Below are 72,089 nucleotides of genomic sequence, written 5' to 3'. Positions count from 1 at the left end.
CATACACGTCATTATATACTAATGGTAAAAAGTGTCCACTAAATTCTAAAAACAGCAAATCCAAGACCACAGTTCATGAACACCGTCCATATGGAGAGGGCTAATTAATGCCACCCACCAGGAGGAAATTTCACAGTGAGCAGTATGATCACTTGCCCCTGAACACTAATCCTTCCTAATCCATTGTAATAACTCTAGGGTGGTGGGTAAGTGAGAATAAACCATCTAAACTAAGGGGAAACTCTGTCAATTTCGGGAAACCTACATTACCTAAGATCCACTAGGTTTCCGCAAGAACGGAAACTAAGTTATTTTTGCTATGAATGTTTCAGCGAACTGAACCTAAATGGAAACTCCCAATGACAGTTTCAGTTGTAGAAACATGACGGAAACCTACACTTGTTAGTTTCAGTTTTCTAAACTGAGCGGAAACTCTCATTGTCTGTTTCCGGATACTGAAACCTAGCGGAAACCAACATTACCCAGTATCCATTAGGTTTCCGCAAGAACGGAAACTAAGTTATTTTTGCTGTGATCATATCCACTGGAGGATCCTGATTGTTCATATCGTGAATGAGCTTGACACAGTCAGTTTAATTGGAAACAACACCAGTATACAACATGCCGTTCTTAACAGATTTGATCACTGCATCTGAGCCGGTTTACATTGGTCATGTTCCAAGCAGATCATCTGTATCTTAGCTCAAACATGGCAATATGTCATGCCTCGCTTGGAGAAATATGTGGTTTGGAGGATTTAAACATGGCAGGACCTGTATGACAGACCCATGGGCAGCTCATTCAGCTTGCAGCAATATCTTTCATGGGCACCTCTGGTCTCTCTACACACCAGTCTGTGCCAGTTTGATGTCAGGAGTGTTAGTAATATAACTAGTGTATGTCCAACATTAGTTGCTAGGTTCACCCCGGGTAGAGCAACGTGTCAGGTCTGCCTCTCTACACACCAATCTATACCAGTTTGTTACTTGCTAGGTTCACCCCGGGTAGAGCAGCGTGTCAGGTCTGCCTCTCTACACACCAATCTATACCAGTTTGTTACTTGCTAGGTTCACCCCGGGAAGAGCAACGTGTCAGGTCTGCCTCTCTACACACCAATCTATACCAGTTTGTTACTTGCTAGGTTCACCACGGGTAGAGCAACGTGTCAGGTCTGTTGATGTCGGGAGTGTTAGTCATATAACTATGTGCTTCATGAGTTCATATATCAATGTGAACATTTCTTTTGTTTACATTAAATGTCATAGTCTCATGAAGGGAAGCTACTTTTTAATCAACGTTCGAAAGTCAAAGCATTACAGACGTAACATTTCACGTTGGTTGACAACGATATCACGTGCGGTTACAGGACGCACGATTAGTACCGACAGTCAGAACGTGACACACAACGTTATACACAACAAACGTGACACACGTTGTATGGATGATCAGCACTTGTCAAATCCGACCTGAAGCTTATGCCAAGCTCTGAGTTTGTCCACTCCTACAAATCCCACCCTGGCGAAAGGGGCTCGCATTTTGTTGGACATCAGGAAGGAGCCGTCGAGGTATGTCTGTGAACAGAATGAAAACCAGACATTTCAGGAGTAAGCAGCATAGCTGAGTAGGCAGATATCGCGACACCGGGTGTTTTGATGATCATGGTGCTTGAACAAATATCTGTTACCGCCACACTATATTTCATTCATTCACTCACTCACCCACTCACCCAGACACTCACTCAGTCACGTTTCACCTGAGAGGGTACGTAAGTCCCCAAACATTTCAAGTAAATTTACGTCTACCAGGTTTTAATCGTAGTCTTTTTAATGTACAGCTAATTCTCAGCATAAACGCCAATGGCTGAGGAGATTGTGTAAATCCAGGTAGGGTCCATGCAGGTAGCAAAAGTAATGTAAGTCCCCATGGGTCCTAGTACGGTGATTTACCTTCAGTTGTTGGCGATCAATAGCCCATTTTTATATTGTATTGTCCAAATATAATTTTCTACTTTTACATATATATGCTAGCTTGTTTTACCTCATTGTGATAACCCATTATGAATTTCGAACTAGTCACGATATGGCTGAAATATTGCCGATGTGACTTTAAATCTTAACTCACTCACTCACTCACGTTTCAGTGTTATATAATCAATCAAATACCCTGAAAATACACACCTGAAATATATCGATGCCAATCTTGACGTCTACTGTGAAGTGTTCGTTGTCTTTTGGACTCCACCCTGGAGAACGCTCTTCACGACCATATCCAGACCTTCTCAGATTGGTGTTGAATACTACCTCGGGTTTTCGCTTCCACAACCTCAGACACGCTATGTATATGCGGGAATGTGAGTCTGGATTCCCGAGAAATATGTGGGGTCTGCAAAATGTGAATATATCTTAAGTGAAATATGACTATGTCTCGTATGTTAAGATATATCATACATTTACAGTATTTTGTATGGTTTGATAAACATGGTTGGCTTTTAATACAATTGCTAACCGTAGAAACAGGCATACAGGTGATTGCATCCCTTCAATTAATAATTCATATGTTTTAACGAAACAAATCCCATAACCCTGTCGGGGTGAAGGTCTTTGTGGAGCGTGAGCGTTAATGAGTGGGTGTGAACACAGATCTAGTTATTTCATTTAGGTATTTAGTTTTATCAAAACATATAGGTGTGGATTCCTGAAGCAACCTTGTCGCAATATCGCCCCTACAAAATCAAGCAACACGTGTGACAATGCGACAATGCTACATTTTGGCCATTTGTCGCATTGTCACTATGTCGAATATTCTTGCTTTGAATAATATATTTTTTTATTCAGCCAAATGGCGACAATTTTCAAAGTCAACATATATCGTGTTCTTGCATTGTCGCCCATTTTATTTATGCAAAAACCGTTAGAATGTTCGATACTGCCAAAAGAAAAAAACGACAATGCCCTTTCTCGGATTTCCTGTATAGATGACGTGTAATGTGAAGTTAAGAAGGCAATGCGCACTTAGAAATATTCTGCCCACCATACGGGCATTGTGAACCATCTTTGGCACTCTAGAAGCAGCACGAGTCGTGGTGGTGCACAAAGACAACTATGAGAGGTAGGATTGTTTACAAAGAGGCTGCCAGTGGAAGGCGAAGACGACAGACTGACATTTGGCAGAATATTGGATGGTTAGTTCCTGCTTTCTGCTCCCTTGTCTGCCGGCTCCCTCCCTGTCTGCCGGCTTCCTCCCTGTCTGCCGGCTCCCTCCATGGCTGCCGCCTCCCTCCCTCGCTGCCTCCCTCCTGCGGTACTGAAGATCAGGATCCTGTCGGCTCCCAAACTCGTGTATCTGCTACAAGAGCGGCCGAGAACGGTCGCCGAGCCTTCGAAACGGCAGTCATAGCATCCCGAAACGGCATGCAAATCGTCAGTCATCGGCATTCTTCGCCTCGCAGCCTCGCTTTCAGTCAAGAAACATGGCGGCGCGGGAAGAAGAAAAGCCTTTGGTAACCTGTTTTTCGTCACTATGAGTGTAATCTTGAAAAACTTATATCGGGATGTAGCGCATAAACCCCCTATTGTAGTAAGCTTCAAATCTATGTTCATACTTCTCCGTGTTAGGCTTGCAATTCCGCACAATGTGGTCCCTCGTTCGACCGAAGGCGTTTTTTTGTTGACATGTCGTGCTGATGTTTCTCTTCAGTTTTGTAAAAAAAGACTCATGGCCTCACGATTTCAACGTAAAGATATTTTTGTGATTGAAAAAGTTGCTAAAACGTCTTCATTATCAGTGAATTGCGTATGTAGGTGATCATTTTCACTTTGACTTCCCAAATTGCATTTTTTTATTTCTCAAACTTGTATTCACAGATTTCTGAGGAAGACGTGTCAATCCTCTCGCCCATCTTATTTGACGGTCCAGTTGTCCGGGTCCCTGAAACGCCTTCCAATTCTCAGGAAGCACTTATGCCTGAAACCCCATGTACTTCTCAGGTAAAAAGAATTTTTAGTAATGTATCCTTTTTTAATGCAATATGATCTATTTAGTCTACAGGATTACAAAAACTTTGGTCATTTTACTGTACATAATTGGTTAAAATTCAATGCTTTCAATTGGTTTATCTTCTTCTTTTTTTAAATTTCAATGACTTATATTTCATTATAATAATATTCAACCGTTTTATTTTCAGAGAGATGCCTCTGCATCAAGTATGTTTGTCCCCGAGACGCCAGCTTCACAACTTCCAAATCTGGAAAACTGTGGTAAGCATTTTCATTTAAAGTCATTTGAGTGTCTAAATGTCCCAATGGATTACATCTTGTACTTATATTGCACAAGTATTCAGTAATGTTCATGTCAATTGACATGGTGAAAGCGGTGTGTGTGTGTGTGAGTTCATCAGACATAATTTTGCTAGTTTGTATGTTTGTATAACACCCCTTCACACCATATGTATCGTCAAGTTGTCAGACGAAGATCTTTAAGTTTCATCTTACTGTTATGAAGTCATTAAAGGAATTTTTTTCTTTCAGATATTTCTGTGATTCTGAACCTTCCAGAAATTCCAACGTTTGAATGTATGCCGTGTAAAAAGAAGTTTAAAAATCGGGCGACATTGCGATCTCATCAGAGAAGGAAACATGAACTTGATTTTAATATCAGCTGTGAATTGTGTAACATGTCCTTCTTCAATACAGAGTTATTGAAGGAACATAGAGCCAAGTTACATAAGCAGAAGGGTCTTTGTCGCTGCAAAACCTGTTTCAAAGTGTTGAACAGCTACAGAGGCATGCGAGAGCACGTGAAATCTCATTCTGAGGAAGTGCACAAATGTACAGAATGTGATAAATTCTTCAATTCCAAGCAGGCTTTGAGGAGACACATGAAAACACATGATAAAGAATTTATTTGTGAACTGTGTGACAAACAGTTTGCAACCAAATTTCAGTTAAAGGTACATGGTTCTGTACATCAGGTGAACCCTGAGATGTACCGATGTGACCAGTGTCAGTACCAGAGCAGATGGTACTCCTGTGTGAAGAGAGATGTCACAAAAGTACATTGTAGGTCACGACCATTTATTTGTGACAACTGTGGGCATTCCTTCAAAGACAAGTACAACTTGAAGAGGCACATCTCTAATGTCAAGTGCAATGTACCCAAAATGAACAAACAATGGGAGGACCTATAAGTAAAAACCAGCTGCAACTGTATCAATCTCAACTGTGATTCTTAGCATTCTCTATGTTTTCATAATTTCATCCACATTAAGATCTCATGTTGAAACACAATTTTCATTATACATTGTATTCATAATATCTTCCACCTCATCAAACAGTATTTTTAGATGGAGGATCTAGATTATTGATGACAAAGTATTTTGGGGAGTTTGCCCCAGTGCTACATAATATTTTACTTGTTTATCCTGTGATCTTTTTAGTAGCAATTGGCACTTTGTTCAGTAGTTTAGTGAACTATTTTGTTTGGAGATTTAACATGTGAACCTGCCAAACAGGCAGCTTCTATATTTATTTACTTGTTGATGCCATGGCTAATGCAATGAACATTTCACATTTATACATAATTCCTGCCAACTCACAACATGAATCTCAAAGATAGTGGAAGAATGTGCCAAAACAATGTACACAATATTTTTCCTGGAAGTATTTTTGGGATGTTGTCACGGCCAATCACAATGTTTTCTTTTATCATGTGATATCTGTAGTTGTATTAGCACTTTGTTTAGTAGGGTAGTGGATTATTTTGTTTGGAGATTTAACATGTGAACTTGCCATGGCATGACTTTTTTATTGGCAGCTTCTGTATTTTTCCACTTGTTGATGCTTTAACATTTCCTATTTATTCCTAATACCTTCCACCTCATAACTACAAAGATCTCAAATATTGTTGATGAATGTGCCAAAACCATGTCTGTTATTTTTTAACTGAAACTGTTTTTCCATTTATTTCATTTGTCTCAGATAGTCAAATAATTTTGAAGTAGGTTGTAGATTGTAGATTTAAGATGCATGTTTCTAAGAAGATGATTATTTTTACTGTTTGTGCAGTAGAAATAGATCTATTTTGTTTGCATATCAGGAAAATTGTTTATAAGTTTCTTGATTTCCATGTACCTCAAACTATGCAATGCAATCCCATTACCTCTTTAGAAATTAACCCATAATAATGCAAGTGAACACTTTGCACACTGTAAGAGAAAGAGAAATATACAAGATGTGAAAGTCAATATATTTGTTTATTAACAATTGTACAAGATGAGTTTTACCCAACACAGTATACATATATATATACATACATTCATTCTGACCACAAAGCTATATTACTTTTGTGAACAATATTTTAACTCAAATGTCGATGAAAAGTAATAAGCCAGTTGTTACATATCAACTTCATGCTCAAAGGTTATTAACATATCATTCTAATCTGTTACTATGAATAATGTATGAATGCATATTTTGATTCCATTTACCATGATAATGTTACTGGACATTGTAATGAAATAGAAATATTGATCATGTTTTGAATAACTCAGCACATTCCTGTTTGTACAAAAATAAAGCTTAAATTGAGGTACAAATATGTCTCCGTCTTTGTTCGTGGAGGTCTTAAGAGGTCTCCTGATTTGGACTTGAAACGGAAATCCCTGCCCTAATCAGTGGATTGAGTTTGCATTCATTCACTTTATGGTAATGTCGCACACCCACAGCCCCTCTTCCTGGCTCATGTGGTGTGGTTAATCCTTTCGGTTCCTTTCTTGTCAGTCTCCTCCTTTCCCATGAATCGAACAAGTGGTTCTACAATAAAAATGACAAAGTAAAAATGAAATCAAGACAGTGTTGAGATTCACACTACATAAAACAACCATACATGTACATTAAACATGTGATGTGATATAATGTTTAACACTGCTTTCAAGAGCATTTCTATTCTATCATTGTGGCTAGTATTATTGTAAGAAGAAATCCTGAGGTGAAAAATTTGTAGAATCTCTCGGCTTCAAACCGAAATGTGCCAAACACTGCATCATTACATTACAGTTACAACGTAATGTGTTGATATCAATGATGTTATGAAGGTTTTATGATGATAACAGTGTACTTGATTACATTACCTGAATTCTTATCTGATGGATGAATGCAGGTGGATCTTGGGGTGGTGGAAGGGGACCGACATCTCTCCCCAACAGCTGCTGGGGGTAAACTGGAGCACTAGACAGTCGTGCTGAGAAGCCTCTGAATATGATGAAGGAAAATAGTTATGAACAAAATATTACACTTATACTCTAAATCTGATTATATGCTCAGCTATTAAACATGAGCTTTTAGCTCATTGATTTTAAATAAATTATTATTTGAAACATTTTACACTTAGGAACTAAATTCACAAATTTCCATTTTTAGGCATTATTTATTCAGAAAAGTGCACTTTCTGAAATGTAGAACAGATATTTTAGTTGATTTTATTCAATATATGGTTTGTTACCTAGTTGGGTCGTGTCTTACAATACACTCTCCACATATCTTTGCCATGTTCACCTCCAAGTCAACACAGCTCGGAACTCCATTCTTGGCTCCGGGCATGGTTGCCAGACATGAATACAGGCTTTCACATGGCTGGCTCCCAAGCGCCCTATTGTTATAGGTTCTTCTACGAGTGATGGCATACATCATGAAGTCTGTATCTATAGTGGCCACTGTTGACTCCAATAAGGAAGTCGAATATCCCATAATGTGTGATCCTGGAGGGGGAACGAGGAGAAATCGACCAATGACAACAAGTAGTCTCGGTACCTGAAGTAAACAATATTAATTAATATCTGAAAACTGTTATTGAAAACTATCATTAGATAATATTAGAACTGTAAATTATAAATCCAAACAGATTTCTCACACAACATTATATGTTAAGAGATGTGCCATAATGCCTTTTAAATTCTCCATCCATGCTTAATGCATCTTTTATACATCCTTTTTAAGTACCATATAAAGTGACTACAAGATTCAATTGTACATAGAAAATTACTCAGTAACTTACTGAAGTTTCATACGACACCTCTCTACAGCGGATATCCCAGGCTCGTCACAGGATTCAAACCACTCTCTCACCTGGAAGAATATTGTACATGTAGTGAATGATATGTCATTTGGCTTATCTTCATGGACTAAGGGTCACATATTACTTATATAAAATCATAAAAAATATCAGTACAAAAATAATAAAATAACCCTCAGATCTCAAATCATGCTACATCATCTCACAATATCATTATAGTAGCATGAAAATTTAAATATATGTATTTTTTTCCAAGATAAAAACTTTGAGGCAGATCCAAGTATGAAAATGAGAGAACACTACATGATAAGTTCACATTCCCTTAAAACAAAATAATCTGTACACTTACATATTTGCATAACTTTGCGGAGTCCTGGTATCCCCTTTCTTCAAGTTCCATCTGTACACCCTGTGAGAATGTTATCCTTGCATAGTCTGACGACTGCATATTCAGTTGTTGCTCCATCATGCCAGGCTTCAATGCTGTCTTGCGACTATTTGCAACTTCAATGAAATGCGACCTCGATGATTTCCCCAGATTTCCCTTGCAAATAGCAGATCTGTGTCTTGTGAGTAGATGGTGGGTATCAATCTTCTTTACCTCCAGTTGCTGCCTTGTTTGTGAATATTCCGGAATGTAAAACCAGTCAATACGTCTTGTAGCATCAACTTCTTGTATGACCATGCCATGCTGAATTTTGGAATTCTTTTGCCATTCTTCCTTGACTCTCTCGAAAGTCCACTGAGCATAAGAAGCATTCAGTGCCGCTTTTGGATAGATATTACTTTGCAATACTTGAGCAGATAGGACAGTCAGTGATGGTATTGTCTTCTTGCCATTCTGAGCAACTATGGTTCCTTCCAGACTCAAAAGTTTCTTTAGTCGACACAGCACAATGTCCATGTCCATTTGGTACTTAAAGAATCGTGCAACAACCTTCAATTCGGGAATCTTCAATTTTGAAAGTTTGTCACATTGCATCAGAACTACCTTGATTTCATCAACAGTTTTGTCTTTCCGGCTATCAAACCCATTTCAAAGATCGACGAGAAGATCAACATAATGTTGGTGAGTGATTTGGATGTTCTTCTCTGCATTCGACTCCTCTCTGTTGTATTGCTGCTGGTCTTGATCATGATCATCTACTTCAGTACCAGAATGTTCAGCTTCCAGATGTTCTTCAGCTGTATGCAGATGAACTTCTTCAAGGCATATTGCATCTTCCTGACAGGCCTCGGGCGAAACATTTTGTTCTTGAATTGGCTTCACTCTGTCGCCTTTTTTAAGATATGCCATACATGTTTTTGGTGGAGTGTTCCTGTTCTTTTTGATGATCTCTTCATCCCAGAACTCAGCAATGATGGCTGTCTTCTGCATTTTGGGGACCTTATGACAGTGTTGCTTCTGTACCAGAAGCAATGTTTGAGGCTTTCCAAATAGGTCTTCCCTCACAAGTTTCATAAACTGACCATCAAAGGAGACACAGGGAACATGCATTCCAATTTTATGAAGTTTTCTCGGGTATCTTCCAATATTGACTGCATGACTGTCATTGAAAGGCTGTATCCTTTCAGGAAGTAGCAAATAGGAGCTCCTATTACTTGACTCCTGCTCCTGATCCTGTCAGTGTCTGAGGCAACCAAGGTGACAACTTCTGTGGCTTTTCTTCTCAGCAGTTGGTAAATCTTCTTGTTGTTGGCAGAAACTGTTTCCATTGTTGAAAGTGCCAGCTTCATGTCCCATTGTTTGTGTATCCCTGGGGGAATACTGACCTGGGAGTCTGCCAATACATGGGTTGTGAAAGTGTCCTAGCTGCTTTCCACTTCCTTAGACTCAAATGCACTGACAGATGAAACCCGAGCAAGTAACTTGCAATTATGGGACACTGCATTCTTGATTTTCAAACTCAGTAGTTTGGAAGTTTCAGACAGTTTCGTTGGTACCTTGTCTTTTGCATTACCATAGACTTCCTTAATGCAAGCTACTGCCATGCTCCAAGTGTCAAGGTCTTTCGAGACTCTGAAAATTATTGTTTCATCACTCTTGTAGGAACCAAAATAGCAGTTCTCCACGTCCAATGCCATCATTTCTGCCTGTACCTGAAGGTAATATCTGGCTTGTATTCCAGTGTGGAGCCTCCCCGTATAAGGGCTCTTAACTTCGAGTACTGCCTCCACTTTTCCGGTTTGTATATTTGTAACTATTCCAACATTGGAACACTTCCGGCCTTAACTTGGAAACAACCAGCTTCGTAAATTGCACAATCAGGCAGAAAACTAGGAATAAATCTTGTGCAGAATGTGGCAAGGGCATCTGGCTCATGCTTCTCGCCATGTCTTATGGCATCCTGTACTTCCTGAGTGAATTCTGGAACTTCCTTTCCTCTCAATTTCTGCAGAAAGTGTTCCCGTTGTGTCTTTAGTCCATCCGCTCCTACAGCTGCGAAAATCGTGCTTCCTGTGACGTTTACTTCCTTTCGGAATGAGAACCAGGCCTTACTTCTGTGCTTCACATATTGTGTCCCTTCACGTAACAGGAAAACTGCTAGCTCCTCTTTCCTTTCATTGCCACTGTCCATGAGACTGTCAATGTCATGGAGGGCATAGAAAGTTGGCAAATTAAAAACAGACAAAAAGGCGATTCCAGAAAAAGTGATTGTTTCCTATGCAATGTGGCAAGGATCTTCACAAGTTTATTTCTCCAATTGCGACCAGTTTCCAAGCACTCTCAAAGTTCTACTTGAGCTGCTATTACCAGCTGTATAACAAAACAGTACCGTGAGTTTTTGTAGTCTTCTCCACCCAATTTCTTCAATCTGTCAAGAGCATTATTCTTCTTATCAAGTTCTTCATTCAGTTTTATTGATTTTTCACTTAGGAGGGTCATATTCCACCGAAGTTCACTTTCTTGTGATATGGTCTGAGACTCCTCGACAAGCTGACAGGTTATTGCAATCAATTTTTGTTCTTCTGCATAAGTTTCCCTTCTTTTTTGTAAAGTTATGCCATCTTCTTCCATTCCGAGGAGATCAATATCTCCCTTTTCATCTTTGAGTCCAGGGGTGATTTTCTTTCCATCCAAAGACAGACATACACTGCTTTCTTGTACAGAGGTAGAATTTGCAACCTTAGCCGCAATTTTACCAGAAAAACCAGGAGGAAGTGTTTTGGGCCATTCTCCATCATACGGATCAAATTTTCTTCATCTGGGACAGCTAAAATAATGTCTGATTTTTCTGTATCAAGAAATCCACGTTTGCACTCTTCTGTCAAAATACTTCCAATTGATTTCCAGCCGCTTAACAATCGGAGAGCCATCCCTCCACATTTTGTTAGGAGAAGCTTCCAGAAACATTTGGACTGCCATGAGAATCTCATTTGAGTCAATGATTCTACACTCAGAGCATTTACAGTGTCTGATATTATTTGAAAGGTAAGACCTTCAAGGTCAAGTCTACCCGACACTATAACTTCCAACAGTTTTTCTAAGAAGTCTCCTCTACCTATATCCATTAATTTTGCATGTGCTGCTTCACACAAGGCGGAGAGATAGTCAATGTCACAATGTTTTGATTGTGTTTCATTGCTAGCAATGTTACCTCTTACAGTGTGGGTGCCAGTCCGCAAACATTCTGTTCCACATTTCTCACATAGGCGATCAGAACTGTAGTTGTGAATGCATGATTTTGAGGCTGCATCACACTTTCCACATTTATCACACAATGTCAGTCCACTTACTTCATGGTCTGAACAGGTCTGATTAAGTGAAATGCTGTTAGGGGTGTTATTTTCCTTAATTGGAGACAAAGGAATTCCCCATGAATCACTGCAATGCTTCTTGACAGGGGTGCTGTGATCTACTTCGATCTCTTTGGAGTCAGCACTGGTATTTTCTTTGTCAGAAGGGAGTTCTCTTGGCGCGGAGGCATTGTTACCTACGCCTTTTTTTCTCTTTAATGTTAGTCTGTATTTATGCCTTCCCATCTTCAAAACTGAAATGAAATACATAAAAATAGTTACTTGTTCCAACGAAAATCTTATCAAAGAAAAGCTATTTTACGCAGAGGTTGATAATCAAATTATCCCCCAGGGCCAGTGTATTGATACCACAATTGATGTGTTTTTACTCTTGAATAACTAATAGCTAAGCTTAAATAAAATCTTGATTTTTGCTGTCGATTTTTTTATTTTACTTATCTATGATCAGTAAGACAAAAGCAAACTTTGAACCCTGTTAAACCTTTCGATATTCATCTAAACGGAAATTGCTAAAAACTGTTGTGATTGGTCTGTTCCCTTATGTTCTGGTGATAATTCTTATAACAAAGTTTCATTAATGGAAGCCTATATTTGTTGTCGTTGTATTCGAGTCCCTTGAGTAAATACACAAATATGATTTATAATTTTTAAACATCTTGACATAATAAGTAAATTATTAACCGACCGCATCGCGGCTCTCGGCTAGTAAAATATTAAATTGATGTTAACAGTAACTGTTTACAACAAATCTCCATTCTATTGTACATTATCGTATTCAAAGTAAAAGTATTTTAAAGCTTGCGTATGATATCGCGTCCATGAGTTGAAGGAATTACCCACATCGTCTCTATTAGCTGTAAGAAACGCGAATAATGTAACAAAAACTTAATCAAGACTTGAGTCAAGTCCAACAAAAAACGGCCTTCGGTCGAACGAGGGACCACATTGTGCGGGATTGCAAGCCTAACACGGAGAAGTATGAACATAGATTTGAAGCTTACTACAATAGGGGTTTATGCGCTACATCCCGATATAAGTTTTTCAAGATTACACTCAAAGTGACGAAAAACATTACTTACCAAAACCTGTTCGTCTTCCCGCGCCGCCATGTTTCTAGACTGAAAGCGAGGCTGCGAGGCGAAGAATGCCGATGACTGACGATTTGCGTGCCGTTTCGGGATGCTATGACTGCCGTTTCGAAGGCCCGGCGGCCGTTCTCGGCCGCTCTTGTAGCAGATACACGAGTTTGGTTTCCATTTCAAACGATTAGTTAGCAATTACGGAGGCGTTCGTTTCGGTTTTAGAGGATATTGTTGCAATTTTGGAAGTTTATTTTCCTATTTTGGTGATATGTGGTCTGTTTTGGTGTATATGAGTTCAGTTTTGATGATTTGTTCGCCGTTTGTATGGTAGGCCTGAGACAGACCTCATCACTGGAGAAAGAGCGATATAGCAAGTCATCGCCAATCTTCCACATGCTCAATCTTGTAACAATTTATGACCTAGATATGCATTTATACAACTATGTAAACCAATCTTCCTTCTTAACGAAGGCTGAGTGGTCTATACTGGTTAAAGAAAGAATACTTAAAGCTGAGGATACATATGTTGCTTCTGTAACAAGGTTGAGACTTAACCTTGAAAGATATCAGACTATAAGATATCCTAAAATGTTCACAGACTATGGTCTGCATGTTTATAAAATGCCAGAATGTTGAGTGTGAGTGTGAGTGTGGCATAGTTGCCTATGATATTGCAAAACATGTATTTCTACACTGTACTCTCATACAAAGTAGTAGAAACGCTTTGATTGAGTCACTAGTTGGCATGCTAGATGTTGACACTTTTGTCAGTTTATGGAATGATGAAGACCTATTTGTCTCATTTATGCTCGGTGGTCTACCAAATGTATATGCTCAAGAGCTTGAACAAGAAATGTGGTTTAAATGTTTAAAACTAATCGCAAGCTCTGTAAAACTCTGGCTACATCAACTAAAATACCTATTCTAATTTTGATTATCACACTCTGTAACCTGTAAATACATATATATAACCTATGTTACAACCTGCTGTATCTTCGACTTCGGATGAAAATAAAGATTATCTATCTATCTATCTATCTATCTATATATCTATCTATGACTAACAATCTGTTTAGCTGTCCTTATGGACATACGACAAACAATTTTGACGCATCTGACAAGTTTCTGACAAGTGGTGAAAAATATGATGAAAATTTATATTGTCATGCCCTAAGATTCCGAGCAAAGATATTTTGTACTATCAGTCGTCCTCTCCACTCTATGTATTCTTCACCAGCTGGTCGATTTGCAAAGCAACTCTTGTGTAGCAACGTGTGTGCGTGCATGTGTGTTTGTGCGTGTTGGTTTGCAGATACAAATTAGGACTAGTCAACTTCACAACACAGGGAAGTAAAGGAGTAATATCGGGTGTTATTTGCCTCTGTGTTAGTTGAACAGATTCAGGACAAGTCTGGTCAAGTACACTCGATGACGATTTGTAATGACCCCTGGGGTTCAAACTCTGACGTTCGTTCATATATGTACAACTTTCGTAGACACGATATGGCTTAAATACTGCTGATGAGACTATTAATTACACTCACTCACTCACTCACTCACTCACGCACCCAAACTCTGACATGGTGCAGCATGCATCAGCTTTACCCTACAGCTACTCACGTCATTCTGTCCTGTTATACACTAGAAAAGTCAGTACAGGTGACATCGGAGTGAATATAGACCTTTAACCATTCAGCTTTTCTTTGAAACTTACCTTAGTTGGGGCTTTTTGAGGTTCATTTGCGCCAGCTCCCAAGTCACTCGCATCCCAGTCTGGAGATAGAATCCCAGATCCATTACGTGTCCTTCCTTCATGGACTATAGGAATACAAACACATGCCATAACATATATATACTGAGCCACAAAACAAACGTCGCCTATTAAAACCAAATGCAAAATTTTGTTCTTACAAGGTGCTGTTTTTATATATGACTGTACCGTTTTGTTAACATGTTTTTCAATAACAATTGACAGTTATTACCAAAATCAGTGTGTTTTCTGTTGAAAAAGCAAATCGACAAAGCATATATATAACATACCATAAACCAATATTAATAGATTATGATAGGCGTAAACGCATACTAATACACATGAAGGTGTACACAGCTATTGCACGCAGAAATAGTCCATGACTGACAAATACATACATATTGTCATACACGGTATTTTCATTGGTAACTACAAAACCTACTGCATGTATTTATAGTACAAACTGACCCTGTTTGGCAAAGTGTCCTCGTAGTTCTCTCTGATGTGTGGGACGCACCGTACTTTCATTAATTCCCAGGATTTTCCTCTGCGACACCGGAAGTGACCTGGACAGTGTCTGTGCAAGGTGTGAGAAGCAATGACGTCACTGTCGGAGTCTTCAGTACGTCTTACTTCATCACAAGTTACTGAATACAGAGAGTACATGGAATATTGAGACTCGTCAGTAGCAGGAGGTGGTGATGTGTTAACTGAATACAGAGAGTACATGGAGCATTGAGACTGGTCAGCAGCAGGAGGTGGTGATGTGTTAACTGAATACAGAGAGTACATGGAGTATTGAGAATGGTCAGCAGGAGGTGGTGTTTGAAATATGATTGGTGATTCCTTGGTTTTAGGTTTCAAAACTGGGTTTTCCATTTTGGTATACATGAACTATGTTTACAGGGAAAATAAGTTCTAACCTATGTTTCTGTTTCACGAAGTCAAAGGGGAAGCTTATTTTACTTTATTTCAACTTTAGTTCTTTATACATACTTCGACTTAAATGTACAAGTGGCTGGGACAAAAACGATCAGTTCGTTATAATCTACCCGTTGGTAAAAAAACGTATTATAACTATATACATTGACAGCTTGAATCTATTGTGAAGCAGGTTCATACACAAATGAAGTCACACAAACTAATCACTATTGGTCAGTCGTTTTGTAAGGAGACAATGTATTGTGAAAAAGCAATAAAAAAATAGTGCAAGCATTTCATCTTTTTCTCCTTTGACCTTGTAAATCTATTTATATAACGTCCAAGCCCTATTTACAATGTATTATGTAGTCGTCCTGTTGAAATTTGAGTCCACCTGGCAGGTGAAGGCCTACACACACGTCGACCTACCTTTCTTCATCTTTGCTGTACATATCTCGCTCACGTCACTGTATTCAGAAGACTGACATACCAACAGCTTCTTGCAGGCAGTCCCCACACACTGGACACCTGGGACGTTGATGTCGCTGCTGTGGCTGTTGAGGATGTCCTTCACGTTACTGCACAGGAAAATGTTGAAAATGTCCAGCAGCATGTCAGTGTCTTCTGAAGACCTTCCTTATTCGGCAACTTCTGTTGTTCTGTTTATTCCACCACGGATGTGAAGAGGTGTTGGTATTGTTCAGGTATTTATGACTGCAAAAGAGATTATGTAAGATACATTTGCCATCGTTGTCTCAAGACCTTCTTTATCAGGCTGCCAAGTGTTTTGGATAATGACTGACTGACTTCAACTGATATTTTGTCAATATTCCAATCACGGCGGCAATAGAAATGGGCTAATATGAATCGAACCTGCATCGGCGTGAAACTGCAAAATAGCTACCCCACCGCCCCTGTCTAATGACGGAAATAGTTATTGATAAAATAGCTACCTTGAAATATTGATAGTGTGTGTGTGTGTGTGTGTGTGTGTGTGTGTGTGTGTGTGTGTGTGTGTGTGTGTGTGTGTGTGTGTGTGTGTGTGTGTGTGTGTGTGTGTGTGTGTGTGTGTGTGTGTGTGTGCGAGAGAGAAAAAGCGAGAGAGAAATAGCGAGAGTCACAGACTAGCATACTGACAAACAGACAGACAATGTTTCACACACATTACCAGGTGTGCAGTAGTCCTGTGACACGACAAAGATCAGGGTGTTTCTACGTAAACGAGTCGAAGGAAAGTGTTATGGTTCTAAGTTCATTATTCTTCTTTTAAGCCTGTTCCTACTTTAATTTTTTTACGAGAAGCATAATTTATATCTGTTTGCGGTTGAACATTAAATACAGTTATTATGTGACGGCCTATAAATTTCCAGCGTTCGTAATTTGCTACAGCTGTTTTAAAGACGTCCTCTTTGGCCTCTAATTGCGATACATTATTTATTATAATTTGTTCGATTTAACTAATGATTCATTCAGTACAGTGGGCAGCTAAATTAACAGTTCTTTATTCGTTATTTCAGTAGTTTCTTATTTCACCTCTTCTCGTTTAAATATTACTTCCTGGTGAAAATTAATGCTTCTCCACAAGTCAGTGTACATTCGGATGCCATCTTAAGCATCAAACATTACATGTTCATGTTAAGAGCTCTCAAAGTGCAATAAAGGAAACATCCAGTCGATGGTCAGGGTATAGCAGCAAACTCTTTTACCGCTGAAACATAGCTCTATGTTACCCCCTGGTAATGCCGAACTGTGGGAATTAATTTCGTACTTCGTGTTAGTAATTCGTTATCTCGAATAATTGAGTGACGTATGATGTACGGACATGACCGATGTTCTGCGAATGCAAATCGATGGAAGGGACACAAGTCTAATTTGTTATTCTTGTCGTCTGCCATATTCTATGCCATCTGAAAACGTGTACTGGCTAATTACCATACTCTGGTACTCCTTAGTGTGACCCGATACCCGTGCTTCAAACAGTTCAAAATTAACGTTGACGTGTTTGGTAAGATAAAGACGTTGTTCAGTGGTTCGGTCGGACTCAGGGAACATAAACAAACATAGGGGGTACATCAACCCACGCCCCCTCGTGACCAGTGAACAACTTGTATGTGCAGAGGTAGACTTCGGCAACATTACGAACACCAATAAATAGTTTTGAAATAGTTTTGGCTGGAATAGGACTAACGTTTTGGACAAACTTCAGTCAGGAAAGTAGATGGCCATAATCTAAGTTCAGAAACCATTCTCGGAATTCGATCCTGAATTTAGATAAGCTATGTGACATTGCCTTGTGGGCATGCAGAATGTATCTATACATATCAGTTTTATGTTACTTACCACAATAGTGAAGTGGCTGAAAACTATGTGTCTATTGGTCATTTTCACTTTATAATTAAAATGTGAAAAATAACCAAGTAACATTATGTTTATCAGAACTTAAAAAGTCAACAAGTATATCTGTCAACAATTATCAATTTCATGAAATTATCCACAATATGAACCTTTTATTAGGAGAACGAAAGATACACCACGAGCACACGCGCACGCGCACACACACGCAGATGCACACATGCGCATACCACTCTCACACAAATCACACACAAACGTACCCACATGCAAATAAATCACACACCACACACACATACATATACAAACATACCAAGGATAACCATCACAACTACCACAAACACACCAGGCACACAAACCTGCGCAGAAGCGCACATACATAGCAGAGAAGCACCCAGAAAGGCGACCGTATCCTGCCCCACCGGCGGCAACGTTCATGAACATATGTAAAGGCTAGTCAATAGCTCACCTCAAACCTACATGGAGAACGTATGGTAGAAGTCAAAATAGGCAATTGTATTGGACATCTTTGTCACTGATGCATTACATGTTTAAATGTCCACCACATGTCTAGCATACAAACGTTCGAAAGTTTTACCGAGGCCTTGACTGTTGTGAGCTTGAAATCAGAATGAGCAAGAGTTGTGTGTGTCGCTCTTTGGTATCCTGGTGAAAGGCGCATGCTCGATTTGACCTCAAAACACCAAAGGCTCGAGCTGTTGGGATATTGCTCGACATGCTCGAGCTGTTGAAATATTGCTCGACATGATGGGAACTTTGGAAAGTTGAATTCATCCTTTACGTCATACAGACTTGTGGGGAGTTTAATCATCACTCTGAATCCTGAAGTATAGATCTAAATATGAAACAGTTGCGGTGGCCTCGCGAGTCATGCTTCCTTGGTTTCAAGTTTAGGTGGGTAAATCAGTGGAAGGGAATTGGCTATTAGATTGTTATTGAACGATATTAGATCGTCCCAACCGACCATTCTGAAACTAAACCTAAATTTCCTGGACAGGTTACCTTGTTATTGCACCTACCCGAGCAGAATTAAATAAAGGGACACGAGAATAGGTCAGTTGATGCCCATGCTCAGTGAAATATCAAATGTTTTTGACAGAACTGAACCCGTTCCTTTTCAGAGATTGTAAAACTTCAAGCAAAACAGTCCAATACATTCGCACGCCCTCACATCCTGCACACACTACGCTGAAAATCATAATATTAACATTGCACACACGACTGCTTTTCAGAACTTTATAATTAAAATTTCAAAGCAGTGGGACATTAACAGACACACTGCATTTGATATTCATGTATTTTAGCGTTAAATTAGATGTAATGATCTCATATAAATGTTTCTGAAGCAATATAGATGTAAATACTTGATATCAATTCGCCTTTTATGTCGATCAAATACACATTTATTGAGAATTAGCCATAATGCCCTTCCAGCGATGAAATATGTAGACATAATGCTCATTAAACACAAGTGCATCTGTGTTATATTCTCCATCAAATAATGTTATGATAGGACGTAAAACTTCAACTCAACTGAACTCCATTCAAATATTGTACAGAGAGTTTGGCTACATTATTCCAGAAAACTATAACTGTGGGTTTCAATGGCGCCCCTGTTATCTGTCACCATACCCGCCTCTGTGGCTTTCCCCAAGTCGACATGACTCCGGGATCCCCTCCCACATTAAGCTGACACGCCGTCATATGACTGGGATATGTTCACACAGGCGTTACATCACTTAACCACTCGCTGATTTACACCCACCCAACTGGGCTATCTTCACACAGGCATTAAATCACTTAACCACTCGCTGATTTACACCCAACTAACTGGGTTATGTTCACACAGGCGTTAAATTACTGAACCACTCGCTGATTTACGCCCCGCTAACTGGGTTATGTTCACACAGGCGTTAAATCACTTAACCACTCGCTGATTTACTCCCAACTGAACGGGTTATGTTCACACAGGCGTTAAATCACTTAACTAGTCGCTGATTTACGCACCTGAACTTGGAAAACGCAGAAGATAGTGCCAACAGCGTAACAGTCCCCAACAAACGTACATTTGAAACAAGTAAGTAACAAAAGGTTATCACTTTCAGCGAGGGTTTTTGTTTTATGTTATGTTAGGATTCTGTTAGTTAAATGAACCTTAGGACTAGGACCATTTCTATTTACAAATGTATAATAAAACTAGATCAACAGAGAACCCAGAAAGTTGTTTTGGAATTATTTAACTACATATATCGCTGCCTTAATCATGTAATAATGATTTCCAAGAGAGCAAAACATTTTAAAACAAAAGTAGTCTGTTCTCACCTCTCCTTACCCGCCCCGTGAATATCCCATTCCCTTAAGGTAGGCGTCCTTAACATGGATGTTGTTAATATGTGATTCCATGACATGTCTGCTGTGATCCTTGACGTCAGTGATATAATCAACTCCCAAAGCCCTGCATAATCATGGGCGACCTGAACGGACATAACCCTCTATGGGGGAGTACTGATACAAATAATAAGGGAAAGGTCCTTGAAGATGTTCTCTCCAATAATGATCTATGCATCTTCAACGATGGATCAAACACCTCCATCTCCATCCTGCCACTGGAACATACTCTGCACTTGATCTATCACTTACGGATTCTAATCTCTTAAACGAGTTTGAATGGTCGGTCCACGATGACCTTTGTGGAAGTGACCACTTCCCAACTATTCTTACTCCTGTTACTCCCGCGGATGAACCACCTTCAACAAGATGGAATTTTACTAAGGCCAATTGGCCATTGTTCCAAACTCTCTGCTCTGAAAAGCTTATACCGGACAACTTCAGGAATGTCCCTGATCCCATGGAACTATATTCTGATATCTCAAATACTATTGGCGACGAAACCATTCCTAAGTCCTCTTCAAACCCGCACATACGCAAACCATGGTTTGATACAAACTGCAATCAAGCTAGGCAAAATAGGAAGAAGGCGGAGAAATACTTCGTCAACATCCTACTGTGCATAACCTGAATGTCGTTAAATGAAAAATGCCAGGGCAAGACGTACATTTAAACAAACTAAACGCCGGTCATGGAGGAAATATGTGTCCGAAGTCAACTCCCGCACATCCATGTCCAAGGTGTGGAACATGATTCAAAAGATTAAGGGCAAAGGATCCAAATCTGGTGTTCGCCATCTCAAAGATGGTGACTCCCTTTTAACCAATAAAGTTGAAATTGCAAACAAACTTGGCGAAACTTTGGCAAACCACTCCTCCTCGTCAAACTATAACCCCAAGTTCCAGAAATACCAAACCCAACAAGAAATGAAATCAGTCAATTTTAACTCTGATAATGGTGAGGATTACAATGTAACGTTTTCTCTCCATGAACTACGTACTGCACTAGGGCAGGCTCACGACACTGCAGCAGGAGCTGATGATATTCATTATCAGCTTCTGAAACACCTTCCTGATTCAAGTTTGGAAACTGTACTCAATATTTGATGACATTTGGACAACTCGCAACTTTCCTCCTTCGTGGCACAACGCCATTATCATCCCTATACCAAAACCTTGCCGGGATCATACCGATCCCTCAAACTACCGTCCTATATCGCTAACTAGCAGTGTTTGTAAAACCATGGAGCGCATGGTCAACAATCGATTAATCTGGTACTTGGAGACCAATAACCTCCTTAGCGACCTCCAATGTGGTTTCTGAAGAAACCGAAGTACCACTGACCATCTGGCGCGCCTGGAATCTTTCATCAAAAATTCCATCGTCAACAAACAACATACTGTATCTATCTTCTTCGATTTGGAAAAAGCATACGATACAACGTGGAAACATGGTATCTTAAAAGATTTACATGAATTTGGATTGAGGGGCAGATTACCTCAGTTCATATCTCAGTTTTTAAACAACAGACAATTTCAAGTACGGGTACGTTCCACATTATCTGATTATTTCCACCAAGATCAGGGCGTCCCCCAAGGCGGCATCCTGTCTGTCACCCTTTTTAGCATCAAAATTAACAGCCTCACTAACGTCCTGAACAGTTGTGTTGATGGGTCCCTTTTCGTGGACGATTTCAATATTTCATGCCGTGGTAAGAACATGCACGCAATAGAAAGGCAGCTACAACTCTGCCTTAACAAAATCCAAAAATGGGCCAATGAAAATGGCTTTAAGTTTTCAAAATCCAAAACAAATTGTATTCACTTTTGTCTTAAATACAGACCACAGAAGGATCCAGACGTATCTTTAGATGGTACTCCCATGAATGTAGTAGAAGAGGCCAAATTCCTGGGACTCATATTCGACCGCCACCTGACATTCTTACCACACATAAAATATCTGAAAACCAAGTGCTTGAAGGCTCTGGACTTACTAAAAGTCGTTTCAAATACAGAGTGGGAAGGGGATCAGATTACCCTCCTTCACTTGTACAGATCTTTGGTTCACTCTAAACTAGACTACGGCTCCATTGTTTATGGTGGAGCCTGCAAAAGCAATTTAGAAAAATTAGATTCTATCCACCACCAAGGCCTGAGGCTCTGCCTGGGAGCTTTTAGGACCTCTCCGGTAGACAGTCTATATGCAGAGGCTAACGGACCTTCCCTTGAACAACGCCGCATTAAACTTTCTGCAGTATATCACTAAACTACGATCAAATCAGTCCAATCCAGCATACATTGTGTTTTCAACCCTCTCTATGAAAACTTGTTTCCTAAACTACCAAGCCTGGTTCCACCACTTGGAATCAGAATTCAACCACACATATCTGCAGCTAAAATTGATCTCAATAGCATAGCACGTTACCGACTCCTGTCTTAACCACCCTGGCAGATGGTGAAACCACAGGTCGATCTTACCCTCACTAAACTCAAAAAGTCTGAAACAAATCCCTTGGTGTTCCAGCAGAAATACATCCAGTAACGTTCCAAATATGACACCCATAGATCCATTTTCACAGACGGATCCAAGGATGAGGGCCAAGTTGCCAGTGCTACAGTCATTGGATCTAAGACTGTCTCCTCTAGGATTCCCGACAACAGTTCCATTTTCACTGCCGAGGCCAAAGCTATCTTTTCAGCTTTGACCTATATTAAACAGCAGAATCATTCCAAAAACTTTATCGTTTTCACAGATTCATTATCTTGCCTTCAAGCACTTCAAAATGTTACTTCAAGTCAACCAATCATTCTGGACATATTAGAACTTTACAACGACCTCTCTACAATGTGACATCGTCCTCTGCTGGTTGACGGGTCACGTCGGCATAGCAGGTAACACAAAAGCCGATGCTGCAGCAAAAGCAGCTCTTAACAAGCGCTTATCTCCACTGCTGATCCCGTACAGTGATTTCAAACCCACTATCAAAAGCTATACTCGGGACCTCATGCAAAAAAGATGGGACACTCAAGTAGGAAGAAATAAACTGTATGAATTGAAGCCAACAATTGGTTAAACCTACTTGGGTTGTCAGTCAAGACGTGATGAGGTAATTTTACGACGATGTCGTATCGGCCACAGTCGGTTTACTCATGACTATCTGCTGAAAACGGATAGGGTGGACCCCCCATGTGTGTCTCTTGCGATGAGGTTTTCTGGTTGATCTGTATCATAAATTGTAACTGTGAAATGTGACTAACAAATTGCCTACCTTTAAATTTGGTGCTATGACTTTTTCTGCTTTTAAATGACAATGTAATGAATATATGTTTTTGAAATAAAACTCATTCCGATTATGTACTTAAAATGTTTATTAATGCAAACTTGTTCTCGTCACTATATGGCTGGAATAATGCCGATGTGACGCAAAACCCAACCCAACTCAACCCAACTGATGTTGATGTTGTTAATATGTGATTCCATGAAATGTCTGCTGTGATTCTTGACGTCAGTGACGTTGATGTTGTTAAGATGTGATTCCATGACATGTCTGCTGTGATCCTTGACGTCAGTGATGTTGATGTTGTTAATACGTGATTCCATGACATGTCCGCTGTGATCCTTGACGTCAGTGATGTTGATGTTGTTAATATGTGATTCCATGGCATGTCTGCTGTGATCCATGACGTCAGTGAGGTTGATGTTGTCAGTGAGGTTCCTGTTGTAGGTATGGACATAAATGAGGTAGTTGTATGGATCACTGTTAATCCAGATGTTCGCGAACAAGTAATAGTTTCCTGCACTACCGTTTACATGCTACAAGAACATATGTAGCTGTTCATACACAATGACATTTAGAAAATGGTGAAATGTTTGATATGTTATATTTGGGAACTGTCTAGAACACGTATTTCGAGTATCCTTCTGAAAAGTGTAAATTCGCATGGCCGAAGCATGTAACCTTGGAACTATTTTTCTTATTGAAGACAACACAATATAAAAACCGGGCTATAGATCGCCAGCAACAAAGGCCGGTCACCATACTAAAGAGAACTATAAGGATAATCAGTTACATGACTAACACCCTTGAAAACAAATCGGTACGGGTTGGTGGGTATGTAGAGTGAACATTCATAGGAATTTACCAAAAGGAAACAGCTCATTTTACGTATCTTGAGACATCACTAAATTCTATCTGCTCCCATTGCTTGGCTGGCATATGGAAAGTGTTGTTTATCAGGGTCGACGACCGACCGTCAGTATCATACAGATCATGTCGTGTTCAAACAAAGCTGACGCGAAGCCAGATCTGTTCGTCCTAAACAAGCGATGGATACTATCATGTGTAAGATACCCACTACAAAAAGACGATAGTACCTCAGCTGCAAGTGTAAGTTAGCAGATTTATAAATCAACTCGGCATGAACGACTTATGGAATTATGCATATTGAGATTGTTCCTGTTTCCAATAAACTTGAAAGTGTCGTAAAAGCTTCATATAAGATCAATGACGATATGAGTCATTTTATGATGACGCTATTTGCCACTGTGTACCAGACACAGAAGGCGGGACATCGATGACCTGCAGGAATAGGGTGAACTCCTTGCGTTTATCAACATGGCAAGCATCTGAGGTGTTCCAACTCCTTCATCTTGTCATAAGATGTCAATCTGTGCAGAAGCCACTTCCCGTATTTTGTTTGGTATCACATAAGCTTAAATCATAGTAGCTAGTCCCGTGATTGTGGAATATGGACTCGGAAGCTTAAGCGCCTTCGCATCACGCCATCGTCTAAAATGGAATCTTTAAGGAGTGAGTGAGTATGGGTTTACGCCGCTTAACAATATTCCAGCAATATCACTGCGGTGGACACCAGAAATGGGCTTCATATATTGCATCTGTGTAGGTAATTGAACCCGGGTATTCAGTGTGACGAGCGGACGCTTCAACAAAAAGGCTTGTGATACCGAGCTTCACAGGTTGCTGGTTTTCTTGTGAGATGAGCGATACAAGTCACTGTGCGTGTCTGTACTTCCAGAAATACTTCCATAAAACGTGCTTGTCGTAAGAGGCGACTAACAGGACCGGGTATTCAGGTTCGCTGACTTGTCATCGTATCCCAAGTAACTAACAAATCAAGTACTGCAGCTCACACAGCACTGAACAGAAACAACGTAAAAAATGACATTCCCATGTATATCCTACCTGTTGTAAGTAAATATGGTGTCACAATAGTGCATTTAATTATTTCATTGAAACTAATAACAATCCGTTCCTTTCAGGTAAAGGAAAAAAAATAGAAAATACATTTATTTTGCAACACACTGGAAACACCACGTCAGATTTCAGAGCTGGCGGTGAGACATAATGTTTCCTGTGAGATAGAAGTCACGCTGACCCCTTAATTCTGTGTGATGTTCACACGTACACGCGGTTATTGATTCATGGCTTGTCTTCCTGGCCACGATTAAAGGAGCAAATAATAATCATTGCATGAAGTGACTTCCTTGAAGTTGAGGCTGACATTCAATGTATATGCTGAACAGCCCAGACGAGCATTATATTTGTGGAGAAAGCGCGTCACGAGAGGAAACCGACAAACACAGAGCGACGTGTTACGCCATGCAGAAGTGAAAACAGAAATATTTCTTTCCCACTTGAGATGATGAACCGATTGTGTTTCCGAAGCTTTAATGTGAAATAGTAGGAATTTAAATTGCATGATGTGAGCCTTAGGCGAGCATAAAACATATTGTATATTATGAGGTGAATGATCACTTCATCATGTAATGTTATTCTTAAAATTACTCTAAAAAAGAAGCTAATAGTGCGTGAATATAAGCAGATAATCGAGCATTCGCGTAAGAAAGCTTAACGGTACACAAAGGCGTGTGTTCGTGTATTGACCTAATTTGCATATTTATCCGATTCGGATACTAAGTTTATCAGATTGCGTTATTGCACTGATAACACCATCCATCACATGATCAAGTTTCATCTCTTTGACTCGAGCTGTGATGTGTCTAGTTTCCGGTTGCCTTGAGCTCACCTTCCGTTTTTGCGAAATCCTTGGATAGTTATCATGATTATTACTCGTGACTTTTGGGCTGGATGTACAGAATTTCAAGGAATACATCTCGGGGTTCCAATAATACAAATAGACCATAACATCCCCCCTGTTGAATAAACGGGGCAGTTTAAAATAAAACAAAAATAACCCTCACTCACCCTCACCCGCCATCACACTCCCACTTCACTCAACAGGGTGAAATCACTGGGAATGTCGAGTGTCGGGATCATCATGGATCTATGTCACCTCAGTCTGCAACTTTAGAATAAATCAATATCATTGTTTGAAAAATATGTTTCATACATTGAAATCAGGAAGCGTTGATTAGGTGTGGAAATTATGCAAACAAAAGAAACTGGAGTTTTCGCCCTAAGATAATGACATAACATATTCCGAATGAATTGGTCCCCTCTCCGAATAGAAGCGATATTCATTATGAATTTATATTTTCGTGACACACTATGTATACGATACGGAATATCTGAATATTTCTTTATTTAATTTGGAAACTAAGGTTTGATTATTTGGGTGCACTTTCATTCATAAACCTCTACCTCCCGTTATGTACAACAACGTTGACGGATGTTATCATCCAAATGTGGCCGACTTTTACATAATAACGTGTAAAGGAACACAAATAGCTGTGAGCCTGATAAACATAAAGCATGGAAAATGGACCTGCCGTACAAGTATCGGACTGTCTGTTTTCTAGGGTTTAGTATCAAACGTGAGAAAGAAACGTATTAATGCATATAATTAAGAAATATGATGACCAGTTAAATCAGCTTTGAAAATTCTAGGTGCTAGTTTTTTTCCATTACAAAAGTGACAAATATGAATATGTGCGTGTTACTTTATCCATTAATGCTGCTACAAAACAGCAGTTAGTACACTCTGCTCTAATCAAGACGTACATGATGTATTCACTCTGTGTCTGACGATTGTAAATTACTGTCGATCCACTTCACCTCTTCATACCAAAGGGACACACTCACGTATTCAAAGGACGATGGAGAAGTAATGGTGAATTGGTGTCAAATTCAGGACGGCAGACATTATGCTGACGGAACGCTAGCCTGACCCACAAAAATGAAAAAAAATATTGACGTGACTGAAGTCATGAAATATTGCTTCGAAAACTGACAGTTTTCATCATCCTAAATGACTATGATGTTTTCTTGATCTTAATTTGAAACATTTACTGTTGACACAATACGCACAACTCGACAGTAGGATCAACAATCATGAAAGGCGGATGGTTTTGCTGGCTTAATGTCAATGGTTTATTCTCTCTATCATAACAAGTAAACTAAATGTGTTAATACTACAATATGAATCTGAAGATGGTATTTTGATAATGTAGGTGCAAGCTAATAATTTGTCTTTTGCAATAGAATCATCGTCTGTTATATCAACTTCGTAGAAGTAAAGCGCCAGGCCAGTCAATGCTGATGGGATTCTAGGCACACTCTACTTTCACTTTACTGTTTACCTCGGAACCATTGTGTTTGGAATACTATGTCTGATTCCGTCATGGAATCGTAGAAATGAACAAGTTGGACGCTGAGATGAATGTTGATTCACGCTGTGTTTCGAAGCTCAACTAACATAGCTCTACAGGGTAAGCAAATTTACTTCCTTATAAACTACCTACAAAATCTGAACATCGATCTGCAAATGTATTCTGTGTGGTGTTTTTGTTTGTGTTTTTCATTAACCTTGATGAGCAATTAACTGGAAGGTCTACACCATTCCTTTGATGAGGTCTTTGCCTAGATTGTAATAATAATCCATAAATTATTGATGCTCCACTGGCTGTTCTTATGTTTATGTTTTCAAGTGTGTTCATGGTTTTTTGTAAAGACGCATGACGTTAAGTGTGTATGTCCCGGAGGTAATAAGTGACATCTTCCGCGAGGGAAAGATAGTTCTGGGAGTTACCACCAGCAGCCTTGACGATTGCATTCAGTGACAGGCAATGGTGTTTCTACAGTCAGTGAACATTTTGGAATTATGTGTCGTTTTACTTCATATTCTGTGTCCGTTTGTGTACACGATGGACACTTGCACCATTGATGTGACATTCCACTCGAGGCCTGAGATGGATGATCTGGTGTTTACCCGGAGCCTGATAGAAGAGATGAACCAGGTGGACATGAGGGCTGAATGCTTCTCTCGGTGTCAGTGAAGGGTTCTGTGTAACCTGGTCTTGTACAACCCTCTCACCAAAACGTGTAGACTGCACTCCGAAGCTTTTGACCCCACCAGTGATGGTATATTCGAGAGTGGGTGGCAGTATTATGGGGGTGAGTTTCTATTTCACGAGAAGTAGTTATAGTATGGGCAATACTGAAACATTTGAGAGTGAGTTTAGTTTTACTCCGCACTCAGCAATATTCCAGCTATATGGCGGCGGTCTGTAAATAATCGAGTCTGGACCAGACAATCCAGTGATAAACAGCATGATCATTGGTCTGCGCAATTGGGGACCGATGACATGTGTCAACCAAGTCAGTGAGCCTGACCACCCGATCCCGTTAGTCGCCTCTTACGACAAGCATAGTCGCCTTTTGTGGCAAGCATGGGTTGCTGAAGACCTAACCTTGTGGCAGAGTGAACCACTGTCGTCGGCAATAAAACAGGCGCCACTGCTCCATATGTATATGAATTACCATTATATTTTATTCTCATACATAAGTCACACCGTCTTTGCAGTACAAGGAAGCATGTGGTGATCTAGATTTAGGGTGCAAGATATATTTGTGTTGGCATCGGCTTTGACTTTAGTGGAACATATGTTGCATTGTGTGTATGTTGAGATTTTGTAGATTTAACAACATGTTTTCTTCCTGATTCACTCAACGTGTAGACCAACTCATATTCTTGTGACCGCCTCCGTAGTGTAGTGGTTAGAGCGTCCGCCAGGAGAGCGGAAGGTCGCGGGTTCGATCCCCGACCGCGTCATACCAAAAGACGTTAAAATTTGGTACTTGTTGGTCCCTGCCTGGCGCTCGGCATTAATGGGTACAACAAGGACTGGTCGGCTCGGAGTCAGTATAATGTGTCTGAGTGGGGTATTCATGCTTCACTGTGGCATGGTATCTCAGTGGGCTAGCACTATAAAACCAGCTTAAGTCTGGGCTAGTACAAGCAGCCGCACATACACATACACACGCATGCTTGTCGTCATATGAGCGAAATATTCTTAAGCACGACGTTAAACCCAATTTCACCTCACCTCACCTCACCTCATATTCTTGTTTCCTCACAGACTGCCATATTATGGCGTGTTGCGTCAGGCCCAAGACTCTTTCATTGTAAATAACATTATTACCAGACGTCCAGGTACCAAGGCCATTCCTACTCTTCAGTCATACACGCCAGCCCACTCTGCACTTGTGATATGTAGAAAGAAATGTACATAGTGCAGTGTCACTGTTCCCTTATATCCGTTTCAGCAGCACTGGTTTCATGGGTTCAAAGAAACTGATATTGTGTGGAAATGCATTTTCCAAATAGCCAAAACAAAATATGAATTAACGCAAACAAGAGATCAAATGAGTAATGGCGAATATACAAATGGCTGCCTTGGCGGCCATATTGAAGCAGTATTCGATCAACTTAGTGTACAGTAATTACTTTGAACAAACTTGTAACTCTCAATCTACACTGGTCCCTGGTATGGTGATCTACCTTCAGTTGTTGGCGATATACAGCCCCATTTTTATGCTGTATTGTCCTAATCTAAAATCCAATTTTAGAGAGAGATGCTAGTTTTATTTCTTGATACTGTGATATTCTAGTCGGTTTTACTGTCCTTCGATGACAGGTTTTTATAATTTACATGTACTGATGGTGAATTCTAAACTTGTTTTAGTCACGATATGGCTGCAATATTGACGATGTGACTTTAAAGTTTAACTTATTCACTCACTCAATCTACACAGGCTGTGTGGTTTCTGCTGGGGGGTACCAAAGCATGCCCTATGCAAACTATTTATTTTAAAATATATCTTGCCGGCGCAGCAAATCCACTACTGTAGGAAATATATCTGATGTGTGTCTAGTCCGTCATTCCGACATCTCAGATGTGTGTGTCAGCTAATGTCCTGGGTGCCGTTCCACTAACCGATCTTAGCGCTATGCCAATCGTAAACCCCTAAAATCCCAATCTTAGTGTGACGTTACGATCGGCATACCGTTCCACTAACCAATCTTACCCAAGTCAATCGTAAAGTTAAGATTCATGACCAACTTAGGATAGCTAAAAACAATCGTAGAGAAACCAAAATGGTGGCTTTCCTATTCTATGTGAAAAATAAGAGCGAGCATTTCACCGTGAGCGTCCCCTAAAATCCCCCATGAAATGAATTTGTATATTTCTGTGATGTAAACAAACACTGCACTGAAGCCTTACAAATGTCAGGCCAGTCTGACCACTGTCGTCATTGGAACACAACCGAGCGAGTCGGTGTAACACATTTGTACAACAATATTGCAACGTCATGGTTAAGAATAGGGACAGCCGTGAAGTGAACAATGTTCTGAAGCAAAAAAGATACAAATATGTTTGATTTTACTGCGCATATTTGGTGGGGGATTCTAAAGGCAAGCCGCGTGTTATTCAAGACCACTGACAGACTCTACATACGTTATAGCCTCCTCACGGCTTGTTTATTCTGATTGACAAGGTTCAGGCACATATTAAAAGCTCGGAAATATTGACATTTTTTAAAGTTCAGACTTAAAACCTGTTCTCAGTATATTACTTATAATCTCGGCTGTAAATATTCTCGTGTAAATTATCTGTACATAGCGCTTTGAGCATGCCCCAGGATGTGGAATAGGCGCACTATAAATATGCATTTATTATTATTATATTATGCCTGATACCCAGCGTTCACACGCACTTGCACCTGGAACCAAGGTGCTCACTACCCTAATATTTTGCTCTAGGTTTTTTCTCCACGTTTACACTTGGTTGGAAAAATACCCATGAAGGCCCGGATTAGAATATTGAACGTAAGAGGCCACTAACGGGATCGGGTGGTCAGGCTTGCTAACTTGGTTGACACATGTCATCGGTTCCCAAATGCGCAGATCGATGCTCATGCTGTTGATCACTGTATTGTCTGGTCCAGACTCGATTATTTATAGCTAAGATACATAGCGTTCACTAACATGAACGATCATGTTAGTGAACGCTATGCATCTTAGCTAGATTATTTACAGACCGCCGCCATATAGCTGGACTATTGCTGAGTGCGGCGTAAATCTAAACTCACTCACTCACTCAGTTGGTTCGTAAACTTCTTCCATCATTTGCTAGACTATGCACAGGGAGATAACTCGTGCCTCGCATTCCTCTATCTCTCGCACGAAAGAGTCTCGATCTAAGCTTGGATCGGATCGTAAGATCGGGACCGGCTACGATCGGCCTAAGATCGGGTAGTGGAACGGGTGTAACTTTTAGCTAAGACGATTGTAAAATTGGCGTAACTTGCTAAGATTAATCTTAGATAAGATCGGTTAGTGGAACGGCACCCTGCATTGTAACCTTACTATATTCAAGTTCTGGTTTAGATCAAGCCGTTTTACTCAGTCAATCGTTAATAATTATTAGTAGAAAATGTCAAACACAGGTAACAGCGAATTACTACATGAAACAGCATCAGTGTGTCATGGTGTCTAGTTGTAAGTATAAAACCTACACATCGAGTCAACAAACGCAGGGAAATAGTCCGGGACATCACATTCAACCATCAGTTCCTTGAGTTCAATTAACAATGGACACTTGGGTGAAAAGTAGTCGATATTATGGAAGCCAATTGTGACGAAACTAGCAGCAATTGACTTTGTTGAGAGTTATAGATTTAATTTGAGATGAAGTTTATTCAACCACGGACACCCCTGTTACCACAATTACCATGTTGTGATAGATTCTGGCTTTGTGTGCTGACGAGTTGGCTCCTCAGCCTGACAGTGTGGGTTCGAATTCCGGATAGGACACAATCTAACAAGCACTATATAGTGTACCTTGCTGAAAAGGTGTTATCTCAAATATATCAGTTGTTGCTTTTTATACTTTTAACAGCAACGTTTACATTGGTGTAGAGAACACAAATTAGTTCTGAAAATGTCATCTGTGGATACAGAGTACATACATCAGTGATTACTTACACACGATGCTCTGCTCTTCCTTTACAGTTGCATGCGATAACTACAGATTGGCAAACAGTCAGGAGAACGTGGATGTCATTGCCACTGACATAGGGGACATCTGCAACACCAGCTACTTTACTGTCGACAGCAACAACTCTTCCTGTTTGAGAGGAGCCACCTGGAAAACGGTGAAAATAAAGTGCGTTCCTTGTTACAATGGCACCACCCAGCAGTCAATGGTAAGATATGCCATCATTATACATAAATAAATTTTCAGTGAAGTAAAATTCTGTGACCTCTGTCAACGGAGCCAAAACATGGCAGAAGTTAAAAACATTTAACATTATATTTAATGCTTATAACCTGATTAAAAGTTATAATGAAAGTGACAAAAAACCTCACCGAGACAAAATAATAAGCTGTGTGGGAACTGTGTAATTGTCTAACTTTGGTTAATTGGTCCTTACATGTGAATATGAGCTACAGAAAGCAGACGACAGCTCACAAGTCTACCTCCCTCGGGAAAATTTCCACTGGGGAGGTAACTCTATTATGATAAACTGACTGAAGTGTTCATAAATCATTAATGGTTGTAACGGAACAAAAACTAAAAACAAAACAATTGGAATACCTTAGTATTAACATGGGGTCGTATATAGTGGTAAATGATATGTTTTGTATATTAGTGGTAAATGATATGTTTTGTATATTAGTGATAAATGATATGTTTTGTATATTAGTGATGAATGATATGTTTTGTATATTAGTGGTCAATGATATGTTTTGTATATTAGTGATAAATGATATGTTTTGTATATTAGTGATAAATGATATGTTTTGTATATTAGTGATACATAATATGTTTTGTATATTAGTGATAAATGATATGTTTTGTATATTAGTGATACATAATATGTTGGTGGTCCCTGCTTTTGTAATGTTTAGTCATGTTTGCGGTTGTGTCAAGCCTTGGATATCTCGAACAAGTGTCTCTCACTTCATGTTCGACACATCCGTGTTTCACTGCACCAAGATCGGTTCAGCCAGAATTCTGTTTCAGACAAAGCATTAGGATTTTTCGAGTTAGGTCGAAGCAAGCCTCTTAATCACTTCAATATTAACATAACATGTGTAAATAAATATATAGTCACAATAGTCACTAATAAATACAACCGGATAATAGTGAGAGATATCTGTGACTTGTTAGAATTAATTGTGCAGGTATTGTACAACATGTATTCAATATTTCAAGAAATGTCAACAGTGTATATCCTGCCTACATGTTCATAAGAACCCAATAATTACAATACAATTTTAATCACATTATACTTACAATGGCGGTGTAGACCGTACTAGCAGTGATAATGACAATAACGCCAGGTTAAGAAGTGTAAATTACTGTGAAAGGCTATATGCTGAATTAGTCTGCCTGTTCGTGAAGATTCCAGATTAGCATTGGCAATATAAAAACCATCTCCTGCATCTTAACAGAAACGACGCAAGACAATGAGTACATTTTTTACAAGAGAAACACAAATTAACACTGATGTTGTTTACGGTTACAAGGACATAGTGAAGAGTCTCATTATAACATTATAACGCTCCACTTGTTGGTTATGTTTACAGTGATTACAAACTCGCATGGTTGATTAAAATCAAACTTAAGTCTCATTTTGTATGCCAAGCACGTAGTGTCTGCTTTTCGATCAATGTTCGCACAATAAGCCAATCCAAAACTGCTTTCAATACGTGCGTAAAAGTGTTTTAGCGTGGATCCAAGACGCAATAGGCTAACGTTAGCAAGGGTCATAAAAGAAGCAATTGTTCGTAGTGCAACATCGTGTACTGACTCTGGGGGACGAGTACGATGATGCAAAACAGAACGTTGTCAAGTAATCTCATTGCAAAAAGAAATAGCAGAAACCTTGTAGTCATATATTTTATAGAAGAAATAAATTGATCATTGAGATTATCACATTATAGCCGATCTTGTGAATGACATGTGCCTAAATAGCTGGTGATCTAATTTGAAGACGTTGTCGCCACATGCAATGTTATGTCAGATTTGGTTTTGCACAGAAATCATTGAACTAAACATAATATTTCATCATACCCTTATTAACAAACTATTTGGTAATTTTCACCAACATTTCCTAGCGTGTATTTGATGACGTCACGATTATTACATTAACCATTCAGTAATAATTTCAGGATCCATCAACATCTGTAACAGAAGACCTTGAGTTTGATATCACTGTTGGAATGGCACTGAGGCTCAGAATGTCTGGATCTCGAACACATTTGTAAGTCAGTGAGAAATAACTGCTTGACGAAACATTAGCCATCATTGAGTTGTTCGTGGCAAGACTTGTATTGTGTGAAGAATACCACGAAGTGGGAGGGGGATATATTTTTAGCTCCGATTTAGCTGACAGATTTTCGCAAAACACCTTACAGATAGGGAAATCAAATTTGGTAGTTGTTTTCAGGACACAAATGCCTTGATCGAGTTCGAACACGGAAACTGTGTTACAATTTGTTACATAGATATGACACTTGTGATGCGTTTCTTGACTTTGTGCGCGGTATCCCCAATGGGAACCGATTTTCTCAGTAACCGTTACAGATTGGGAAACCAAATGTGGTATGGGGAAACCAAATGTATTTGTGTCGTAGAACAGAGCACACATCCTTACACTGCACCCACCATCGACTGCCTCTCCCCAGACATGTAACTGAATACTTTTACACTGCAGTAACCACGTATGGCTGATGCATCCCAACCACGATGTGGTCTACCTGTTGTCACTGAGATGGGATTGGCCCACAGTTGGCCAATTTAAGATTATCTTCAACACACGTCAAGCAAACGTTTGGGGTGATGAGTTTCGGACCGATTTCACAGCAAACAACTACAACAACTACGTGGTAGAGATAATCATAACAGAGACGTCTTTCCTTGTAGGTTGGTTATCTCGAGTTACTCAGTACAAGAGGGCGTGACTGAATTATGTGTTGATATAGACATATCTCTCCTGGTAGGTTGGTTGTCTCGAGTTACTCAGTACAATAGGGCGTGACTGAATTATGTGTTGATCTAGACATGTCTCTCCTGGTAGGTTGGTTGTCTCGAGTTACTCAGTACAAGAGGGCGTGACTGAATTATGTGTTGATGTAGACATGTCTCTCTTGGTAAGTTGATTCTTTGTAGTCACTAAGATGGTTTGACTGGGTTGAGTGTTGATCTACACATGTCTCTCCTGGTAGGCTGGTTGTCCTGGTCACCGAGTAGAAGTGGATGTGACTGAGAGTGTTGATCTACAAAATGTCTCTCCTGGTAGGCTGGTTGTCCTTAGTCAAGTATTGAACGACATACGTCTTTGAAGTTTTTTTAAAGTTTCTGTTGTGAGCTGAATACCGATATATACGCTGTTAACGTGTGAGACAACTCATTAGATCAACTCGTGATTTCCATACTTGTAGTTTGTTAAGATGGGATTATATTTTCCAGACTTACGTTGATGGAGCTCTGTGGATGACGAACCCAATCCGCTTCTCCCTGAGTGGCATCCGACATATAAAGTTTGATGGACTTACTGCCCTGCATGAATTCACAATCGGGAAGGGAATGTGTTGAGGAAAGTGAAACACGACAATTCAGCCAAACTAAATACCTGCATATGTCTAATCTGAGATTTTCCGTTGGTCTTTTGCTTACCCTCGTCAATATGTTGCATTTTCTGTTAAGACAATTTTGGAGTGACATTTAGAATATCGATCCTGAAAGAGATATTCTGCGATATCCGGAGGGATTTACAACATATCGGTACACATGTGCTGATTATTAAGACATATCTAGGTATCATAACACATTGTTTCTGGTGGTAAGACATTTGTTTTATTATTAAAGTCATCCTTTTCAGATATATTACTCATTGGTGAGTTTCCAAAGGTCTCTTCACAATTTGGCTGAAATATTACATCACGTATAGGTGTTTGCCCTTGCTGTCTGTCGAGTAAGTTAGAATAGTACTGGCATGTGACGCTCGACTCCCACAATACGACGGTATCCGGTAGAATCACATTTGGTATCGATCTTCAGCAAACCATGCCTGTCGTAAGAGTGAGTGAGTGAGTTCAAGTGCATCAGTACTATTCCAGCCATATAGCGACGAGACCACGTCTGCAGACAACTACATTATATTTTCAAATGTTAAAATACATATGTCTTCATTACAGTGTTATTTGCAAATAAAAATACCATAACACCACATGTAAAAACTGACAACTGGTCACACATACATAATTAAAATTGATGATAGTGACCGATTTCTCCCCATTTGTTCAAATGCTCGATAATGTGAGTCCATTGCATTTAAAAAATCCACAGTCAAGCAGAAACTGCCAGCCATGTATACCGTGTATACAAAGTCTTCTAAACTTAATAAATGTTCACTTTCTTCAAACTTGTTAACCTCCATCTTCCATCAAGTGCATGCAAACATTTTACTCGTTACAAAATACGGCATTCTTACATCCACAGAGTCTACATACTGACCCCCTGTGGATGTGATATGCAAGGATTTATTCAGGGTCAACCAAATACGATTGGCTTTGAGTCTCCATGATAAATCTGAAGTTTCTTGAAAATGTTAGCTTATTTTGAATGCTCATGAAATCTGTCATCCCTGTGCCTTTGACCATATATAGGACTGATAGTTACCAAAATGTTTAGATCCATATTTATGTTTGTTGAGTTGAGTTCAGTTTTACGTCGCATCGGCGTTATTTCAGCCATATAGCGACGAGACCAAGACCACATGGCGTCGTGTGTCTTTACAGAAACATCAAGCCGACTTGTAGACTGCCAACATTTAAAATATGAGCTATAAATACCGCCCGAATGCGTCCGTTGTTCATTGTAAGGTGAAGACTTGACAATTAAATTCAAAAACAGCTAATGCATTGGTTTTGTTAATTAACTCACTTACAAAACCTGTAACATAGGTGACGCATAACATTGACGCCATTACCCGGAACACATTGTCTTGATGGCATGACGATACATGAATCGTTTAAAACATTAAACATGATGCAACATAATCGTAATGTGGGCCCATAATACCATCACACCCATTAACTACCCTCCAGCATGTATACAATAGCATGCAGTATTGAGATCATTGTTTCGTTTATTGATTTGGGAGATCAAGTTTCATCTCTGCTTTTAATTGGTCCATTCATACACAGTAAGTTCTAACCGCTTCAAACAATTGTCGTTTAACTTTCATAACAGAAGTTTCTGTTCGATTTGATAATCGATAGTGCTTGTTGTTTGGCGTTGATGATTTCAACTTCACTTCGGTCGATGCGTCTGCTGCTGGAGGATTTAAGTCCTCGGTGGCGTTTCTCCATTACGCTGAATGAGACACTAATACAACACTGACCCGACAAAAGACATTGTGAGTGCTTACATTAAACTACTCACCTCATTGTTGAAAACTGAACATTTTGTGAGTAAATATTTGATAGTTTTACTGGATTTACTTTTCCAATCCCTGACTGTCTGGTTTGTTTTCAGGCCGCCATTCCTCCAGGGTACTGCTGTGTGACCTATAGCAATAAACACACACACATGCAAATTGTGTGAACGACGGGTACTTACCTTTTCTTCTTGTGTCGCCGCTGCTTTCTTTCTCGTTTACCCAAGGCGAACTAAATATACTTGCTTTCAAGTCAAACTGTCTCAATGACAGTTGTCACCGGTAGCACAGGACATGTTTACAACGTTGTGGTCACAGACTGACAGTGGTCCATTCAGGCAATGTTCACAGAATGGATTGCCCAAAAATAAGATGCTAGTCAGACTGACAATGGCCCATTCACGCAATGTTCACAGTATGGATTACCCAAATAAGATGCTAGTCAGTCTGACAGTGACCCATTCACGCAATGTTGAAGGAATGGATTGCCCAAATAAGATGCTAGTCAGACTGACTATGGCCCATTCAGGCAATGTTCACAGAATGGATTGCCAAAAATAGGATGCTAGTCAGACTGGCAATGACCCATTCACGCAATGTTCAAGGAGTGGATTGATGTAATAAGATGGATGCTAGTCAGACTGACAGTGGCCCATTCACGCAATGTTCAAGGAGTGGATTGCCCAAATAGGATGCCAGTCAGACTGACAGTGGCCCATTCACGCAATGTTGAAGGAGTGGATTGCCCAAATAAGATGCTAGTCAGACTGACAGTGGCCCATTCACGCAATGTTCAAGGAGTGGATTGGCCAAATAAGATGGATGCTAGTCGGACTGACAATGACCCATTCACGCAATGTTCAAGGAGTGGATTGACATAATAAGATGGATGCTAGTCAGACTGACAGTGGCCCATTCACGCAATGTTCAAGGAGTGGATTGCCCAAATAGGATGCTAGTCAGACTGACAGTGGCCCATTCACGCAATGTTCAAGGAGTGGATTGGCCAAATAAGATGCTAGTCAGACTGACAATGGCCCATTCACGCAATGTTCAAGGAGTGGATTGCCCAAATAAGATGGATGCTAGTCGGACTGACAATGACCCATTCACGCAATGTTCAAGGAGTGGATTGACGTAATAAGATGGATGCTAGTCAGACTGACAGTGGCCCATTCACGCAATGTTCAAGGAGTGGATTGCCCAAATAGGATGCTAGTCAGACTGACAGTGGCCCATTCACGCAATGTTCAAGGAGTGGATTGCCCAAATAAGATGCTAGTCAGACTGACAGTGGCCTATTCACGCAATGTTGAAGGAGTGGATTGGACAAATAAGATGCTAGTCAGACTGACAGTGGCCCATTCACGCAATGTTCAAGGAGTGGATTGGCCAAATAAGATGCTAGTCAGACTGACAATGGCCTATTCACGCAATGTTCAAGGAGTGGATTGGCCAAATAAGATGCTAGTCAGACTGACAATGGCCTATTCACTCAATGTTCAAGGAGTGGATTGGCCAAATAAGATGGATGCTAGTCAGACTGACAGTGGCCCATTCACGCAATGTTGAAGGAATGGATTGGCCAAATAAGATGCTAGTCAGACTGACAGAGGTCCATTCACGCAATGTCCACAGAGTTGATTGCCCAAATAATATTTGGTTTCTGAGGCAAGACCGTGTAATCGTTTACTCCAGTGTATGTATATTTGCATACATCATCAGAAAGGAAATTATTAGTATCATAACTGGATTGGTACAAACATTTCAGGACTCAAAACAGTTTCATGTAAACACGACTACAGGGCAAGTACACAGCCGTCATGAGATGAAACACATTTGTGCACGATACCAAGTTTTCAAGTGGGTGTTGAGTACCCTAGTCTTCAGTACTCAGCAACTCATTTCTCCCTGATTGTTATAGGGATGAAATAACAAATACACATATGTAGAAGATGTGTGTGTGTGTTCGAGAGAGAGAGAGAGAGAGAGTTGGGGGTTGGGGAGAGAGAGAGAGAGAGAGATAAAGAAAGAGATATATATATAGAGAGAGGGGGAGAATAATATATCCTAAGTGATATCGTTTTGTCAGTAGAGTTTCTACAATGCCTTGACGTCATCAATTGCATGAATCACAATACTATGACATCATAAACTTGACGAGGTCACAATGCTTCAAGTCTAATGGCAAAACTAATGAAGAGTTATTTGTTTATGTTAAATAGAATCTCGCCCCAGTGTCCTCTGATACCAAATATACCAACACTCGTTATTAAAAGTTAAAAACATGCAATTTTATCAACTCCTGCTGATATAATTGATATCAGTAGACACTTGGGAGATATTTTCTATATTTCCAGTACGTAGCACGCATTTGTAAAGGCACTGTTAGTTTATCTAGAGACGTTAATGAGGATTAAAATATATCCTTGTTTGATGGTTAAACAGTAACATGAACTATGGCACAGATGCACTCTGCTGCAGGTAAGATTCTCGTGGTCGGGCGTACTCAATAACATTGATCGAATGAGGCAATAGTTATAATCTTGTGTACAGAAACAACAGCTGTCAAATATGTTCAAGAGTTACACATTTGCATCAGGCAGAAGTTAAGGGTCTTAATGGTAATTGGAATATGTTGCTTTGAGATACATAAACATCGAATCATTCAATGATATGCTGCTTGATCAGTTGCTAATAGCTTGATTATAGAAGGAAGGTATTTCACTCCGGATAAAGTGCTACTAATGGGCTCTATAAAACACCCGCCTGTTATTGATGCTCTACAATATGGACCAACTGCAGGCCAGGCAATGAGATGCTTCAGGTAGATATTGTATCTGTACACTCTATTACAAGACGCTGCTTATACAAGACATGTGCATGGGCTGTGGACTGTTGCTGTGAACGTTGTGTACAAGACGCTGCTTCTACAAGACATGTGTATGGACTGTGGACTGTTGCTGTGAACGTTGTGTACAAGACGCTGCTTCTACAAGACATGTGTATGGACTGTGGACTGTTGCTGTGAACGTTGTGTACAAGACGCTGCTTCTACAAGACATGTGTATGGACTGTGGACTGTTGCTGTGAACGTTGTGTACAAGACGCTGCTTCTACAAGACATGTGTATGGACTGTGGACTGTTGCTGTGAACGTTGTGTACAAGACGCTGCTTCTACAAGACATGTGTATGGACTGTGGACTGTTGCTGTGAACGTTGTGTACAAGACGCTGCTTCTACAAGACATGTGTATGGACTGTGGACTGTTGCTGTGAACGTTGTGTACAAGACGCTGCTTCTACAAGACATGTGTATGGACTGTGGACTGTTGCTGTGAACGTTGTGTACAAGACATGCTGCTGTGGACTGTTGCTGTGACGTTGTGTACAAGACGCTGCTTCTAGACATGGACTGTTGCTGTGAACGTTGTGTACAAGACGCTGCTTCTACAAGACATGTGTATGGACTGTGGACTGTTGCTGTGAACGTTGTGTACCGTTGTGTACAAGACGCTGCTTCTACAAGACATGTGTATGGACTGTGGACTGTTGCTGTGAACGTTGTGTACAAGACGCTGCTTCTACAAGACATGTGTATGGACTGTGGACTGTTGCTGTGAACGTTGTGTACAAAGCGCTGCTTCTACAAGACATGTGTATGCACTGTGGACTGTTGCTGTGAACGTTGTGTACAAGACGCTGCTTCTACAAGACATGTGTATGGACTGTGGACTGTTGCTGTGAACGTTGTGTACAAGACGCTGCTTCTACAAGACATGTGTATGGACTGTGGACTGTTGCTGTGAACGTTGTGTACAAGACGCTGCTTCTACAAGACATGTGTATGGACTGTGGACTGTTGCTGTGAACGTTGTGTACAAGACGCTGCTTCTACAAGACATGTGTATGGACTGTGGACTGTTGCTGTGAACGTTGTGTACAAGACGCTGCTTCTACAAGACATGTGTATGGACTGTGGGCTGTTGCTGTGAACGTTGTGTACAAAGCGCTGCTTCTACAAGACATGTGTATGGACTGTGGACTGTTGCTGTGAACGTTGTGTACAAGACGCTGCTTCTACAAGACATGTGTATGGACTGTGGACTGTTGCTGTAAACGTTGTGTACAAGACGCTGCTTCTACAAGACATGTGTATGGACTGTGGACTGTTGCTGTGAACGTTGTGTACAAAGCGCTGCTTCTACAAGACATGTGTATGGACTGTGGACTGTTGCTGTGAACGTTGTGTACAAGACGCTGCTTCTACAAGACATGTGTATGGACTGTGGACTGTTGCTGTGAACGTTGTGTACAAGACGCTGCTTCTACAAGACATGTGTATGGACTGTGGACTGTTGCTGTAAACGTTGTGTACAAGACGCTGCTTCTACAAGACATGTGTATGGACTGTGGACTGTTGCTGTGAACGTTGTGTACAAGACGCTGCTTCTACAAGACATGTGTATGCACTGTGGACTGTCGCTGTGAACGTTGTGTACAAGACGCTGCTTCTACAAGACATGTGTATGCACTGTGGACTGTTGCTGTGAACGTTGTGTACAAGACGCTGCTTCTACAAGACATGTGTATGGACTGTGGACTGTTGCTGTGAACGTTGTGTACAAGACGCTGCTTCTACAAGACATGTGTATGCACTGTGGACTGTTGCTGTGAACGTTGTGTACAAGACGCTGCTTCTACAAGACATGTGTATGCACTGTGGACTGTTGCTGTGAACGTTGTGTACAAGACGCTGCTTCTACAAGACATGTGTATGGACTGTGGACTGTTGCTGTGAACGTTGTGTACAAAGCGCTGCTTCTACAAGACATGTGTATGGACTGTGGACTGTTGCTGTGAACGTTGTGTACAAGACGCTGCTTCTACAAGACATGTGTATGGACTGTGGACTGTTGCTGTGAACGTTGTGTACAAAGCGCTGCTTCTACAAGACATGTGTATGCACTGTGGACTGTTGCTGTGAACGTTGTGTACAAGACGCTGCTTCTACAAGACATGTGTATGAACTGTGGGCTGTTGCTGTGAACGTTGTATACTTATCCACAGGATGTAAAGTAAAGACACGCCAGTGTGCTACGCACAATCAATTTCTCAGACAGAGAGTGCTTATGGCACATTTAATTTAATGCCTTTAGACTTGGAATAAGTGCACGTGATTCAATTAAGAAACAATAACGGTTATTCCCTATCATTTTAAAATATTTTGTTAATCTCACAGAACCGCCTATGACAGGCCAGGAGATGTGTTTCACTGGATAAAGCATTCGCTTAACACTAGTCTTGATCAGTAAACAATGCTCTCTTCAACAAGTACCACCATGATCGTATTTCAAACAGCTAACATGTTGTTATTAGCAGTCAAGTTTCAATTAGTTTTATCTCAGTCACTCAACAATACGGACACTTGTAAGAAGATGGCATTCTATAGGAGGCCTGAGATGGATAATCTGGTGTTCACCAGGAGTCTGATAGAAGAGATGAACCAGGTGGACATGAGGGCTGAATGTTTCCCTTTGTGTCACCGGCGGGAGTTGTGTAACGTAGTCTTGTACAATCCACTCACAAGGAAGTGCAGAGTATACACTGAAGCCTTTGGCTCGACCAGTGACGGCACAGTTGAAACTGGATGGCAGTACTATGGAAGTGAGTATTAATGAATAATTAGAAAATACCCATTTGACCATTCCTTTTAAATGAATGTGATGTGTGGAGTTACCATTTTCCAAGGCTCTCACACTATTCTTTCGCGATGTTACTTCGACTTGTTTTCAGACATCATATTGCAGTGTTTAATGATATTTTAAGAACATACTGTCTTATGGTACCGCAATGTTGCTACTCATACAACTATACAACTGTTCAGTTGATGTAATGCAGCAAATGATCGCGATTCGGTAGCAGTGCAGATATGTATTTTTTCTTTTAACGGTAAGGTTGGTTTAAAAACGTTGTTGCTCTTTGGTCTATTTCTGAATTATGTTCTATTCATCTCATGGGTGTACCAAAAGAGGAATTCTGAATATAACACTGAGTATGTGACAAATGAGGAATCTGTCAAAATGTTCACCAGTAGTAAAGTGAGTGAGTGAGTTAAGATTTATAGTCACATCGGCAATATTTCAGCCATATCGTGACTTAAAAAGTATTAAATTGATATTCTACCATGACTTCAGTAAACACTGGATGGTGATTGGTTATTTAAAGTCATTCAGAGGTATATAATCACGTTATACATGTATCTGATTTTCCGTGCGCAATCATACATGGTTTACGGTAATGCACTATTTTTGTCTGCCCAGCAACATGGCGGACACCAAACAACCTACCGATGCATCTATAAATTACGGCGATTTTGCTGTCGGAAATTACACATATGTCTTTAAAGATGGATTTAGCGATGACGGGCTCGACTCACTACTGGCGTAAATCACAGCAATAGGTGTTTATACATACAAAAGTACTTCGAAAGCATGGAAACAAATATTTAGTCGAACAAGATCAAAACATCGTCTGCTTTCCGAATAAAAAATCAGCAAGAACAAATATGTTTACGTTGATTCTATGTTATGTCAGAATAGATCCAGCAATAGACTGCTACATAATTTCCGTGTTAAATTTATTATCAGCTTTCGTCAACGATATCGCCACTGATCTTGATCCGGTAACGGAGGATGCATTAACATCGAACGCCGAAGAAATTTTAATGCCTTCCGTCCACATAAATAAACAGTTGGGTTATCAGTTCAAACAAAATGATATTTTGAAATGTGTACTGTTTCAAATTTAGCGGTAGTAATTACAGAATCTGCAAACCGTTCTGTTTAGCCCAACATATTTTTTTCTAAAAGTATAATATCGTTGAAAAAGTTATTTAGCTTAGTCATGATCCCTCTTATCCATTACACTGCTTGATCTAAAGTAGTCTATTAAAGTATAATTAATTACCTTACCGTGTTTATGCCAGAGGTACACCCTCATGTCCTGTTCCATCCTTTCGGAAATATCACCACAAATCTGGCTCTTTGTCAACAGCCTCGCGAACATGCCAGCGAATCCGATTCAATTTGAATTCACTACACTTTGAAGCCACTAGGTCACAAAACACTTTCCAAAATGTAGAAAATAATATCCGTAGAATCGAATTTGAGCACAAAGTACACACATGAGTGTGTAAGGGTCACCACAGCTGTCGCACGCAGACGTAGAGGTGCGTGAAATCGTCAAGTTGACAGGGCGCAAAATTCAACAGTATCTAAATTCGGTACAACACGGACTTCTCGTTACAGCAAAAGCGCCTCTTCTCTTAAATTTTGTACCAGTATACCAGTAATTAGATATCAAAGACTATCTCAGTCATACAATCAGGCTAACCTTGCGCAAACTGTCAGAGGCTCTCCTGTCGCATCTTTCCAAATTTGCACGTAAATGTAAACAATGACTTCCGAGAAAAGGTCAAGGCCATGAGGTTGCTGCCATTATTCTGGTGGGGAAAGGGTCTACGGTGGAATTTTCAAATGTGAACCAAGCTTTTTAAACTTATTTGATATATGTTTTCCAACTTATCAGTTAATGATCGGTGATTAATGCATTGAAAAAAACAACGTGATTTGTTATTACTGAATCTGGAGTTTGTTAGTTATTGACGGTATGCCACCAATCACCCCGTTTCGGGCGATGCCACTTGAGATTGGAATGCGAGGCCGCTTCACGTATTGACTCATAACCAAAGAAAGAGTTCCAACTGAAATTGTTCATAAAATAGTCATGGAATGGAGATAAACCTACTGTGTTGGAAAATCAGAGGTATATAACGAAATTATAATAGCTCTAAATTGTTCATTTAAAACCTCACGCTACGCGTTCGGTTTTAAATGAAATTTAGAGCTATTATAATTTCGTTATATACCTCTGATTTTCCCCCACAGTAGGTTTATCTCCTAAATAAATGCACCAGTAGTAAAGATAATATGATGACGAATGCCTCTAGACGAATATTACCGTTTGAATTTTGGGATCGAGATTCCATCATCAAACTTTTATCTGGACAAATTGGAATTTCAATCAACCACCGAAATGGCCCAGGTAGGGGCTTCATGGCTCAACCTTGACTAAATGAAATTTAGACTGATGATATTTTGAGCGACTTGTGGACAAACGTCAGTAGTTTGAAGACTATCATTTGTCTCACTGGAAGCCAGTGTAGTTCTTTCAGCACAAGTGTTATGTGCTCCTGTACCCTGGTCCCGGTGATGGGTCTGTCTGCACAGTTTTGTACTCGCTCAAGTGTTACTCTTGCAGTGTGGATATTGTGCTCCGTACTAAGGTCGGTTGCAGTGGTCAATTATTAATGGGACAAAGAAAGGATCGGACATTTGACGGTATTCCCGTCTACATTTTTGTTCATATTTCCAATGCTTCAGATATGATAGTATGCAGTTTTGCAAACGTTGCTCACATGCTTGTCCATGCTGGAGGTTGAGTATTAAATCACACCCTGGTTTTGAACATTTGGGCTTGGGTCGATTGTTACTTCACCAATTTCCAAGTTGGGTATTTTCCGTATTGACTTCATTTGGGATGACAAGATCACAAGAGACTGGATTTTATCATCATTTAGTTTGAAAAAGTTGCTTGTCATTCATCGCCTGATATCTGCAATTCTTTTTTAATCCTGTCAAAAGTGACCTCAACTGAAGGTGGAACCAATGGCTTTGGTGTCAGCTGGAATCTGAGACAGTGTTTCCTTGCAATGTCTCCTACAGGGATGGTGCATACAGTGAAAAGTACTCCATACCTAGCTTTACTGAATCCATTTATGACTGTGAGTGAGTGATTTAATATTTAACGTCCCATCGGCAATATTTCGGCCATGTCGTGGCGACAACATATTTGACATTGAAATGTAATATGTGTTTATTATACAAACCTGTATGCAAAGGACAGTAAAATAACTAGAATATCACAATTACAACTAAAACTAGCATGGAAATTTAAAACTAATAGCACTATTTGGACAATACAATATCCATTTATGATAACGGATTGTTGTCGATCTGCAAGGAATGATGCTAACTACGGTAAGACATCTCCAATGACGCCAATACGGGATTCCAGCACAGATTCCAATAGATTTTTCCATGGTTCCTAGTATGGTGATCTACCTTCAGTTGTTGGCAATATATAGCCTGTCCAAGATATTTTTATGGATTAAACTTCTTTTTAATTTCTCTCACGACGTTTCGAGACCATTCCAGGTCCCTTCATCAGGTGAACTGGCAGTTAGGACTATGACGTCGTCACTATGACGTCATAACCGAGTTATGACGTCCCAATGCAAGTAACATCACTGTACACTAGGGAGAGTACTGTATAAGTGAGTTTGAAGAGTTAATTACATAATGATGAAAATTCATGCTAAATAATAGAGTTGAAAGTTGAATTGTCAATACACAACAACTGCTAATTACGCAAAAGTTACTTGATAGCAGGCTTTCCAAAAAGAATAGTAGACTCGTTTTACTTTTATCTAAAGTTCATCAAAAGTTAATCAAGAGGTCCCACGCACTTGGCAGGTATACACCTTGATCACGATTCATTGCTGGTTTATGTCTCCTTATCTCCACAGCCTCCTGTAGTTTTCTCCGACGCCAGTCGTTGTCATTTCTCGAAAGCACCCTGATATCATTCCACATGATTACATGACTTTGGTTATTTGCCTTGTGCTCCGATATAGCGGACTTATCATTTTGTTTGCATACTGACGACTTGTGTTCAGCAACCCGGGTGTTAATAGGACTGAGAGTCTCGCCAATATATTGATCGCCACAGCTGCATGGTATTTGGTATACACATCCTCTAGGGTTGGGGCTTCTATTGCTAGATCCTCTTCCATTTGCCCGGAGGAGTGTCTTAATTGTTGTACCGCTAGAGAAAGTTACATCAAAGCCCGCTTTGCTCTTGATTAGTCGGGCTATCTGATGGCTGACTGGTCCCACGTAGGGTATGGTGATCCTGATTGGGGATGGTTCAGGCTTGAGGCGCGGTTCTGATGATTCAAGCGTTTTGGTGATAGTCCTGGAGACAAGACGGGCTGGGTAGCCATTGAGGGCAGTAAAGGTTCTCTTGAGGTAATCAATTTCACTGTTTAAATTATCTGGGTGACAGATCAACTTGGCTCTTCTAGTGAGAGTAGCAATAATTGCTTGTTTGATCTGTGGGTGGTGACAGGAGTTGTAATTGATATACTGATCCGTGTGAGATGGCTTCCTGTACACAGAAGTGACGAGACCTTTGTCTGTAGATTGGAGGGCAACATCTAGGAAAGGAAGTTGCCGGTTCTGCTCAGTCTCCATTGTGAACTTTATCCTCGGATGCTGGTTGTTGACGTGCTGCAGTAGCTGTGCTGGGTCATCTTGCTTGTCTATGGTTGTGAACGTATCATCTACTTTGCGATACCAGCACAAAGGTTGAAAGGGTGCTGTGGAGAGAGCAGATTCTTCAAAGGAGGTCATATATATTTCAGTGATAAGCGGTGACAATGGTGAGCCCATAGGTACGCCATGTATCTGTCTATATATATTGTCATTAAATATGAAATAAGAGAAATCAAAACAGGTTGTAGCAAGGTTAATGATGCTATTTATCGTGAGACTGGTATCAAGTTCTTCCATTCGAGTCTGGAGCTTGTTCCGGAGAATTTCCAGGCTTCTTGCAAAGAGATGTTAGTGAAAAGGTCAACTACATCATAGCTGATCATGGTACCGGAAAGATGATCTTCTTTCAACTTGCTTATACAGGCCGATGATTGCTGATGAATGCCTTCCCTTCTTTACCTAAGGGTGCCAGGATGCGTGAGAGGTGCTGCGCAGTGCTGTAAAAGACGGATCCTCGTGAACAGACAAGTACCCTGGCTTTTGGTCGGTGCTTGTGTATTTTTATGGTTGCTCTACCATATGGAGCTTGAGCTATGAGCTTATTAAAGACAATATCGTTCATCTCTCCGTTTTCGTGAAGGTCTTTAAGGGTCTTCTTATGCTCACGCTCAAGTTTTGCAGTGGGGTCTTTTGTGATGATGAGATAGGTTGAGGTATCAGAAAGACTCTTGTTTATTAGCTGTTCGAAGTCTTCTTCAGCGTGCTTATGTACTGGTTGTGGAAGCTTGGATAACTGTTTTACGCTAAAGAAACGAGTGCTAAGACTGGCATTAAGACTGTAGTGAATTTGAGCAGTAATAATCTGACAGAAGCCCAGACTTCGATCATTGCTAAAGGATTAAACTATGTACCCGTGAGCGCTAAGATAAACGCTGATGCTTTCATCACAAGCATAGAGAGTGGTCTCCAACAACTTGCACCGAATGGCAACGTGGATTACCTACGTCACCAGATTATAGACACCATCAGGAAAGGGCCCAGGCCACGCAACCTCTCTGCGCAAGAACGACAAGCAATTGCTGAACTCAGACAAGATAAAGCAATCACCATCACTGAAGCCGATAAAGGTAAAGCAGCTGTTATCATGGATACACAAGACTTCGAACAGCTCATAAACAAGAGCCTTTCTGATACCTCAACCTATCTCATCATCACAAAAGACCCCACTGCAAAACTTGAGCGTGAGCATAAGAAGACCCTTAACTCATTAAGCCCGAGAGCCCCATCACTACTCAACACCTGGAAGCCCTCGCTGATTGCCCACTCTCTGTGCCGAGACTAATTAGTGCTAGTCACACCTGATTTCCCTGGCAGGTTTCGGGGATCACAGGAAGCTGTCTAGTCGTACAAACAAGTCCTGATTGTTTAATTGTGTCGTAAAGATATATGTAACAGATGAGACACACGTTAACAAATTCTTTCTCTTATATCATTGTGTGAGGTTTAAATTTACAAAACATCCATGACAATGACATACTGTAAAGAAGAATTTACTTTCATACTTTATAATCTTCGACGAAAATAGCGGTTTTGCCGATACATTTCTAGTGTTTACGAATTATTTTAATGAAAGTACTATAACGCTAGTCTGTGACTAGCACAAAGCACATTCATAGCATTGCACTTTATTTCATACAGATTTAATGCAGAAAACATACGTGACCATACAAACATACATATACAAAATGTATTCTACATATTCCTTGCATAGACATAAAACAAAGAGTCACGTGATAGGGCGTCATCAAATTTCCCGAATAGAACGTTCGGTATCTCAACTGTTCAATGTAGTGGCTGGTCATATGTTATCTGCGACCAATCGTATCATGAGATACCTGTCACAGAGGAAAGGACAGGTGATGGGGCGTGGGCGAAGTTTCTGAAGAGCACGTTTGGTCACTCAGCAGCTTGGATAGAGATTGGTTATTGGCTATATCCTTGACCAGTCGATATGCTGGGTTTCGGCTTTATCAACTCAAGCTATCATGTAACAGTTTGTGTATTGTAAACATACACACTGGTATCTCAACTGTTCAGTATAGTGGCTGGTCATATGTTATCTGCGACCAATCGTATCATGAGATACCTGTCACAGAGGAAAGGACAAGTGACGGGCGTGGGCGAAATTTCTGAAGAGCACGTTTGGTCACTCAGCAGCTTGGATAGAGATTGGTTATTGGCTATATCCTTGACCAGTCGATATGCTGGGTTTCGGCTTTATCAACTCAAGCTATCATGTAACAGTTTGTGTAATGTAAACATACACACTGGTAACGATGTATGAAATATACACATAAGACAAATAGGAGTAGATAGTCACTTTGTCCAGTTTATTTGTCCTCATTTTAGTGTTTTTCGATAAGTAAAACAAAGCGATTGAAATCCAACCACTGAGTAGAGGCAGTCTTTATTTTCATATACATTTTATGCACACAACTAGTACATAAAACATAATGGTTTGCTGTACATGTAAATATAATCTTCACCTTGATACGAATGACTATCCAAACTAGAGTACACGCATTACAGAATTCACGAGGTGACACTATACTGAATTATTATAGTGTATAAACTTGCAGTTGACACCCCCACCCCCAATATTTATGAAGGTGGGCGTGCCTATATCTTTACTGAATGCAAACGAGGTTCATAAGATTACAGATGTGCATGCATGTATAAACATCACAGAGAGGGGCGTGACTCCATAAAGCAAGATGTCCAATGATATAACAGCGCATCTGTTTATTTTACACTTGTCACGGGACAAACCTTTCAACAAGGACGTAACTACATATGCATTCTACCGGAGGCTGTTATCTCATTACTGTAATCTGCTTGAATGATTATACGCATGTGTATCGATACCGTAACTGATATACTATCCAGCTTTTATAGACGATGGATCAATAGAGACTGAGTTGATTGATACACGTGATAATTGCACCGGATTTGATAATTACACAGATCAAATACAAACGTTTTACAGAATGCTCATGTAAATTGCATAGAAAACTGACAATTCAAATCAACATGAAACTTTCAACAGCTTGAACAAAAAATGCTTGAAATACCTTTGTATGGCTCACATGTAATAACTTATGATATTACTTCTGTCCATGTGTGACAATGTTTTGAATTACCAACTTACTGCCTTTTGTAACAAACGTAGTAAAACATTTCATTGTTGTAATAACACTGACATGTATATATGTATTCGATGCAAAGGCGCGACTTATCACTTTATATTCGTTTAGGTAACATTGCGAACTTTAGATTATGGAAAACAACTAGTTACAATTCAGTAAACTTCAAATTAGTAAGTTCAATTATGTTTAATCTATTCGAGCTTAGATGTATAATTACTTGTGTTTATACATTATGTTTCAGTATATGAAACATGACAACGTAAAGATGCCTAAAAAGTAAATTCAAACTATTCTATTGTGTTTGAATTCTTTGTATGTCCTTGAAATTTCGTATATTGTTTCCTATTTATTAGGTAGTTGAAGGAAATATAATTTTAAGTAACCTCTAAACCATTACATCTGATACAATCAAGGTGCATACGAAGTATTTTAGTATCCATTCCCAAGGAAGAGTACCAGGCACTTACCTCTGTAAAAACACCGTAATCCCCTTTCTCGCCGACATGCGTTCATTTGCTAAACGCTGTACAAGCCTATGATAATGATTAGCAATTGTTATCAAAACACTTTAAATACTTCTTCTGATTGATACTAAAGGTGGGGTCTCTCGTAAGAAAAGCTAACATTTGCTCAGTACTGCTAAATTGGTTGAAATAATAGGTACAGTGCGATTTTTAAAAGTACAACACACATGTGCGTCTCTCGCTGAATAAGAGGTGCTTTCTGTTGACGACTGTATGTGGCTCTCGCTGTGAGAAACTGCTAATTACCTGCCCCATAAACACGTCACTCGCTGTGAGGAGCTGATTAATTTGCCCCATATATGCGTCTCTCGGCCTCAATGAGTTAAAGACCTCCACGAAAACAGAGAGATGAACGATATTGTCTTTAATAAGCTCAATCCTATCAATTCTCAAGCTCCATATGGTAGAGCAACCATAAAAATACACAAGAACCGACCAAAAGCCAGGGTACTTGTCTGTTCACGAGGATCCGTCTTTTACAGCACTGTGCAGCACCTCTCACGCATCCTGGCACCCTTAGGTAAAGAATAGAAGGCATTCATCAGCGATTCATCGGCCTGTATAAGCAAGTTGAAAGAAGATCATCTTTCCGGTACCATGGTCAGCTATGATGTAGTTGACCTTTTCACTAACATCCCTTTGCAAGAAGCCCTGGAAATTCTCCGGAACAAGCTCCAGACTCGAATGGAAGAACTTGATACCAGTCTCACGATAAATAGCATCATTAACCTTGCTACAACCTGTTTTGATTTCTCTTATTTCATATTTAATAACAATATATATAGACAGATACATGGCGTACCTATGGGCTCGCCATTGTCACCGCTTATCATTGAAATATATATGACCTCCTTTGAAGAATCTGCTCTCTCTCCACAGCACCCTTTCAACCTTGTGCTGGTATCGCAAGGTAGATGACACGTTCACAACCATAGACAAGCAAGATGACCCAGCACAGCTACTGCAGCACGTCAACAACCAGCATCCGAGGATAAAGTTCACAATGGAGACTGAGCAGAACCGGCAACTTCCTTTCCTAGATGTTGCCCTCCAATCTACAGACAAAGGTCTCGTCACTTCTGTGTACAGGAAGCCATCTCACACGGATCAGTATATCAATTACAACTCCTGTCACCACCCACAGATCAAACAAGCAATTATTGCTACTCTCACTAGAAGAGCCAAGTTGATCTGTCACCCAGATAATTTAAACAGTGAAATTGATTACCTCAAGAGAACCTTTACTGCCCTCAATGGCTACCCAGCCCGTCTTGTCTCCAGGACTATCACCAAAACGCTTGAATCATCAGAACCGCGCCTCAAGCCTGAACCATCCCCAATCAGGATCACCATTCCCTACGTGGGACCAGTCAGCCATCAGATAGCCCGACTAATCAAGAGCAAAGTGGGCTTTGATGTAACTTTCTCTAGCGGTACATCAATTAAGAGTGAGTGACTGAGTGAGTTAAGATTTAAAGTCACATCGGCAATATTTCAGCCATATCGTGACTGAAACTAGTTCTAAATTTATAATACATACTTATAATATATAAAACCCTGTCAACGAAGGACAGTAAAACCACTAGATTATCACAGATTGAGTTAAAACTAGCTAGCATATATCTTTAAAAGTAGCAAATAATTTCTGGACAATACAATGTAAAAATGGGCTATAGATCGCCAACAACTGAAGGTAGATCACCATACTAGGAACCATGGGGACTTACATTACTTTTGTTACCTGCATGGACCCTAGCTGGATTTACACCATCCCTTCAGCTGTTGGCGAAACGTAGGGAAAATTTAGGCACAAATTAAAATGACAAGAATACTACGTTTAAAACACAGGACGTGAAAATTTTACTTTGAAAGTTTTTTGGACTTACGTACCCTCTCAGGAGGACAATAATTTTACGATACTTCAACCCCCTTTGAGGATACAGCCACTAAAAATCTAAGCTCACAATCTACACTGCCAATCATTAAAACACATCTATCTACAGAACATATTAATCAAAATTCATTAATTAAATCAATTTCTTTTAAAGAAGCAAGAATTAAATGAAGATGAACAGTATTAAAAAAGATCCTTAACAGTTTTAACATTGAAATATTTATCCCTTATGATGGAGAATTCAACACAGTCAAGCAGGAGATGCTTGACTGTGACTCTCTCATCACAAGGGATACAAAACGGAGGATCTTCACCTTTTAACAAATATTTGTGAGTGTACCTTGTATGGCCAATACGACATCGTCGCATGATGACCTCTTCAAATCTGGACTGACAACCCAAGTAGGTGTAACCAATATAGGGTTTTATTTCATGTAATTTATTTATACCTACTTGGGTGTCCCACTTCTTCTGCATCAGATCGCGGATGTAAGTTCTAATGCTAGCTTTGTAATCAGAGTATGGAATAAGAAGTGGTGTCAAAGATTTGTTGAGTGCTGCCTTGGCAGCAAGATCGGCCATTGTATTCCCAGAAATGCCAACATGGCTGGGTAACCAACAAAAGACGATGTCGTATTGGCCAGTAGCAAGCTCATTATACAATTCGATAATGTCTAGTAAGAGTGGATGTTTACAAGAAAGATTTTTATAGCCTGAAGGCAAGAAAGAGAGTCAGAAAAGATGATATATTGTTTATGTTTAGGGTGTCTTTGAATATATTTAAGAGCTGTTAATATGGCGTTTGCTTCGGCTGTAAAAATAGAGCTGTTATCCGGTATTCTAGAAGATATTGTTCTGGATCCAATGACAGTGGCACAAGCAACTGCGCCACCATCCTTGGACCCATCTGTAAATAAGGTTTTGTATGGATTATATTTACTTTTTAATTGATTATATTCTTGTTTATATTGTAATTCATTAGTTTCTCCTTTTTTAAATGCTGTTAATGTTAGGTCAACTTGTGGCCTAACCAACTGCCAAGGAGGAGAAGAAAGAAGACGGGAAGGAGCTATATTCTCCACTCAATGCCGGCAGCAGAAATAAATGGCTTAATTCTGTGCCCAAGAGGCGGAACAAGAGAAGACCTTTTGTTGTATAAATCCTCATAGAGAGGATTAAAAACACAATTAAATGCAGGATTTGACTCGTTAGAATATAGTTTAGTTACCATACTGCAAGGATAATTTTATACGGCGTTGGTTAAGAGATGGCTCATCGGCCTCGACGTAAAGACTGTCAATAGGAGAGGTTCTAAAAGATCCAAGACAAAGTCTTAGACCTTGGTGATGGATAGAATCAAGTATTTTGAGGTTGCTTTTACAGGCTGCACCGTATACAATGGAGCCGTAATCAAGTTTCGAACGGATGAGAGATCTGTATAGGTGTAGTAGGGTAGTTCGGTCCCCTCCCCACTTAGAATTTGAAACGACTTTTAACAGATCAAGTGCCTTCAGGCATTTAGCTTTAAGTGACTTAATGTGTGGCAGAAAAGTTAAATGTGAATCAAAAATAAGACCAAAGAACTTGGCCTCCTTCACAACTTTGATGGGTGTGCCATTTAGAGATAGTTCAGGGTCTTTATGCGGTTTGTATTTACGGCAGAAATGTATACAATTAGTTTTGGATTTAGAAAATTTAAAGCCGTTTTCATTTATTTATTTTGTTTAAAGACTTCTGCATTTGCTGTTCAATGGTATGCATATTTTGACCACGACAAGAAATATTAAAATCATCCACAAAAAGTGATCCATCAATTGAATCATTTAAAACCTTTGATAAACTGTTGATCTTGATAGTAAACAATGTCACAGACAAAATACTGCCTTGCGGGACATCCTGATCCTGATTGTAATGGTCAGACAGGGTTGAACCCACTCGGACTTGAAATTGCCTGTCATTTAAAAAGTTGGATATAAATTGAGGCAAACGGCCTCGTAATCCAAAGGCATGTAAATCTTTTAAAATCCCATGTTTCCTTGTCGTGTCGTATGCTTTTTCTAATTCGAAAAAGATCGACACTGCATGCTGTTTATTAATTATGGCATTTTTCACAAAAGATTCTAAACGCACTAACTGATCGATGGTACTACGGTTTTTCCTGAAACCACATTGTATAGTAGTTATAAGGTTATTGGTTTCCAAGTACCAAACAAGTTGATTGTTGATCATGCGTTCCATGGTTTTGCAAACGCAGCTAGTCAGTGAAATTGGTCTATAATTGGAAGGATCAGTATAATCACGTCCAGGTTTAGGGATGGGCACAATTATAGCATCGCGCCACGACGAAGGAAATTTTCCAGATGTCCAAATATCATCAAAAATAGATAAGAGCGTCTCTAAACATGAAAACCAACCTAAGATTGTTTAATGCAGAATGAAAATCTGACCCAAAAACAATAACATCGTCCAGGATCACATAGACACTTCTTCCACTTCAACTTTCCCAATACCCTGTCCATCAATCTTTCAAAAGTAGCTGGGGCATTAGTAAGACCAAACGGCATGACATTGAACTGATGGAGTCCTACATGAGTAACAAAAGCAGTTTTGTGTTTGTCTCTTGGATCCATTTTTACTTGCCAATACCCGCTGGCTAAATCCAGGGTACTAAACCATTGACAACCACCCAATGTTTCCAGAGTTTCCTCTATCCTCGGCAAAGGATAGGCGTCCCTCAAGGTCACCTCATTCATTTTTCTAAAATCAATGCAAAATCTGCAGGATCCGTCACGCTTAGTTACTAAGCAAACAGGAGCAGTCCAAGGGCTACTACTAGGTTCAATAATATTTTGTTGTAACATCTTGTCAATTTCATTTTCCACTAACTGTTTCTTAGCCAAAGGGATCCTTCTGGCAGGTAGTTTGATAGGAGTCGCATCACCAGTATTGATAGTGTGAGTAATCTCATCTGTCTGTCCTAACAAACCATCTTCACCCACAAAAAGATCCTGAAATTCTCCAACCAAATCAGAAACGGACTGCTTTTGAATATCCGAAAGACCAGAGGAACATCGATCAACTAGTGACTGCAAGTGACTCGGTAAGTCCAAACTTTGTGCATCTGTGGCAACATCATCACAAGCTACAACCTGATCTACTCTGCTAACTGTAGCCAGTACGGATGAACTGTTTATGGACACTTTCTTGCTGTTCAGGTTCAGCACTGAAATTACTACAACATCCTTATCAGGCTGGACAAGACTTCTAGCCACAAAAATTCCTTTGCTTCGCCAATATTTATTTGGCTCAACCAACCCCAATTCAGTACCAAATGAACCCTCAACAGTGCATTTGATTAATTTCTCCGAATTCTGGGGAACAACAACCTTGTCAACAATTCTAACCCGCGCACAACTACCTTTGTTCAGTTTGTACAACTTGAGTTTACCTCTAGATGTAGACAGTGTCTGTCGTCTCACATGTACCTCACCATCATAATCCTCTAGGAAATCCATGCCAAGAATACTACCCATGGTACCCAAGTCTGCAACGACAAACTCTTGTTGAAACGTCACACTTCCAACACAAAACTCAAAACAAGCAGAACCATGGACAACTATAGGCATACCATTGGCCGTAAAGAAATCCTTGTGAACTTTCTTCAAACTAATGCTCTGAAAACCCAGTTTAAGAACATCATCTTGTGACATAATTGAGACAGGAGACCCTGTATCCAACAACATTCTAGAGGTAAGCCCGTTCACCAAAACATCTGTATACAAACATTTCTGAGGTTTTAAAGAATGTAAAACAATTTGTTCCCGTGAAACTGATTCACTGGAGCAAGTTGACGAAGATGACTTCATCAGTTTCCCTTCACCAGATAAAAATAATTTTTCCTCTAACCCATCACCGTTGAGTACAGATTGCTTCACCAAGGGATCAACACTATTCCCCATCCACGAAGGTAAATCTACCTGCACTCCGATATCAACAGTAAAAACAGTTTTTTCCACAGAAGCTACATCTTCATCTGGCCTACAAATTTTCCCAACATCGGCTGAGACCTCGGCCTCGACCCCAGCCTTTACTAGTTTCCCATATCTGTTTCCTTGATATCTGACCGATCAAGCAAACCCAGTTTTGATAAGTATGGACACCTATCGCTAAAGTGACCTGATTGATTGCAGACATAGCAGGTATTAGGCCTGGCACTTCTTAAGCTACGTTTAAACTTTTCCAAGCGATCATCTATTAACTTTGTGACTGCCTCCAGTGTCAACCCACCACTATCAAGTGGTTGCCTAGTTTGGTTCACTCCTGCCACCCTGTCTAAACTTTCAGGTTTCTTTTTCCTGCTACCGTCAACAGCTTTAGAACTCCATGGCATATGAAATGGCGTTTTCCAGCGTTTGTGGATGTGCAAATGTAACATGTTTTCTCATGTCAAAGCTATGCAGGCCAGTTAAGAACTGATCAATCAAATGTACCTCTAGTGATGAAGTGGTGCTGGTAGGGTAAGCTAAATTTGCTAGTCTACGGAGTTCAAACCGATAATCCAGTACGGCCTCGTCGCGACCTTGACGACGATTTCGAAATTCACTTCTGTAGGCTACATTCCGCTCAACCGGATTAAAACGTTGACTCAAAGCATTTTTCACTGCCTGATAACTGCTGAGTTGCCCTAACGTAAGACTACTCAAAAGCTTTTTGTGCTGCACCTCTCAAACACATACTAAGTTGTTGAGCCTTTTCATATTCTGTCCACTCATTCCATGAATCTACTTGTTCAAAATGAACAATAAAATCCTGCCAATCACATGATATTCCATCAAATCTTTCAGGCACAACTTCACGATGAGATAACCTAGACTTTTCAAACCCCATCAAAACAGTTCCGGGCACCCATGAAGGGCCACCTCCTCGTGGTGGGTGCTGGGTCACGCTAAGCGCCCTTCAACCCCCCGTTGTGGACCCGGGGGGATATTTGGTCCACCAACCCGTTTGCCGTGGGTTGCGCCCCTGTGTCGGTGGAGGACGGGAGGCTGGTGGTTGAGGGCACTGGTTCCAGGAACAGTGTTCCTTTGCCCAACACACCACTTCGCCCCTTACTTCACCTAGACGGGTGGTTGAATGGGCCCGGTTCAACCAATCGGCTGGTCACGCCGAGCCCTGAGCACTAAATTTCATTGCTCTAATATTATTTGGCTTGGTTTTATTTAGACACAGTATTGACATGTTTTGTTTTGTGTATCTAATATGTGATATATGGATTTTCAAATTTGTGAAATTTTGCCTAGATGCTGGTGCCAGAAGGCGGTGGCTCATGGGCCAATCTGGTAGAATAATTGATTTTTCATTTTTTCTGCTTGAGTATGTCATCTGGGTATCCCTGGTGCTGCAAGTCGGAGACCCACTTGTTATTAGCACTGTCTTTATGATACTCCGTGGTGGGTGGGGAGCTCGGATGATGAAACAATTACTAACTCAACATGGCTTACCAAACTCCCTCGAAAAAGACCAAACGACAACTAGACAATGACAATGACAATGAAGAGAATGAATCCACGCTAACAGAAAATAGGCCACGTTTCCTAGTTCTTGACACTGTTGACAAGACTCCACTCAAGTTGAACCCTTTTATTATTTCTAAGGGGATATATGGCATTGCAGGCGACGTTAGGAACATCAAACGCTTACGTTCAGGCTCTCTACTGATTGAGTGCAGTAGAAAACAGCAGGCATCTAACCTATTGACAATGAAAATGTTTGCTGGCATCCCTGTTTCAGTCACTGCCCATAGAACCTTGAACACCTGCAAAGGCATTATAAGAGACAGAGACCGTTTGTTAGCTGACATGTCAGAACTGGACATTGTATCGGAAATGAAGGATCAGGGTGTGACATATGTCAAACGATTTACCACCCGCAAAACAACGAACTGATTCCGACCAACACATACCTATTTTCATTCTCAACTCCAAGTCTCCCTCAGTCTGTTAAAGTTGGTTACTGTAGTATCACAGTTGCAGTCTACATCCCAAATCCATTGAGGTGTTTTCGATGCCAAAAGTATGGTCATGGTGTTAACACCTGTACACAGCCAGTGACGTGTGCTCATTGTAGCGAGAGGTCTCATGTGACGGAAGACTGCACTAGTACTGTTAAAAAATGCACAAATTGTTCAGGCAATCATTCATCCTTTTCCAAGGATTGTAAAATGTGGCAAAAGCAAATGGAAATAAACAAAGTTAAATTTACTCAAAACATTAGCTTTACTGATGCTAAAAAGATTGTGGAATCAACACTACCTAACGAAACTTATGCATCAGTCGTCAGGTTACCTTCCGAAACCATGCCTAAAGTATCCACTTTGTCAATTCAATGTCAAACAGACCTGACTTGGGTTAAAACTGATAACCCTACACTTCTCACACCTGAGCAATCTACTCAGACTTCAGACGCAAGTGTTAACACTATGATGATATCTACAGTTCAGGATGAAGAACGCACAGTGTCACAATCTACAGATCAGACTCGTTCTGAAACAAGTTCGAAGTCACAAAGTACTGGCAAACCGAGAAGGGGAACTGGGAAAACGAGTGGCAGACCACCCAAGGGTTCAGAAAATCCAATAAACTTATTCAATAAATATGGTTCACTCGAGGAGATGGATGTGTCAGAGAACATCCATCCCAGGGCACATAGCTTGTCGCCATCCAAAAAAGGTGAGGGGTAGGTCCCCTATCAATCCACCTAAAAGATAGATCATTTTACTACTATCGTGCAGTGGAACTGTAGAGGACTACGGACAAATTTAACGAACTACAGCTATTAGTCCAGGATTTAACACCATCAGCATTCTGTCTGCAAGAAACATATCTGAAACAGACAGATACTTTTACTTTACGCCAGTTCAATGCCTATCATTATTTTTCTCCTCTGGGTGATAGGGCCACTGGAGGATCTTCTATTCTTGTGCGACAAGATGTTATTCACAGTCCTGTTGTACTTAAAACTAATCTTCAAGCTGTTGCAGTGAGACTTACTCTGGGTGTAGCATTTACATTATGCTCTCTGTATATTTCACCTTCCTCTGCAATTCAGCAGACTGAACTTCAGTCACTCTATGATCAACTTCCGAAGCCCTGTGTTATTATGGGTGACCTTAACGGTCACAACCCCCTCTGGGGTAGTAACAACACTAATACTAAAGGTAAAATACTAGAAGATTTCATTTCTAATAATGACTTGTGCATATATAATGATGATTCAAATACTTATCTACATCCTGCAACTGGCACTTACTCTTCTGGATTTGTCTCTTGCAGATTCTAACATATTCAATCAATTTGATTGGTCTGTCCACAGTGACCTTTGTGGAAGCGATCATTTTCCAACTATCCTTTCAGAAATAACTCCATCTGATTTTCCATCGTATACAAGATGGAACTTTTCGAAGGCTTAACTGGTCTTTATATCAACTTTTATGTAAATCTAATTGCGACCTGAATGTTTCAGTGATATAACTGATCCCATTCAGATTTTTGCTGACGTTTTAAATGAAATAGCTGACGAGTGTATACCGAAATCCTCTACAACTCCACATGTACGGAAACCATGGTTTAATACAGACTGTAGACAAGCCAGAAAAGCGAGGAAGAAGGCAGAACATTATTTCCGCCACCATCCAACGGTCCATAATTTAAATAAATTCAAAATACTCAATGCAAAGGCACGTCGTACCTTCAAACAAAACAAACGACAATCTTGGAGGAAATATGTCTCCAATATTAATTCACGCACGCCAATGTCTAAGGTGTGGAACATGGTTCAGAGAATAAAAGGCAAAGGCTCCAAATCTGCTGTTCATCATCTTAAAGATGGTGACAATTTAATAACTGACAAATGCAACATTGCAAATAAAATTGGCGAAACTCTTGCCAAAAATTCATCATCGGCAATTATGTCCCTGAGTTTCAGAGATATCAGAAACAACAGGAAAAGACGAAACTTAATTTTGACTCGCATAACGGTGAAGATTATAATGAAGTGTTTTCATTACATGAGCTACATACTGCTCTTGAGCAAGCTCATGACACTGCAGCGGGTGATGACAATATACATTACCAGCTACTGAAACATCTTTACGGAACCGTGTCTGATGACACTTTTAGATATCTTTGACAAAATATGGACGTCTGGAGAATTTCCTCCTTCATGGCGTAATGCCATTGTAGTCCCAATACCAAAACCTGGCAAGGATCATACAGATCCGTCGAATTACAGACCGATCTCTCTAACTAGCTGTGTTTGTAAAACCATGGAACGTATGGTGAATAATAGATTAACTTGGTATCTTGAAACCAATAACCTTATAAGCAATATTCAATGTGGTTTCAGGAAAAATCGTAGTACCATTGATCATTTGGTACGTTTAGAATCCTTTGTTAAGAATGCTATAGTAAATAAACAACATGCTGTATCAATTTTCTTTGATCTTGAGAAAGCTTATGATACGACCTGGAAGCATGGCATTTTGAAGGATTTACATGATTTTGGTTTGAGAGGCCGTTTGCCTCTTTTTATATCACAGTTTTTAAAAGACAGACAATTTCAAGTCCGAGTGGGTTCAACCCTGTCTGATCATTACAATCAGGATCAGGTGTCCCTCAAGGCAGTATTTTGTCTGTCACTTTATTTAGTATCAAGATCAACAGTTTATCCAAGGTTTTAAACGATTCCATTGATGGATCACTTTTTGTGGATGATTTTAATATTTCTTGTCGTGGTAAAAATATGCATACTATTGAACGGCAATTGCAGTTGTGTTTAAATAAAATAAATAAATGGTGTCTTGAAAACGGCTTTAAATTTTCCAAGTCCAAAACTAATTGTCTACACTTTTGTAGAAAATATAAGCCGCATAAAGACCCAGAACTATCTTTAAATGGCACTCCCATCAAAGTTGTGAAGGAGGCCAAGTTCTTGGGTCTACTCTTTGACTCCCATTTAACCTTTTTGCCGCATATTAAATCCCTTAAAGCTAAATGCCTGAAGGCCCTTGATTTGTTGAAAGTTGTTTCCAACTCAAAGTGGGGAGGAGATCAAGCTACCCTCCTCCACCTATATCGCTCATTGGTCCGCTCGAAACTTGATTATGGCTCCATCGTATATGGTGGAGCCTGCAAAGCAACCTAAAACTACTGGATTCTGTCCATCACCAAGGCCTAAGACTTTGTCTTGGTCTTTTAGAACCTCCCTCCTGTTGAGAGTCTTTACGTCGAGGCAGATGAACCTTCTCTTAACCAACGCCGTATAAAATTATCTTTACAATATATTACGAAATTATATTCTAACGAGACTAATCCTGCATTTCACTGTGTCTTTAATCCCCTTTATGAGGATTTGTATAACAAAACCTTCTCTTGTTCCGCCTCTTGGGCTCAGAATTAAGCCATTTATTGCTGCTTCCGGCATTGAGCTGGAAAAATATAGCTGCTTCCCGTCTTTTCTTCTCCTCCTTATAATTGGTTAGGCCACAAGTTGACCTAACATTAACAGCATTTAAAAAGCAGAAACTAATGAATTACAATATAAACAAGAATATCATCAATTAAAAAGTAAATATAATACATATAAATCCTTATTTACAGATGGATCCAAGGATGGTGGCGCGGTGGCATGTGCCACTGTCATTGATCCAGAACCATCTCTTCTCGTTTACCAGATAACAGCTCTATTTTTACAGCAGAAGCAAACGCCATATTAACAGCCTTAAAATATATTAAAAACCACCCTAAATATCAACAATATATCATCTTTTCTGACTCACTTTCTTGCCTTCAGGCTATTAAAAATATTTCTTGTAAACATCCACTTTTATTAGAAATTATTGAATTGTATAATGAGCTTGCTACTGGCCAATGCGACATCGTCTTTTGTTGGTTACCCAGCCACGTTGGCATTTCTGGGAATACAATGGCCGATCTTGCTGCTAAGGCAGCACTCAACAAATCTGTGACACCACTTCTTATTCCTTACTCTGATTACAAAGCCAGCATTAGAGCATACATCCGCGATCTAATGCAGAAGAAGTGGACACCCAAGTAGGTATTAATAAATTACATGCAATAAAACCCTACATTGGTTACACCTACTTGGGTTGTCAGTCCAGATTTGAAGAGGTCATTATGCGGCGATGTCGCATTGGCCATACTAGATATACCCATGAATATTTGCTTAAAGGCGAAGATCCTCCAGTTTTGCATCCCTTTGTGATGAAAGAATCACAGTCAAGCATGTCTTGCTTGACTGCATTGAATATTCCATCACAAGGGATATCTATTTCAAATCCAAAACTCTGAAGGATCTTTTTAATAATGTCAGTTCTCATTTAATTATTGCATTTTTAAAAAAATTAGATTTGTTGAGTGATTTGTAAATATCTATATATTTTATTATTGGTAGTTTAGATTAGCAACTGAGATTGTTAGTGGCTGTATCCTCAAAGGGGGTTGAAGTATTGTAAAATTATTGTCCTCCTGAGAGGGTACGTAAGTCCCAAAACATTTAGTCAATCTAAGTGTACCTGCTTTTTAATCGTAGAATAAGTGTGTTTTTAATTTATGGCTAGATTTTCTTTCTGTCGCCAATGGCTGAAGGGATGGTGTAAATCCACCTAGGGTCCATGCAGGTAGCAAAGGCACTGTAAGTCCCCATGGTCCCTAGTATGGTGATCTACCTTCAGTTGTTGGCGATCTATAGCCCATTTTTACATTGTATTGTCTTCTTTAATTGGAATGTTTTAGCTTTGTTCGCTAGTTTTATATTGATAGCTGTGATTATCTAGTATTTTTACTGTCCTTCGTTGACAGGGTTTTATATATTATATGTCTGTATTACAAATTTAGAACTAGTTTTAGTCACGATATGGCTGAAATATTGCCGATGTGACTTTAAATCTTAACTCACTCACTCACTCACTCAAAACAGTTCCGACTGGATTTGGTTGTCTTAAACAATTCAAACCTCTAGAATCAGTATACAACCCGTCCTGTATTTCTGGTGTACTGAAATGCACAGAACGGCTACCACTCATAATTCCATCTTATATATGACCAAACAACCGATGATCAGCATTCTGACGTGCACCATAAGCTGATGCTAACTGTGTATCCCTACTCATCTGTCTTAAACCGACACCATTTCCTATTTGAGAAAGAGGTGAATACGGTGTAGAAGTTGGATATATATTTTGCCGAAATGGGGGCAACTCGCTTGTCAAATCGATGAGTGGTTCCTCCAAATTACCATCGGCATTACCACAAAACGGACCATCAGTCTCGGACAACAAAGAACAATTTAGACCTAAATCTTCAGACATGGTTTTGGTAGACTACACTGAGAAAAACTGTAAAAAAAAAAGAAAAAGAACCTAATCCTGGTCACGGCACCAAATCTGTAATAGGGGCCTAGCGAGTGAGTGATGTAAAATAGACGCCCAGTGACAGCAGAACGTTGTATATGTGTGTCAAGTGTCGGTCGGTTACTGAAGTAAAATGCTTTGCGTTGTGTTTGATAATTGGTCTCTTTACATGGTCAGTACATCTTGTCTGCAAGTTCTGTGTGAATGGTTCCTGGCGGGTTCTCCCAATTCAACTCAATTAAAGTCAGAACAAAAGAATATTATGTTTCCATTCTTGTTTATTGGGAGAAAAAACGTATTAGTCAAAACAATCCTACGTATATCTACCTACCTAAATCCTTCTTAAATACAGTTTAACTTTGGTCTATGTCCACCCCCTAATACCTACCCCCGAAAATAACAAAACAAAACTTACTCGTTCCTATGCTATTTCTCCCCCTTCCCAAGCTATCACTAAATCAACACGACATCCCTAAAACAACAAACAATACGTGGAAACTTAACTTGGTCTTGATGCAAGACTCGAAGTCGCTGAACACTTACCCGATGCGGGTATCGGACGACTGACGATTCCCTACCTAGGGTAGGCCTATATAGTCGACATCGGGCCACTTGACTGGGGAAATCCAGATTTCGGCCAATGCGCACGCTCCTTACATCTCTGCCCTCAAGATGGCGGAGCATGCAAGAAGCGTGACATCGTCCTGTCTCCACGGCCACGAGGTCCGCATGGGCCTAGGCTTCTACATATGTGACTACAAAGGTAGCTACTACGTCAGCCGCCAACCCAACTACCTAACCTACCCCACCCACTATGAAGCTTTTGTATTTACTAAACTTTTATACCCCGAGACGCCCACATTATTATTCCTTCAAGGATTATCGGTTCCTTACTGACAACCGACAACCATGAGTCAATTCGAAAACATATGAGTACCTTTCTTTAGCTATAATATATTTTTGACAACCAGTGCTAAACGTGTTTCTTTTCAGTATCGCGGACAGTGTTTGTCACAAAACATATTTTGGGAATCAATGACATGGTTAACGTAAAATGCGTTTGAGTAATCTGTATTTATATTGAATTACATTGAATTAATAAAACTATTAATTAATATACTGCTATTCATAAAACAGCCATGTGTTACCAACTTTATCAAGTTGATGTTCTATTCATATTTGGCCACATTGACTCCGTCATTTCCCTTTTCAATTAAAGTATGTAATTCCAAATTAAAATATTTTTGTTTGTTTAATTTGTTATTTATTTTCTAAATACATTTGTTATGCTGCAGCAATATTTTGTAACTATACCAAATTAAAAGCTATTTTTTACATATTAAATATATTTATATTTGTTAGGAACTCTCAAACATCAATATTGATATGTAAAAAATAGTTTCTCTTAGGGTTCTTCTGCTTAGTGACTTGTGTCGGGGTTTCCTCCCCCTGCTCCTGTGTCAGGTACTCCGGCAATGGGGTTGTCTGGGCAGCATCCATCTTGTATACTATTACTATTATTGTTCCCCTCTTTAAATTGGGCACCCGTGAAGAGCCACCTCCTCGTGGTGGGTGCTGGGTAACGCCAAGAGCTTTTCGACCCCCCGTTGTGGACCCGGGGGGATATTTGGTCCACCAACCCGTTTGCCGTGGGTTGCGCCCCTGTGTCGGTGGAGGACGGGAGTCTGGTGGTTGAGGGCATTGGTTCCAGGAACAGTGTTCCTGTGCCCAACACACCACTTCGCCCCTTACTTCACCTAGACGGGTGGTAGAACTGGCCCGGTTCTATCAATCGGCTGGTCACGCCAAGCCCTGTGGTAATTTATGTACCTTTGCACAAAATTTTGAATATCATATGATACAATTTTTAAGTCTTGGCGAATTTTTTGAACTTCAAATCCATAATTTCATGACTGTTTTTGCCTAGAGCCTTTTGCCCAGAAGGCGGTGGCTCATGGGCCAATCTGGTGGAATAGTTACTTTTTTATTATTCTACTTGAGTATATCATCCGGGTATCCTTGGTGCTGCAAGTCGGAGATCCGCTTGTTTTTAGCATTGTCCTTGTGATACTCCGTGGTGGGTGGGGAGCTCGGATGACGAATCAATATAACCTCAACATGGAATACGAAACCCCCTCCAAAAAGACCAAACGTCCACTTGATACTGACGATGAACCCAGACCTTTGACACAATCAGAATATTGGCCACGTTTTCTTGTTGTTGAGACAAGTGACAAGACACCTCTTAAGCTGAACCCATTTGCAATATCAAAGGGTATAGCTGGCATAGCTGGCGAGGTTAAAAACATCAAAAGATTGAGATCAGGCTCTTTATTGATAGAATGCAGCAAGAAACATCAATCTGTTAACCTTATGTCATCCACTTCGTTTGTCGGTGTTCCAGTTTCAGTCACAGAACACAGAACTCTCAATAGAAGCAAAGGAATAATACGTGATAGAGATAAATTGTTCACAGACATGACTGAAAGTGACATAGCATTTGAAATGAGAGATCAAGGTGTTATATACGTTTAACGATTCTCAACCAGGAAAAACTCTCAAACTCAACTGACTAAAACTTACCTCTTTTCCTTTTCATCGCCAATTGCCCCCAAATCAATTAAAGCAGGCTACTGCCATATCAAAGTTGACATGTTCATTCCAAATCCCTTAAGATGTTTCAAATGTCAGAAGTATGGCCATGGTGTCAATTCCTGTACAAGACCTGGCACATGTGCACACTGCAGTGAACAGACTCATACTACTGAAGACTGCAACAGCGATATTAAAAGATGTACAAATTGTTCAGGGAACCACTCATCCTATTCCAAAGACTGTCCCATCTGGAAACAGCAGATGGAAATCAATAAGATCAAAGTTTCCAGAAACATCAGCTTCTCTGAAGCTAGGAAACTTGTACAGTCTGCTGAAGGTACAGATTCATATGCATCTGTTGTTAGGTCAACTGTTACTCAAGCACCCACAGTAACAACTAAATCTATAGACTGTCAAACAGATCTCACGTGGGTCAGCACAGAAGCACCTCAGATTTATACCACTGAACAGGCAACACAAACGTCTGACTCAATTTCAGTCTCTCAAAATCCCTCTCAAGTTCAATCACCTCTTTCTCAAGAACCATCTTCTCAGTCAACTCAACGGTCTCAAGCTACGACAAACGTTCAACAAATCGTTAAAAACAAGGGCAAACCGACGTCAGATTCTTCGAAGAAACAAAGTGGCAGAACCCCAAAAGAGTCAGATGATAGAATTAAATTATATAACAAATATGGGTCCCTGGAGGACATGGATGTCTCCGAAAACGTCCAATCAAGGGCACACAGTTTGTCGCCCTCCAAAAAGGTGCGGGGTAGATCCCCTATCAATCCACCTAAAAGATAGGTTTTTCAAAACATATCGTGCAGTGGAACTGTAGAGGACTACGGACAAATTTTAATGAAATACAGCTAATTGTCCAAGATTTAACACCATCAGCTTTCTGTCTGCAGTTTCCGACACTCAATTAGCAGTGAGCCAGATCGTAGTTTTTAATTTCCTTAACATCACCTGCCAAACCTTCAATGCCTTTCGCTACAGCAAAAGGATTTAATTTCAAAGGGCCACCATCCGGTGCTGACGTCACAATGAAACGAGGCCAGTTGTCAGCGTTTGCAAGGACTACAGTAGCCTCATCCTCTGAAGAACACGAATCGTCCGATTCATGAGATCGTTTTTTAAGGGGGGGTGCCATGATTGTATGTAATAGGATTCACCCTCCTAGCTCCCCACCCACCACGGAGTGTCAACAAGGACGATGCCTCGTGTCTGTGGGTCTCCTGCAGACGGCACCAAGGATACTAGGAGGGTATACTCAAGCAGAAAGTATCTTTAAAAGATAAATCCTACCAGATTGGCCCATGAGCCACCGCCTTCTGGGCATAAGACTCTAGGCAAAGTAGTTAAGTCATATGTCGAAATAAAGTAATGTATTTTAGACAAAAAGGGCCGAGACCTAAAGTCAATAATTACAGTTCAAAATGGAATTTGTGCAAATACAAAGAATGCACAGGGCTCGACATGACCAGCCGATTGGTTGAACCGGGCCAATTCAACCACCCGTCTAGGTGAAGTAAGGGTCGAAGTGGTGTATTGGGCAAAGGAACGCTGTTCCTGGAGCCCTTGCCCTCAACCACCAGAACCCCGTCCTTCACCGACACAGGGGCGCAACCCACGGCAAACGGGTTGGTGGACCTAATATCCCCCCGGGTCCACAACGGGGGGTTGAAGGGCGCTTAGCGTTACCCAGCACCCACCACGAGGTGGTGGCCCTTCATGGGTGCCTCGAGTCATGTGAGCATAGAACAGTTTTGTATGGCATATATTCAATAGCAGATATGGCTTGATATTCCGCCATGTCTCTTCTGACTGGACAACTCATGGCAGATGTCAGTATTCAAATGTTGAACTATGTTATGGTCGCTGTCAATACGTTTAATCACAATACTACACGTTTCGTTAAACGACTTAAAAGTAATTCTTATCTCTAAACAAGCTTAATACCCATTCTCAATAACTGGGCGCTTTTGACCATATCAAAAGCCGAAAATAAAGTTAATATATACTCATAAGATTATACTATATATACTATAAGATTACTTCACAGTAGAGTATTAGGTACATAATATACAACAAAAGTTGTCGAGTAATCTTTGTTTTAAACATACTATTTTTCGACTCAAAGTAATGCTTCGACTTTCCAAAAATGTAGCTAAGTAATGTACGTTATGGTGAAAGCGATACTCAAAGACGTTGATTTGTTTTAAACGGAGATATTAAAGATATATTTTCTTCTTCCTTACCGTAATGGAGAATATTCTAGTGTTAAAAAACCCAATAACTGTCATGAATATCAAAGAAGAGTTCCAGTCGAGATCTTCAAAGGTGACATATTTTTTCGGCCCAAAACTATGCCAGTGTAATTTCAATCTACATCATTTGGTTTATGTGATGTCCACAAAATACGCATGTTTAGAGACAAGAACATTTCAAGAAGTCGACAATTAAACGATAATCTACGCAATAATTTCAAAATGAAATATTTGAATGTGTTCATTTCTTAAAAGGATTCCATTGTATCACAGTGCTGAAATTATGAATTTTCAGATAAACACTGCAGATTTCACTTCAACAGACAGAACAAATTAAGATGAGGTGAAAACAACATAAATCGTTTCAAGCAACCTTTATTTTCAAATCGGTAAAATCATCTCTCACATCCAGGTTTGATACTAAAACATACTGCCGTGACTCTCATTCGTAGCTCACATTTTACTATCGGACTATGGCTCTATGAATTGTAATACTCCATACAATCAGTAAGGTTTGACTGAGAAACAAGCAAACACACTTTCGATTAACTGAAATCTCTAACAGCAAATACATCTAACACTCTATGCTTCTCAACAGCATCCAATTGCAGCATTCTTCAAGATTTGCCTGCAGGAACAGGTTCACCTATCTTGCACAACACATCAGAAGCTGGAAACCATATCTCATTAGCACATGTAGAGTACTACATAACTGTTTTTTCTTCTCCAAATTTGGCGGTTGAGTGGTTAAAGCGTTCCCTCGCTACGCCGAACGCCATGGTTCGATCCCCCACATGGGTACAATGTGTGAAGCCAATTTCTGGTGTCCCCCAACGTGATAATGCTGGAATATTACTAAAAGCGGCGTAAAACCCGACTCACTCACTAACTCATTTCTCCAAAAAGGATATTTCCGCTTCATTATCCTCTCCATCTACTTGAAGCACATTTGAAATATACGCTACCATCTTACGTATTCTCATGTTTTACCCCAAATTGTCTCTGGGTATCTGGAGTTACATTTATATGCTACATACAAACAATTACCCCAACATGTATAATTATGCAAATATCAGTAGCTACTGAAAGCGATTTCCAAAACTTAAATAGCCTAAAACTCAATAGCTTTTAGCAAAATTGTTTTACATTTGAATTCAAGGTGTAAAATAATAAACGCGTCGATATATCTGCTTAATCCATTCTTCATACTAGTTAAACGTCATGAGAATTTAATAATAGTAAAGGTTATAAAATTGATGATTACTTTAAATGTCCATGAATAACGTGATACTCTGGTGAAATGTACGTTACCCAGTGTAACGTACATTCCACTATCTGTTTACATACACAGTTCGTCAGCCATAGTTCACAATCAGCCCCAGCCAACATACAGAAGTAAATTGACCCGTGGGGAATGGATTGCATGAACAAAACTATTTCTATGTTTCTCTTACATTCTACGAGACAAAGAAACATATTGATACCTACGTTTCAATCACCATTTAATCATATTTTGAGCGATACTGAAGATATTAATTCGTAGATCTGCCGCCTCAGGACTCTATGACACGTGGTTGGTTAAAATAGTGACGTGTGCAAAAGTCGTATTGAGCTGGACAACGTCGGAATGAGAAAATCCGAATGTACTGGTATCGTACATTTCAGTAACGTACATTTCTTTCTATCAACAATTTCCCAATATCTGTTAAACCTTTTTAAGTA

The 72,089-nt window shown here is 40.0% G+C and overlaps 3 protein-coding genes across 3 annotated transcripts; 2 read left to right on the top strand and 1 right to left on the bottom strand.

The window, feature by feature from the left end:
• The first annotated feature begins 3,469 nt into the window (after positions 1–3,469).
• Positions 3,470–5,185, top strand: LOC124271302 (gastrula zinc finger protein XlCGF52.1-like). Its single transcript, XM_046706400.1, has 4 exons — positions 3,470–3,499; positions 3,864–3,986; positions 4,184–4,256; positions 4,527–5,185. The coding sequence occupies exons 1-4, from the start codon at positions 3,470–3,472 to the stop codon at positions 5,183–5,185; spliced, it is 885 nt and encodes a 294-aa protein (XP_046562356.1).
• Positions 5,186–6,471: 1,286 nt separating this feature from the next.
• Positions 6,472–8,862, bottom strand: LOC124271300. Its single transcript, XM_046706398.1, has 5 exons — positions 8,417–8,862; positions 8,050–8,120; positions 7,498–7,805; positions 7,127–7,247; positions 6,472–6,809 (listed from the first exon to the last, which is right to left on the bottom strand). The coding sequence occupies exons 3-5, from the start codon at positions 7,740–7,742 to the stop codon at positions 6,621–6,623; spliced, it is 555 nt and encodes a 184-aa protein (XP_046562354.1). The 5' UTR covers positions 7,743–7,805; positions 8,050–8,120; positions 8,417–8,862; the 3' UTR covers positions 6,472–6,620.
• A 34,626-nt stretch (positions 8,863–43,488) lies between these two features.
• LOC124271301 lies at positions 43,489–57,298 on the top strand. Its single transcript, XM_046706399.1, has 3 exons — positions 43,489–43,622; positions 53,057–53,582; positions 57,287–57,298. Exons 1-3 carry the CDS (start codon positions 43,489–43,491, stop codon positions 57,296–57,298), a joined length of 672 nt encoding a protein of 223 aa, XP_046562355.1.
• Positions 57,299–72,089: the final 14,791 nt, after the last annotated feature.

Source organism: Haliotis rubra, unplaced genomic scaffold, assembly GCF_003918875.1.
Source record: "Haliotis rubra isolate DU_JTF1 unplaced genomic scaffold, ASM391887v1 Scf1597, whole genome shotgun sequence".
NCBI lineage: Eukaryota > Metazoa > Mollusca > Gastropoda > Lepetellida > Haliotidae > Haliotis > Haliotis rubra.
This window is presented reverse-complemented; position numbering and strand designations above follow the sequence as displayed.

Coding starts and splice junctions, on each gene's coding strand:
- LOC124271300 (XM_046706398.1), bottom strand. CDS start 7,742: ATGGGATATTCGACTTCCTTATTGGAGTCAACAGTGGCCACTATAGAT. Junction 7,248..7,497: donor GTAAGACACGACCCAACTAG/GTAACAAACCAT, acceptor CATCATATTCAG/AGGCTTCTCAGCACGACTGT. Junction 6,810..7,126: donor TCCATCAGATAAGAATTCAG/GTAATGTAATCA, acceptor TTTTTATTGTAG/AACCACTTGTTCGATTCATG.
- LOC124271302 (XM_046706400.1), top strand. CDS start 3,470: ATGGCGGCGCGGGAAGAAGAAAAGCCTTTG. Junction 3,500..3,863: donor GGGAAGAAGAAAAGCCTTTG/GTAACCTGTTTT, acceptor TTGTATTCACAG/ATTTCTGAGGAAGACGTGTC. Junction 4,257..4,526: donor TCCAAATCTGGAAAACTGTG/GTAAGCATTTTC, acceptor TTTTTCTTTCAG/ATATTTCTGTGATTCTGAAC.
- LOC124271301 (XM_046706399.1), top strand. CDS start 43,489: ATGGCATTCTATAGGAGGCCTGAGATGGATAATCTGGTGTTCACCAGG. Junction 43,623..53,056: donor GAGTTGTGTAACGTAGTCTT/GTACAATCCACT, acceptor CTCTCTCCACAG/CACCCTTTCAACCTTGTGCT.